Source organism: Ruditapes philippinarum, unplaced genomic scaffold (assembly GCF_026571515.1).
Source record: "Ruditapes philippinarum isolate M1 unplaced genomic scaffold, ASM2657151v2 ctg2991_1_1_1_1, whole genome shotgun sequence".
Taxonomy (NCBI): Eukaryota; Metazoa; Mollusca; class Bivalvia; order Venerida; family Veneridae; genus Ruditapes; species Ruditapes philippinarum.
This window is the reverse complement of record NW_026851640.1, coordinates 75,613-147,701: the sequence shown is the minus strand read 5'-3', so window position 1 is coordinate 147,701 and position 72,089 is coordinate 75,613. Positions and strand designations below refer to the sequence as shown.

General features: G+C 32.5%; 5 protein-coding genes and 1 long non-coding RNA gene across 6 annotated transcripts in view; 1 reads left to right on the top strand and 5 right to left on the bottom strand.

Moving 5' to 3' along the window:
• The window catches only part of LOC132727410 (E3 ubiquitin-protein ligase TRIM71-like), an 8,877-nt gene extending 2,098 nt beyond the window's left edge, over positions 1 to 6,779 (bottom strand). The window contains exons 1-2 of the mRNA XM_060712923.1: positions 6,739 to 6,779; positions 1 to 125 (exon numbers count right to left, since the gene is read on the bottom strand). The exon at positions 1 to 125 is cut by the window's left edge and continues 2,098 nt beyond it. Coding sequence (XP_060568906.1) covers positions 1 to 118 — 118 coding nt within the window. The 5' untranslated portion in view covers positions 119 to 125; positions 6,739 to 6,779. The remainder of the gene's footprint in view (positions 126 to 6,738) is intronic.
• LOC132727753 (protein furry homolog) overlaps positions 1 to 12,429 on the top strand; it is a 19,888-nt gene extending 7,459 nt beyond the window's left edge. The window contains exons 4-6 of the mRNA XM_060713365.1: positions 8,118 to 8,317; positions 8,860 to 8,957; positions 9,903 to 12,429. Of these exons, the coding sequence (XP_060569348.1) occupies positions 8,172 to 8,317; positions 8,860 to 8,957; positions 9,903 to 10,054 (396 nt within the window). The 5' untranslated portion in view covers positions 8,118 to 8,171 and the 3' untranslated portion in view covers positions 10,055 to 12,429. The remainder of the gene's footprint in view (positions 1 to 8,117; positions 8,318 to 8,859; positions 8,958 to 9,902) is intronic.
• A 12,146-nt stretch (positions 12,430 to 24,575) lies between these two features.
• LOC132727566 (uncharacterized) lies at positions 24,576 to 30,520 on the bottom strand. Its single transcript, XM_060713150.1, has 2 exons — positions 30,400 to 30,520; positions 24,576 to 26,973 (listed from the first exon to the last, which is right to left on the bottom strand). The coding sequence occupies exon 2, from the start codon at positions 25,926 to 25,928 to the stop codon at positions 25,215 to 25,217; it is 714 nt and encodes a 237-aa protein (XP_060569133.1). The 5' UTR covers positions 25,929 to 26,973; positions 30,400 to 30,520; the 3' UTR covers positions 24,576 to 25,214.
• Positions 30,521 to 40,527: 10,007 nt separating this feature from the next.
• Positions 40,528 to 43,397, bottom strand: LOC132727473 (heat shock 70 kDa protein 12B-like). The gene is made up of 2 exons (XM_060713036.1): positions 43,246 to 43,397; positions 40,528 to 42,800 (listed from the first exon to the last, which is right to left on the bottom strand). Exons 1-2 carry the CDS (start codon positions 43,370 to 43,372, stop codon positions 41,656 to 41,658), a joined length of 1,272 nt encoding a protein of 423 aa, XP_060569019.1. The 5' UTR covers positions 43,373 to 43,397; the 3' UTR covers positions 40,528 to 41,655.
• Positions 43,398 to 43,446: 49 nt separating this feature from the next.
• Positions 43,447 to 51,130, bottom strand: LOC132728004 (heat shock 70 kDa protein 12B-like). The gene is made up of 4 exons (XM_060713645.1): positions 50,914 to 51,130; positions 46,386 to 46,598; positions 44,525 to 44,669; positions 43,447 to 43,502 (listed from the first exon to the last, which is right to left on the bottom strand). Exons 1-4 carry the CDS (start codon positions 50,974 to 50,976, stop codon positions 43,447 to 43,449), a joined length of 477 nt encoding a protein of 158 aa, XP_060569628.1. The 5' UTR covers positions 50,977 to 51,130.
• Positions 51,131 to 51,240: 110 nt separating this feature from the next.
• On the bottom strand, positions 51,241 to 59,415 carry LOC132727846 (uncharacterized). Its single transcript, XR_009625403.1, has 3 exons — positions 59,301 to 59,415; positions 53,939 to 53,999; positions 51,241 to 51,909 (listed from the first exon to the last, which is right to left on the bottom strand). It is a non-coding gene; the product is annotated as an uncharacterized LOC132727846 (long non-coding RNA).
• Between the last annotated feature and the right edge of the window lie 12,674 nt (positions 59,416 to 72,089).

Below are 72,089 nucleotides of genomic sequence, written 5' to 3'. Positions count from 1 at the left end.
GTAGTCTAGGTCCTTCCTCGTCACAAGGCTGGCAGTAAATTTGAAGATCTTCATCTGATGCCATGGATGTTGTAGATGATGAAAATTGTTTTGATGCTTTCTTTCCTGAGACTGCCATGTTTTACCTAAAATGTATTATAATAGAGTACTGTGTATTGCATGTTTGTCTAATTGCCTTTTTGTATATAATTATGTAATTATGTAATTATGTCATACTCTACCAGACAATTCAAAACATAGGTAGTACCTTGCTTACATTTATGGCTTGTTTGAGGTAAAAAGTTGAGCAAAATAAAATCTATTATCTATAAGACATTTTAAACTTGTTCTTATAATACATGTTTAACACTCTTACTTCATAATAAGATCCGAATGGTTTTCATTTAAATTTATATTTATGCATTTTTTAATGTCAAAATATTTGTTGTGTCTCATCAAACTAACACTTAATTTAAGATGTACAAATACAGTCACTTGAAACTTGAAACTTTTTATTTAATTAAACGCCTGTTTCTATTTAACAATATTCAACGGCGTTGTACAGTACATATTATAATATATTATAATAAGAATAAAATTGTGAATGCATAAGAATATGTGGATCAACATCAAATGAAATAAAAGCTTTTACATACAATTCCAATTAACATATTTTTAAAAAAAATTTAGAGACCATAAAATGATAAAACTGATATGCATGTAGCATGAGATAAGATTATTTACATACATGTAACTTGATTACAAATAGATTAAAAAGAATAAAACATTCAATTTCATTGCACATTCATCAAACTGTCAGTCATCAGTTATACGTTACTCATGTTTATCTCATTTCAGATTTTAAAATAGTGATTCAAACTTTCTGAAAAAATGTGTTTTAAGATTTCTCTTAAATACATCAATATTTTTTAGATTGTTTCAACTCTAATGGCAGCGGATTCCACAATTTTGGACCAATAGTTCCGAAACTTCTGTCACTAAATGTTTTTCTTTTATTGAATGGAATAACGTAGCAGTTCTCAGAGGTTTTAGCTTAACGTAGTCGGGTATTTTGTACTTGTATGATTAGGAGTTCAGAAAGGTATTTTGGAGCATGACCGATTGAACAATTGTATACAAAAGTCAGAATTTTATATTCGATTCTAGATTTGATGGGCAGCCAGTGAAGGTCGAACAATGCTTGCCTTGAACTATCAAATTTCTTTCGTTGCAGAACTAACTTAGCGCACATGTTTTGAATACGTTGCATTCTTTTCAATTCAAAATCGGATACACCATAAAGAATGACATTGCAATAATCCAAGTGTGACATTACGAGTGCTATTACTAGTATTTCAGCTGCTTCTTTGGTGAGGTATTTTCGGATACGTTTTGTTCTAAGATAGTTTAACATAGCAGTACGGCACTTTCGTTTGACATGTTCCTTGAAATTTAGTGTTTGGTCTAGAAATGCGCCTAAATATCTAATGGACTCTTCGGAGTTGATCTTATTTCCGTTAATACAAATGGATTTTAGGTGACACTTTTCGAGTTGTTGAGATCTCACAAATGTTATGAATTCTGTTTTCGATGAGTTCATCTTGAGTTTATTAGCGTTCATCCAGTTGTTGATATCAATCGCACCATTTTCTAATTCAGCGATTGTAGAAATTTCACTATTTTCTTCAGTCGGTTTAAAACGTTTGGTTGCAGTATGGTCATCAGCGAATCCATACACCGATAATCCAGATGGAATCACGTCAAACAAGGTTCCCGCATACGTTAGGTTGAGCCAAGGCCCTAAACAACTACCCTGGGGACACTGCACTCTAGTTGCCGTGGAGCTGAGACCGCCGAGTTGACACACACGCGACAGCCCCTTGGACGAAGGTATGAATCAAGCCAGCTGAGCACTGAACCGCTCACGCCGTACTGCTTCTGTAGCACGTCGACGAGTATATCATGATCCTCAGTGTCGAACGTGGCACTGAACTCAATCGCGATTAGTGCTGTAACTTCTTGTTTTTCCATGGCTGCCAACAGATCATTAACTAATCGCAGTAGCGCAGATTCACAGGAGTGGTATTTTATGTAGGCGGATTGGTTTGTAGGTAGTAAGTCATACTGATCAGCATGTTTATTTAGTATTTTCAGAGCTGCTTTTTCAATCAGTTTTAATAAAAACAATAGATTACTAACAGGTCTATAATTTGAGAATACAAGTTCAAGTCAAATTTTCTTCAAAAGTGGTCTCACGATAGCCTCTTTCCATTTATTTGGAAATATTCCTTGCTGTAGTGATAAGTTTACCAGTTTTGTTATAATTGGGAGTAGTTCTCTAAGGAATAGTTTTAAAATTGCTGTCGGTAATATGTCCAATTCACAAGATTTTGTCTGTAGTTAATTTATCAGCTCTTTAACAGAATCATTTGAAAATTCATCAAAGGTAAGAAGAGATGGAACGTTTCTAGTATAGTAGTCAACTATCGTTATCTTGACATCGCTTTTCTCGATATTTCGTTATCTCAATGGAATTTTGAAAGTCCCAATTTTCTTCCTTCTTTATCTATATTAGAATTATTTGTTTATCTCGATATTTTATGTCGATATTTTTATAGCAATTCAAAGTAAAATGTCATCTCCAACAGTAATTTTCACGCTATTATCCTTTCTTTATCTCAACTAATAATCTTTTGTCTCACCCCCGCAGAGGTGTGAAAAACAAAACCAGACGATAATCACTTAATAGCATGTGTCATAATGATGACAATGTTTGTAACAAGTCTGGCTTTGTTTATAAAAGTTTACCTAATTAACGTATTGATTGACTTATGTCCAAAACGATAGAATCTTCCGCTATTTTTAGCTCACCTGTCACAAAGTGACAGGGTGAGTTTTTGTGATCGCTTTTCGTCCGACGTCCGTCCGTCCGTAAACTTTTACTTTAAATGACATCTCCTCATAAACCACTAAGCCAATTTCATCCAAACTTCACAGGAATGTTCCTTTGGTGGTCACCTTTAAAAAATTTTCAAAGAATTAAATTCCATGCAGAACTCTGGTTGCCATGGCAACCAAAGGAAAAAAATTTAAATATCTTCTTTTAAAAAACCCTAAGAGCTAGAGCTTATATATTTGGCATGAAACATCTTCTAATGAGTGTCTACCAAGTTTGTTCAAATAAAAGCCCCGGGGTCAAAATTGGTCCCACCCCAGGGGGTCATTGATTTTCCCTATAAGCATATAGTAAAAACTTAAAATATCTTCTTTTAAATAACCCAAAGAGCTAGAGCTAATATATTTAGCATGAAACATCTTCTAATGAGTGTCTACCAAGTTTGTTCAAAGAAAAGTCCCAGGGTCAAAATTGGCCTCGCCCCAGGGGGTCATTGATTTTCCCTATATGCATATAGTAAAAACTTAAAAAATCTTCTTTTTAAGAACTCAAAGAGCTAGAGCTAAGATATTTAGCATGAAACATGTTCTAATAGGTGTCTACCAAGTTTGTTAAAAAAAAAGCCCTGGGGTCAAAATTGGCCCGGCCCCAGGGGGTCATTGATTTTCCCTATATGCATATAGTAAAAACTTAAAAAATCTGCTTTTAAAGAACCCAAAAAGCTAGAGCTAAGATATTTAGCATGAAACATCTTCTGATGAATGTCTACTAAATTTGTTCAAATAAAAGCCCCGGGGTCAAAATTGGCCCGGCCCAAGTGGGTCATTGATTTTCCCTATATGCATATAGTAAAAACTTCAAAAATCTTCTTTTAAAGAACTCAAAGAGTTACAGCTAAGATATTTAGCATGAAACATGTTCTAATGGGTGTCTACCAAGTTTGTTCAAATAAAAGCCCTGGGGTCAAAATTGGCCCCGCCCCGGGGGTCATTGATTTTCCTTATATGTGTATAGCAAAAACTTAGAAAATCTTCTTTGAAAAAAAAAAACAAATAGCTAGAGTTTAGATATTAAGAATGAAACATCTTCTAGTGAGTGTCTACAAAGTTTGTTCAAATAAAAGCCCTGGTGTCAAAATTGGCTCCGCCCCGGGGGTCATTGACTTTCCTTATATGTGTATAGAAAAAAACTTAGAAAATCTTCTTTGAAAAAAACCAAATAGCTAGAGTTTAGATATTAAGAATGAAACATCTTCTAGTGAGTGTCTACAAAGTTTGTTCAAATAAAAGCGCTAGGGTCAAAACTGGCCACGCCCCAGGGGTGCCATTGTTTTAACTATATGTGTATAGTAAAAACTTAAAAAATCTACTTTTAAAAAACCCAGTGAGTTAGAGCTTAGATGGTTAGCATGAAACATCTTCTTATGGGTGTCTACCAAGTTTGTTCAAATAAAAGCCCTAGGGTTAAAATTGGCCCTGTTGGGGGGAACTATATACAGGTGAGCGACCTCAGGGCCATCATGGCCCTCTTGTTAAAATATTCGAACACTGTATTAAATTCATTGTGACTTTAGATGTAAATGAAAAAATGTTCAGTATAGAAACCTTGTTGCCATATTGTTTTACAACATCGAAAAAAATATCAAACTGCAGCAAAGCATCTCGAGAATGGTCCGATAACCAACCCGGGAGGATATCTGGATCGACCATGTTGAAAACATTTTCACTATAGTGGTGTATTACTGAGTAAACCTCACTATGTGTTTTTATCACAGACTTCCATATTTTTGCTGGTAAACATCCGCTAATTTAACTTTGTTAAATATAGACTGTGGGATATAAGGCTCAAGAAAACAAGACATGGAGATATTATACTTTAATTTATTTGACTTAAGGTATGTTTGTTTGTTTGTTTGTTTGTTTTGGGTTTTACGTCACATCGACACTTAAGGTATGTACGCTCCTTCATAAAAATCAGTTACTACCTTGTTCAAACCTTATACGTTTATCTCTCGACAATTCGTTATCTCGATATTTTTGGACGGTCCCGATGACTTCGAGATTATGAACGAAAGTCGACTGTATATAAAAGTATGCCATTGTTAAAGGCGAAAATGAATATGTACAAATTTGTAAGAATACCATTGTGACAGACAAAAAATTAATATGTACAAATATATAAGTATGCCATTTTGACAGACAAAATAAAATATGTACAAATATGTCATTGTTACAGGTATTTAAGTATACAATTGTCACAAAAAAGTACAAATATATAAGTATGCCATTGTGACATGTACACATATATAAAAGTGCAAATTTGACAAACAAAATGAAATATGTACAAATATGTAAGTATGCCATTGTGACAAACAAAAATGAAATATGTACAAATACATGTATGTAAGTATGCCATTTTGACAGGCAAATGAAATATTGTGACAGGCAAAATGACATTAAATATTTTAATTAAAGAACTGAGAATTTAGTACCTCATCAATGAAACTTTCATGAGCCTAAAGTATCACAATTTTTCCATTTTTTGACATCAAATGTCAGGTTCATTTATTACACAATTTAATAAAACAAGAAATAAAAACTGCATTTCATCTTATATTGGCTATTGACTTAATTGTATATACACTTAAATGCTTTAGATTTTTTTTATTTTTACCTCATTTTCGGGCCAAAGTTAATTTGTTTTGTATGTGAGAATGAAAAGCCTTTGTTTCGAATGTTTCCTGGCCAGCCAAAACAATTAAGTTTGTTTATCCAAAATATTCTTTTATATTGCATATAATATTTTTCTGTGTGTTCTTATGATATTGATAATTCTTTTTTAGGCAGCAATTATATTTCTGATAAGGTAGTGGGAGGGGAAACAAACACTATAAATTAATCAATTATGACAAGTTTATACAAAGTAGATGCTGTGTTCAATGTAAATGTTGTCTGCAGACAGACATACAGACAGACATACAGACAGCACAAAACCAAAAAATATGGAATGAAAATCTTTAATTTTGTGCAATCATCATTACTGTTTAAAAAGTGCTATTTATATGCTTTTATGTATTAACCCATTACTGCATGAGTATTTTGTGAAAAATGGCTGTTTTCATTGAAAAGTCTCCCGTTACAAGTTCAAATTGCTATAAAACTATAAAAACTTCTTCAATACTAATCAAACTTGGCACAAATGTTGACTGGACCATTGCCTTTGTAACAACAGGCTCAGTCTTAAATTTCCTTTTACCATGGCAACGAGGGGACATCTCAAAATTGCCAAAAATCACTATTTTGCGTTGATTTTTTCCATCAAAATTGATTTCAAAGTGCTGCAACTTCTCAATGGATGTCAAAGGCTTTTCAGCGTTGGTTGCACATTACCTTATGATTGACCTTGGGTCATTTTTAGCCTCTCATAAGTCCAAAAAAATTTGGCGATGAGGGGGACTGCCACCCTCTTAAAACCCCCCAAACACAAGGGGGCACATCCCCCTTCTGGCAACCCCCTGATGTACCTTTTTGATGGGGGGCAGCGCCAAAAAAGTGCTCACTTTTTTTATCAACATTTCTCAAACATAAATATGTGTTGGGGGCCAAAACAGGATATTTTTTTCACTATTTGAGGCCTAAAAGGGGTGGGGGTTGGTTGAAAGTGCGTTGTTTCGCGTATATATGAGGTAAAGGGTTAAACATTGTTAAAAAAGTCCTATTTAATAATGTGTTGAAATTTCATAAACCTTAATTTGTCAACAGTATTTTGTTACCGTACAGCTTAAAACCAAAACCATCATGCTTTTAAAAAGCAGTTTATGCATAATTTAAATATTAAGAGAAACAAAAAGGAAACCATCCTACCTTAAGTTATCCTCAAAATTGTGTCACAGGTTTGAAATGTCTTTATTTTTCTAAAGGTTTAATGTAAATATTTTGCTGTTACTATTGGAGTCATGCATTCATGGAATTCGATAACGATATTTACTTCCTTGTTTTGCAACATTGATTTTTAAAATTGTATACATTTCAAACTTAACAGTTTAAATATAAGAGATAGCAGGCCTTTATTTAGCTGATACAAGTACATGGTGTTTGAAAATATATCAGATTTTAATATTGTGTTTAAAACTAGTATTTTAATCATTCAGGAAAGATAAATTTGCTATTTCAATCCCAGTTTTTCTTTTTCATGATTGCACAAATTTTAAACCATTACCTATACTGTAAGTTTATACATGTCCACATGTTTAAATTGATGTATACATGTATTACAATCATAAATGATAGTTATAAATAGAAGCCATTAGAAAGGGTTGTAAATCTGTTTGAAAGCATTTAGCGCAGATTGAGTAAACCTAATTACTTTAGTTTATACAAAGTTTGATTGTATTGAAAGCTATAAGATTATTGAAACACTCTCAAATCCTTTCCTTGAACCAACCTGAGTTCTAAGCAATGAATGTAAATATTCTTGCTCAAGGAAACAACTGCTTGCTCCTGACAGTGTTTGAACTCATGCAGTCAGCAATCTTTAGATTACCAATCCAATTTGATTACCACTAGACCACAATGCTACTCTCCATTAAAAGATAAATATGATTTATGATATATGGATATCTCATTAAGATGATTTGACAGCAAGTACAGAACATTAAAAGGATGATTTCAAGGTTACTGTTAAAGCTCTGAAGTTTGAATCTGCATTGTTTAAATTGACTTTTACATGTATAAGGATCATAAATTATATTTATAAATTAAAGGGGTTGTAAATGTGTTTTAAAGCATTTAGAGCAGATTCAGTAGACCTCCCGATTATGTTTTCAACTTCCATTAGAGATAATTATGATTTATGATATATGGATGACTATGTCTCATTAAGATGATTTGACATCGCATGCATAACATTTAAGGAAGATTTCAAGGTTATTGTTAAAAATCTGAAGTTTGAATCTGCTAAATGCTGCTCTCAAACTATGTAATCGCTTCTTTTAAACCACTCTCAAAACTCATACTTTAGATTCTCAGCTTTAAAGCTGCTTACCCAACTGTGATTTTTAAAGATGCTTGCCTCATTAACACCGTTTCAGTTTATATTTATAAGATGTACCCATAAAAATTAATGTTACTAGTTTTCATAATTTAGAAATAGTAAACACCACTGAGAGCCACATAGCATTATAGTGAAAGATTGATAAAGTTTAAATGATTGACTAAATATGTGAACCTTTTGCTTTATTTAGGTGAATGATATATCTGGACAAGTTGAGAGTATTAAAGGGGAAGTCACTGCTGCCATGTCAGAGTTAGAGAATGGCCAGGCATCACCACTGAATGTTGACTCCCCTAAACCAGTCACAAAACAAGATGCATTCTCCAGTCTTACAGAGTATATCAAAAGTCAACAATACCAAAAAGCAATACAGCTTGTCAGATCTTTCAGGTATGGTTTAATAGGGATCTATTTAAATATTTTGTTTAAGATATCCTTTAAAGAGTAATTTTAAAGTAATTTATTACAACCTTTTAAACATCAACGGCATATTCAATTTGTAACAAATCAATGACTTCTAACCACTTTCACGAGAAAATTGACTAAAATTAATTGTTCATATGTTTGAAAACAGTTGTAAATATAAATAAATGGGAAAAATGTATTATCGAGGGCTAATTGATAAATAGACACTGAACAAATGATAAAAAATACAAATTAACCTTTCTTACTGAACATTATGACCAAAGCTCATTGTTGTTATGATTAAAATATGAATTCCCTTATTTCACCAAAATAAGAAGTAAGACAAAACGGACATGAAAACAGTATAATTGCTTGTCTTGGAACGTTCTTAAAGACGCCCTTGTATTACTATGGCACAGATATATCCTTTTATATAACATTGGTGAAACCTTGTTGCTCATCACTAAAGGAAAAGATACACTCAAACTTCACTCACAGTATATTATAAGAATGTATAAACATTTAAGGACAATGTGGCCTGGTGACATGTTTGGACAATCACAGGATGATGACCTTGTTACCCTGCTCAATGTGTTTTGTATTGAAATGGCTGAAAAGAAAACAGGTACCAGTACAGTCATATCATCAATATCTCATAGTTGTTAAATATCTCGGTCATATATTTAGCTCACCTGTCACTTTGTGACAGGATGAGCTTTTGTGATCGCTTTTCGTCCGGCGTCCACCCGTCAAGCGTCCGTAAACTTTTACATTAAATGACATCTCAGAAACCACTAAGCCAATTTCATCCAAACTTCTAAGGAATGTTCCTTTGTTGGTCACCTTTGAAAATTGTTCAAAGAATTTAATTCCATGCAAAACTCTGGTTACCATGCCAACCAAAAGAAAAAACTTAAAATATCTTCTTCTAAAAAACCCAAATTGCTAGAGGTTAGATATTTGGCATGAAACATCTTCTAGTGAGTGTCTACGAAGTTTGTTCAAATAAAATCTCTGGGGTCAAAATTGGCCCCGCCCCGGGGGTCATTTATTTTCCTTATATGTGTATAGCAAAAACTTAAAAAATCTTCTTTGAAAAAAACCCAAATAGCTAGAGTCAAGATATTAAGCATGGAACATTTTCTAGTAAGTATCTACAAAGATTGTTCAAATAAAAGCCCTGTGGTCAAAACTGGCCCTGCCCCAGGGGTGTCATTGTTTTTAACTATAAGTGTAAAGAAAAAACTTAAAAAATCTTCTTTTAAAAAACCCAACAAGCTAGACCTTAGATGTTTAGTATGAAACATCTTCTAATGGGTGGCTACCAAGTTTGTTCAAATAAAAGCTCTGGGGTTTAAACTGGCCCAGCTCGGGGGGCCTATATACAGTTGAGTGACTTCAGGGCCATCATGGCCCTCTTGTTAGAGAAATCTCTTCAGTTTTCAAGCATGTTATTTCTGTTAAAGAAACAAACTGCAATTATTATTGATTACCTAAAATATTGTATCATTAATTAATGTAGATATGTAATTATAATGATATTAAGTCTACTATGTTTGTTATGTTTCAGGTGTATTTGTGTTAACAAAGGTGGAGTTTGATATTGGCTTGTTATATAGCCAATTATTGGACATTAATCAACAAATTAGAAACTGGACTATACCCTCTCCTCAACAGTCATGCACAGGAAACAATGATTTATTAGACTCCAGTACATTATAATAGTATGAATATTCTGAGGTTGACAAGAAAACTACAATTTATTGGATTCAAGTTTATAATGATGGGAAAATATATTCTAATCAGAACAGAAAACTACAATTTACTGGACTCAAGTAAATAATTATGGTAAAATGTATTCTGATTTGGACAGAAAATTACAATTTATTGGACTCAAGTAAATAATGATGGTATCACAGTATTAAGTATATCACATATTCTGATTACAGCATCAATATTTCTTGCTTTGTGAGAGAGTTTATAAAGAAAGTAAACATGGCTTACAACACTTTTAAGTGTTGGAAATTGAGTACCGATTAAGCTGGTGCTAGAGGGAGTGAGGGATGTTGCACTTTTTCAGTATCAGCTACAATACAGACTCAATCAAACAGAGTCTGCAATTTTCATGTTATATTTTGTTGTAATTGATGCTTCCGAGGGATCACTTGTTGTCCAGATTATTACAGACAAGGATTGATTTTGTCTCATTGTTAAGTGATTGTTGAATGTGTATTAAACTCAGTTGAGATGTTTATATTTTGGAAATAATGGTAAACAAGTTATGTGTGATGAAATAGAATAAGTATGCACCCTTACATTAACTTGGGACAATGTTTCAGTGATATATCACACGATAATGTGTGACATACAATATTTTGTTCATGTCGGTCACAGTCATAGTTACAGTGCATTATTATTTCTAACACACTTTGCTGGTAACTTTACATTCAATATGTCACCTGTGCTAGGCTTTTTCTATAGCGAACAATCAGGGTATCATCACATTTCATATTTGATCAAAATTAGATTGTGTAAAGTCTACCTAAGATATGATAAAATGATATGTTTTCATACAATTTTCTACAATAAAAAAATCATGTCATGAAACTTTATTTGTAAGAAGTGCCAAATTTGTTGTTTGTTCTTCTAAATATGTTAATGTTAAGTTGAAAGGTTGTAGATTTTGTTAGAGAAATATTTGTTGTAGTACAAAAATGTATATTTGTCACTATAGTAAGCAAAGTCATTGTGTTGTACATGATCATCGACAACATGATACATACAAACATTAGATTCCACTTAGTCTCTATACATCAATGAGTTTTTGTTCAACGAAATCATTCTTTGAGCAATAAATCAATAAAATAAAGTGTAAATTTGTTAAAACACATTCTAAACAGAGACAGAGTAATATTTTTTCTCTTTTCCAGATTTTTACGCTCTAAAATTGTGTAATACATGTATAATATGTGGCAATTGTAAAAAACAACTTCCCTGTACTTCATTGGAGTGTTATTTTTACAGGATTATTGATTATGTCAATTTTAGTGTTCAAAATTTAATACTGCTTAAAGAGGCACGATACATGTTGCATCACTTTTCACTCTTAAGAATGATTTTTATTTTATATCTGAGTATATTTCTCAATAATCGTTTGCGTATCTCTGTTTTGAGTGCCGGAGTTGATTTTTGTAAGATATTTAAATTTAATGTTTTTAGGCTTTTGGACCAATACATGTTTTGGTTCCTTTAAATATAAAGACTTTTGCGCAGGTTTATAATAAAGGTTGATAAATATTTTTTAAATAAATAACAAAAATCGGTCGTATCATTTTGTTATTGAATCATAATTAGTATATTCACATCCTTTTCCTACTTACTTTTTTATTCAAATGTGCTAATTTAGTAGTTTTAGTTATTAATAAATAATTTTTGTGTTATATTTTGTGTCCCTCTTTGCAAAAAATGTTGGCAAAGCCAATTTTCATTTTTGTATTCAAATTAATATGATATTTATTTGAAAGATATAATATACTGCAAGTTTTGTCACATTGTTTAAGTGAATGTACATTTAGATTCTAAAATAGTATATAATCAAAGTTGAAATCATTGAATGATTAAATTCTCCTTATTCTATTTGGAAATAAATTAGAATGTCTTTGTTCATAAATCTTGGGGGGAGGCATTAATGACAATTCTGTAGACCTAGTAGTTTAGAATTAGGCCATATATACTATAATAGTATAAAATAGTATTTATGTATACAGTCTGTAAATCTATGTCACCAGTTACTTGAACATAAGAAGATGGATGCCCCCACATTACACAGTTTTGTCAGTCTGCTGCTGACGTTCAACAGGACTAATACTGTTTTACTGTTTAGTTGTCAATCATTGTTGATTGTTAGCTGACAAAAAAAGAGACCAGTATTGTGATTCATGGTCTTTTTGTCCTAGTCACTCCTTTAATCTATTAACAGATATTAATAGATATTTAAACGTTCAGCGGTTTTTCAGCATTTGATTCAAATTGAGAAGTTTAGTTAACTTAATTTAGTTTTTAACCCTCTTTATTTAAATTTCTGGATTTTCCTTTACTTTATGGATTAACTATTGAACTATCTGGATCTGCTTCTTTGTTACCTAAATTTGTATTTTTACTAACATGCTTATGATGTGTCTTGATGTATTTGCTTATTGTACATGTACTTTGTAATTATCAGTATTTTCATTTCACAAAACGAATTGCTTTTTAGCTACTGTAAATCTTTATGGCAACCCTTTCTCATTATATGTGTTTTACTACACATACAAACATATAGTTTTATCTTATTTAATAGAATTGCACATGTATAATGATTTCCTGACCACGTTATTTCCACATCTATTTTGACTTTCAGCATATTCAGATTTTCACATTTTTCACATTATCATGCCATTTTTATGATGATAAAAATAGTATTTTTATTAGACATCATTATCCCATAACAAAATTGTAATATAAAACCTAATGTATTGATAGAATAAAATTGTAAAAAACACTTAATTTGATTTTGCTTTTTATTTACCCTATTTAATGTTATTTGTCTCAATGTAAGGTAAAAAAACATATTTCTAGCATTAATATTTAGACTTGATAAAACATTCATTTGATAAATATCAATGTGTATAATGCAAGTTCTTTATTTAAAACTCTTTAAATGCATTTATTGATACTAACAAACCTATGCTACCAGCAAATTCAGCATGAAAATAGGTTATACTGTATACTCATAAGTTTTAACAAGACTCTCTATGTTGGTATTGTTTGTAAGCCACATCAAGTATAGACTACATTCATACGTCCATCACTCTTATAAGACTTTAAACTGTAAATATGATGAACAAAATCATCAAGGAAAGGCGGCGTTCAATGAACGCAGCCCCCACCCGACCCAGCAACAAAGGCCAGCGGCAAGGAGTCCAGGAGGACCCCAAACAAGAAAAGGGAAGGGCACAAGGCAGAGCACGGGCAGGCAAACCACTACCTAAGAATAAATAATTAGAAACTGATAAGGAACTAAAAGAAAACAAACAAATGATTGAATATTAGGCCCATAAAGTCAAAAGGCACAGGGGAAGGGGACACGAGACCCGGGGAGGGGGGATATAAATAGAATAAATAAAAAATAGGAGCAAAGGGGAAGATACTCACCGTAGACGAGAAAACAACAAAAGTGTCACCGAAACAGTATCAAACAACATAGACAAACTTCTGAGAAACACAGAGGGGCGCCGCCTTGGAACGGTCAGCAGCATAAATACTGCTGGGGAGTTTAAACCGGTTAATGGTGTAAGCATTTCATTATAAGCGTTTATATATCAACATCCCTTTCATCAAAAATAAAAAGTTTTAAATGGAAAGTAGGAGTTTATTATATAAATAACTATGATTGAAATGAAGGTATTCACTCAAAGTTTAGGTCAACAAATATCAAAGTTAAAATGTTCACCTGGAATATTGCACATGTAAAAGTCACTTGTTGACAAACCAAATTTGAAGAAGTTCTGGGTTGTTATAGAGTCAATGGTTGCTGTGCAATTCTCTGGTTGCCAAGGAAAAATATTAATGCTGTGAAGTGACTTGTTTAATTGAAAAGGCAATAGTAACTATTGAAATCTACAGTTGCTATGGAAAGTGAATTGTTGCTATGAAAAGTCCTAAGTTGCTATGGAAAGTCAATGGATCCTGAGGGGCGTCTGTGACCGAGTGGTTAATGTCGTTAACTTCAAACCACTTTTCACTGCTGTAGGTTCGAGTCGCGCAAGAGTCTTCAGATTCTTCCATGCAAGAAAGCTATGAAGCAAGCTTACGCAATGCAGTTGGTTATACTCGGGTGCGCCCGTTTTTTTTTTGCCTAAAATAATACCAGAGGTCTTTCTTTACCAGTAAAGCTGCAAAGTCGCTGTATTACCACTGTTTTGGTGCGACGTAAAACCCATCCAAATAAAACCAAGGGTTGCTATAAAAAGTAACTGGTTGCTATGGGAAGTCATTTGTTGCTTTGTAAGTCAGTGGTTGCTACTGAAACTCACTGGTTCGATTGAGGTCGCTTTTTGCGAAGGAAAATCAATTTTTGCTATAGAAATCACTGATTGCTTTGAAACATCAATAGTTCGTATAGAAAGTAAATTGTTACTATAGAAACCAAATTGGGGATTAATGGTTTCGTATAAGTCAATTGTTAATATTTAAATTAATGGCTGCTTTTAAAATTAATTGGTTGCTATGGAAAGTTGTATTGCTATGGCAATTTCTAATTCATACTGTTAGTCAATGGTTGCTTTGAAAAATCACTGGTTGCTATGGAAAGTCAGTGTTGCTATGGAAATCAATAGTTGCTAAGGAGAGTCAGTGGTTGCTTTTGAAAGTAACAGGTTTCTGTTTAAAGTCACTGGTTGCTACCGGAGTTTGTTTGTTTGGGTTTTACGTCACATCGACACAGTAGAGGTCATATATCGGTGTTCCATCTGTACAGGTGGAGGAAGACCTCACTTGCCCTTCCGTGCATTATATCAGGCACCAATGGGCTCCTGGGTAGGACCTTACGCTATTGTTATTGGAGCCAATGGTCGCCAGATAGAGTAACTAATTATTACTTCAAGGTTAATATGGAAAAACACTTGGCAGTGCTCAAATAGACAATTGTTTATACCAAATATCAAAGCTTTTGTTTTTAAGATTATTAAAATATATTTGTATGTTTTTATGTTACGAATACTAGTATAAGGAAAAGCAATGCCAACCACGTAGGGGCTTACTTTTTTATCCCTAGCCTTTAATTTGACAAACTTGGTAGTCATCAAAGATATCACCTGTAGCCCTCGAGGGTTCAAGGGGGGAGGAAACCGCATGATTCCAGGGGAAGGAAGAGCTTAAACCCAAGAGCTGTAATTTGAACAAATCTTGGTAGAGGCCCACTGGACATTGTTTTATGCAATATATTTAAGCTTCTGTCTTTTAAAGTTTTAGAATAGAAGACTGTCTTTTGGTTATAGTTACAACAAGAAATCTGCATGGAAATAACCTTCTTTGAACAACTTCGAATCTTCGAAAGAGCTTCCTGTCAGGTTTATTATACCCCGACAAACGAAGTTTATGGGAGTATATTGTTATATCAGTTGATGGCCAGTCGGGCTTGGTTGGTCCGTTGCAGATTTCTTGTCCGGGACACAACTCAGAATGTGCAAGAGATATCTGCTTCACATTTTGTAGGTAGATAGATCTGAATGAGTTTAAGTGCAGTGCATAAGAAACGCAACTCCCATTCCTTTACTTTGGAGTTATTGCCCTTAGTTCATTTTTTGAACTTTGTCCGGGACATAACTTGAGAACTATAAAAAGTATCAACTTGAAACATTGTTGGTGATAGATCTGAATGAGTAGAAGTGCATTGCAGAATAACCGAAAAATCCAAATCCAAACTGTAATCTATCTTATTGATGTAGGACAAATAATTCAAAAACATTAAGAAATATATAAACTACAACATTCTCCCTATGTGCAAAGCTAAAACTTAAAAGCATGTTTTCTGAAGAGCGCGTTTCGGGGGTATTCTGAACTTGTGACAAGCTCTAGTTTCTGCCACAAGTTTAAACAACATTTTAGCAGCAGATTAGAAAGAGTTGTTGTCCGTAAAACGGACACAGCCCTAAAGCAATATGCTACCTTGAACAAGCTTTACTCAGGTTAGTTAAAATCTGCTATATAGTATTACTTCACGAAAATCAATTGTAGATCTTAAGTCGTCGCCCTGCTTTTTACTTCTTTTGAGAATGCCTTAGTTGCCCAGCACTTCACTTCAGTGTTGTTATATTTTTCTCATATTTCGGGATCATAGGGTCAAGTTCTTTTTAGTGTTGAAAATAGAGTACCGCTCAAGCCAGCGCTAGGGGCATGAGGGCTGTTGAACATTTTTATTATCCTCGTGTACAGGCTCAATCAAACCAAATCTGAAATGTTCATGTAATTTTGCTGTATTAATACTTCCGAGGGATAACTTCATTCCAGATACTTATTTAAAGCTTTCAGGCAGCAGTCTATTTCACGTAAACTGTCCTCAATCAAGTTTAAGTGATATATATTTGTCAGTAAAATGCATGATTTTGATTGTAGAATTTCGAATGTCGTACTCTTGACAGATATTTTAATCAATATATAAATGCTATAAAAAAACAGGCCTCCAACTTAAACCATGATAGCGATCAGTCGATTTACAGTGACAAATTAGTTGTGCATTTATTTTTTTTTTAAGTTGGTTTAATGATAATCAGGGTTGCCTCGCACAAAGCGTGGAGTTTTATATGTGTTCTTTTGCTTGCAATGAATTTGTGAGGCCATTACACATCTAAGATCACATTTTCATTCATGTAAGATATCTATACTCATTTTATACCAAAGTCCGCTTAACTTTGGTTAATATTATCATAATACATGTATATGATTTATGTTTATTGAATTTAGGCGATGATCTTTCTCGTCTATCGGCTCTATGTAAATATTACTTTCTTCTTATCCAGATTTGCACAAGTGGATTGAGATAAAATGTTAGAAAAAATAGGATATTTTTCATTTCATGTCTAGATCCATCATTTTTTCAAACATACGTTCTTGACTACTTTGATATCAGCTGACATAGATTTTGATCTAGTGATGTTTATTCTCGCTTTTTTTACGTACAGGTTAGGATGGTTTGACCATTTTCATAGGTTCGGGTGTAGAATTGACATCTGATATCAAATGACTTAATTGAAAAAGTGAAATATTGTCTTGCTTTTGATGTACGTCTATGAAATAAGAACCATGTCTATGATAAATTAAAGAAATTATATTTTGCATGAAACATTGGCTAGTGACCAGCATCGTTCAAATTCTTATAATAACCAAAAGTTTTCATTGTTTTACAAAAATAACAGTCTGTCCTCAGGTGAGTGCTTTGGGCCATTTTTACCCTCGTTTGTTGCTGTTGATGATGTTTTTCATTGGATCATATATATCATTCTACACATATTACAAATGAAATTTGATTCATAATGAAAGCGTACACAATTATGATACAATATTTAGTTTATGTATGTTTAAGGTTATCACACTAATTGACAAATTTTTAGGGTAACTGTAATTTCAAAATGATCATTTATGGCACATTTTGTAATCTTCATTCCCATTCAGGACATCATTTACTTATCCTAATTATCCTAGACACCGGTTGTCACAGTTTGGCAGCACGCTTAATCCTATTTCACCCATAAAGACGGGGAGAAATTTTAAGGAAGGCAGGTAATTAAGATACACATTTCTTTCGTCATTCGGAACTGCCTCGGCTATTATCTATAATAACCTCGGAAACAATACGGTTCAGATGTAAACATAAACAGAGATAATGTAAAACGAATGTATATATTTGACATCTTATGTCTGTTCCGGTACTCCTTTGCTTGAAAATATGTCTGACAACAATTTGTAATTCAAATATGCCCACTGATGTTCAATTTTAAACAAGTCCGACTTAATGTCAACAGGTTGGTTTTTTGTTCTTTCGGTTTCTACAACCATAATAATAGATATATAAATAATGTATTGTTTGCTTTTGTACCTATGAATTCACTTATTTTAGGTGGACCTTTACAACATATATTGGAAATAAACTTGTCAACAACTCCCAGCATTAAATTACTATTTGTTTACATGTTTAGTTTCTTAGCGTAGGTTAGACCGAAATACTGAATCCGTTCTGTGTATACATACTATTGTGTTCGAGGTCCTTATCCGAAGAGTGACGGAAAGGGCCGAGTAGTTGCGATTGTTCTTTCGTATAAAACAGCAGATGATTATCTCCCTTTAAAGATCATGTAACACTTTTTTATGGTTTTATTTCATAAATATGATGCTCAAATTAAGTGCAAGTGTGGTATAAACACACAGTAACAATATCAATCACAAAACATAAAGGATACTTAAACCTTCTGTATTGAAATTAATTTCCTTGTTTAAGTTTGAATATACATGTATTCATTTAAACTTGAATGTGATAGAAGGTATCTTTGGTAAACATTTGTTATTTTTTGTATTTATGTCCAGAATAAAGTACAGTTTATCAATATAAAGTTTTAAATGCCTTTTGAAACAATGTTTATTATACATCAAATACCTTAAGTTTATGCAACTCATCTTGGAATCTGCTTCCCGAAACTTACCAGTACGTGTGTCATAGGTGAAATCCAACCCACGAAACTAAGGTTGAGGGGCAAACACTTTATCAATTAAACTTGTTTAACCAGTATGTGTCTAGGTCATTAAATAATGAAAGGAAGCCCATCCAATGTTAATGATCAGTAAACAGTTAAAATAAAAATAAATTGTGATTTTGCCATAATTGCGTTCAGTTTTATATTTTACTGAAAAAAATAAATAATTCAAACAACCAAATGAACATATCATTCGGAATGTACCATTAGTAATTGTATCATAATCATCTTTCATCATCAATTATTGCTTATTCACCATTATAATAGCCAGTATTTTAAATATATTACTACTATAACTCGACAGCAAAAAAAGTAGCATAACTATTATGTCACTTTGATATTCTATTTTATACATTATTGACAGGAGCTGAGGAGAAGACTTGCAACATTAACGAAAGATGCTGTGTATATATATTTCCAAAACAGAGGGACTGAAAAAAAACAGAAGCTCAATTAAATATCCTTAGTAAAGTTTATTTTATGTTTGATTTGTAGTCACAATCTTGCGTAAGTATTTATGAAGCCTCAGCTTTGCTATATCAACAATTATTCCCAATTCCTAAAACTTTAAATGTTATCCTGTGTAAGCATTTCCCTCGCTGAATTTGTATAATTCGCTTGATTTCGTTACAAAGACGATAATGCTTTTGAGCAGTGAACAATGTTAAATCGACTTGGTGTTCACTGCTGTGACTCCAAAATCGTGTAAAGAATTTTTTTATATGAAAAAGTTATTCAGTATTCACCTAGGTTACAGAGGGTTAGTAGGTCTGTGGTTTTCGTCGACTAGTGCATCTGAAAATTTGAAAAGTTTCCATATGTCATTTACGTAGTCACTTTGAATTAAAACATACAAAACAAACAAAATAAACCAAACCATCTTGTCAGACTGCATGGGTATACACGTTTGACTCCTTTTATATGGGAAGTATAGGTAACTCAATATATTTGCCACTGATGAAAGTGCTGACAAAATCTATAATTGGTTTTGTTTGACCTTAACTTAAAGTTTACTGCAGGTTTTAGATACCATGTTTACTCATCTTGAATGTCCATATTTCTTCATTGGAACCGATGTGTATGTACACATATCTAAATAAGCTATTTTTACTGAGAAAACTCATGGTTATTTTTCATAAAACCATGATCTATATTGAATCTTTTACAAATTAATACAAAATGTAAATTGAAATTAATTTAAATTGCCTTTCAAGTCTATCCAAATTAACTTAATGAGATATAATCAACTTATTATGCACTTTAAAGTCAAATCAATTTGATTGTGTCCTAGTGTCTGTTCAAGCGCCTCATGTAGCTGAGGGTTTGCCTTTTTGGTGTTGAGGCATCAGAATCGTAGCCATTGTTTAACTCTACATAATCATAAGAGGTGTCTAAATGGGTTAAAATTATTGAAGTATTTGCATATTTAAGCTCTAGCAGGTGAAGAAGTTTTAACACTTTTGGTGTTGCTTAAAGTTTGTATCACCCGAGGTTGGCCAAAATCATCTTTCAATTTCCAGTGCTACATGACTTAAACTGTGTTGGTGCGCCGTAAAACCGTACAAAAACAAAGTGTCCTTTCCAGAATAGAAAATAATTTTGACTGGTTTATTCAGCATTATCTTATTGATCGTCTGTGTAGAGGTAATTATTGTGATATATTGGTCTTCAGCTGAAAGTGATGTTCTATTAAAGTAACTTTTGGGACATAGGTGTTATATGATTTAGTGAACATGATGTCACATGTCATATAAATCTTTTTTAGAAAAGGTTCTATTCCTGTATGAGTTTGAATGTTTTGGCTTTACTTGTTGTAAAGCTGAAAGTGTTGAAATACTATTTTCCAAAAAGAATCAAACTGTAAAATAAAATGGATTTCACAGTATTATGATCATACCTGGAGAAAAATTTCGCTTGTATATTTCAATAATGAATTATAAATGAAACTATAATAAGATTTTCCCTGACAAAACATTTTCTACTTCTGAATTTAGAAAGTTTAGCTTTGCGTTGTGATCCTCTTCAACTTAACATCCTTTCATTTTGGATACTTTGGTATGATTTTATCAATAAACAAACAACAATTCTACTGACAAGGCTCTATACCCTTTAAGACCGACTTGGATAAAGATGATTGATAGCTTACTACGTATTATAATTTTGAAATAAAACAATAAGAACCATTAGTTAATGCTTTCTCATATAATTACGATTTAAGCTGTCAGTATTAACTATCACTGAATTATTTCATATTAATGTAAATTGTATTGTAGAGTTTAGAAGAAATTAAGTTATCAATTAAACAGCACCTATCGCTTGGTGATGGTGGAAGCTTTCCTTTACAATGTAGTGAAGAATCGCTAATATTTTATTATAGCCTTAAGTAACAAAAATAGTGGCAATGTCATATTGTAGTAACCCCCCCCCCCTTCGAAGAAGAGAAGTGTTTATTGTTTTGCTTAAGTCGGTAGGTCGGTCCGTCTGACTGTTTGACACATGGTTTCCGCTGATTATCTTAAAAACTATTTATCACAAAGTCTTCATATTTCACATACCATAACAAGTAGATGACACCTGTTGATTTTGGGGTCACTAAGTTGAAGGTCAAGGTCACAGGTGCCTTAAATGAGATAATGATTTCTGCTGATTATCTTCAAAACTATTCAATACAAAGTCTTCATATTTCAAACAGTGATTGGTCATAACTAGCATCACAAAGTCTTCATATTCAAGATATTGATTGATCATAACTAGTAGATGACCCTATAGACTTTTGGTCACTAGGTCAAAGGTTAAGGTCACATGGGCCTCACATGTCAGAATGGTTTCTGCTCATTAATTAAGTTACTATTTGTCTTCTTATTTCACATACTGATTGGTCATATTGAGTAGATTACCCCCTTTTGATTTTAGGGTCACTAGGTCAAAGGTCAAGGTAACAGGGGCTTTAAATGTCAGACTGGTTATCGCTCATTATCTTTGTTACTAATTATCACGAAGTCTTCATATTTCACATGTCGATTGGTCATACCTAGTACATGAGCCTTATTGATTTTGGGGTCACTAGGTTATAAGTCAACGTTACGTTAAAGGTCAATGTTAGAATGGTCTCCGCTCATTATCCTGCTTACAAAATATCACAAAGTCTTCATATTTCACATATTGATTGGTAATAACTAGTAGATGATCCCTATTGATTTTGGGATCACAATTTCAAAGGTCATTATCTTGGTTACTATTTATTACAAAGTCTTCATATTTCACGTACTAATTGGTCATAACTAGTAAATGACCCATATTGATTTTGGGGTCACCAGGTCAAAGGTCAAGGTCACATGGGCCTTAACCCTTTACCTCATATATACGCGAAACAATACACTTTCGACCTCCCCCCTCTCTCTTTAAGGCCTCAAATAGTGAAAAAATCTCTGTTTGGCCCCAAACACATGTTTTCGTTTGAGAAATGTTGAGAAAAAAGTGACCATTTTTTCGGCGCGGGCCCCCAACCAAAAGATACATCAATGGGTTGCCAGAAAGGGGATGTGCCCCCTTTTGTTTGGGGGGTTTGAAGGGGGCGGCAGTCCCCCTCATCGCCAAGAAAATTTTGGACTTGTGAGAGGCTTAAAATGACCCCAGATCGAGCATAAGGTAACGTGTAACCAACGCTAAAAAGCATTTGACTCTATCTTAATCCATTGAGAAGTTGCAGCACTTTGAAATCAATTTTGATGGAAAAAATCAACTCAAAATAGTGATTTTTGGCAATTTTGAGATGGCCCCTTGTTGCCATGGTAACAGAAAATTTAAGCCTCAGCATGTTGTTACAAAATCAATGGTCCAGTCGACATTTGTGCCGAGTTTGATTAGTATTGAAGCAGTTTTTATAGTTTTATAGCAATTTGAATTTGTAACGGGAGACTTTTCAATGAAAACATCCATTTTTCACAAAATGCTCATGAAGTAATGGGTTAAATGTCAGTGCTCATTACATTGGCTACTATTTAAGACAAAGTCTTCATACTTTACCTATTGATTGATCATAATTATTAGATGACCCCTATTGATTTTGGGGTCACTAGTTCAAAGGTAAAAGTTCCAGGGCCTTAAATGTTAGTTTGGTTTCCGCTCATTATCTTGAGAGCTATATATATCACAATGTCTTCATATTTCACATACTGATAGGTCATTACTAGTAGGTGACCCCTAATTTTGGGGTCACTAGAGTAAAGGTCAAGGTCAAAGGGGCCTTGAATTATAGCAGGGTTTCCGCTCATTATCTTGAAAGCCAGTTATCACAAAGTCTTCATAATTCACCTATTGATTGGTCATAACTATTTAATGACCCCTATTGACTTTGGGGTCACTAGTTCAAAGGTCATGATCACATGGGCCTTATATGCCAGAATGGTTTTCACTTATTATCTTGAAAACTATTTTTTAAGTCTTCATATTTCACATACTAATTATTTATAATTAGTAGCTGACACCTATTATTTTGAGGTCACTAATTAAAGGTAAGATCACAGGGCCTTAAATATAATTTTGTTCTGCCATTATCTTCACTTTTTCTTTAAAAAAAGTCTTAATTCACATACTGTTTTGTCATAAACTAGAGAAAAACCCCCCTATTTTTTTTGGGAGAAGAGATATTATGCAAAGCGTTACCTATGGGTCCTTATAAAATAATAGAAATTATGACCATGGGTCTAAATTGACTCTAACCTAGTGGTCACTTATATTACATACACTTGTTTGGAAATTACTTCTTTTGTTTAACTACAATGCCCAGAGCTACGATATTAGGCATGTAGCATTGCATAGTGGACCTCTACAAGTTATAATAATCATATAAATCATGCCCCTTTGGTCAAAAATGTACCCAGCCCTGGGGATCACTAAGTTAATGCAGACCTGTATAGTAACAATGTCTTTTAAGAACTATGTCTCAGAAACTCATTTGCCAAGAGTTTAAATATTTGATATTGGCCTTTAAATCTCCTTCAAATGGTTAATTAATCATGCACCTTGGGTCAAATTTGCTCTTGTCCCTATGTCACAAAGTTTATATAGACTTGTATAGGAAAATACATTTAAGTTTTATGTTTTGAAACTGCAATGCCAAAGACTGAGATATTTGGCATTTTGCATCACCTTGTTTTATAAATTTACCTTCCCTTGTACTTAAATTGGTCAAAACCTGAGGGTCACTTAGTTTAAATGAACTTATATAGGAAAATATGTTTTAAGTGTTTTTCTCTGAAACAACAATGCCCAGAACTTACAGTTTTGGCAAGTATATTTGCACAATTAACTTCTTCAGAAATTATGTTAGTCATACCTATTGTTTCCAAATTGGCCCAGATTTGGGGCCACTTATTTTATGCAGACTTGTTAAGGAAAACACATTGAAGTCTTCTTATGTGAAACTTTAATGCCAAGAGTTTAAATATTTTTGGCATGTAGCATTACATTGTGGTCCTTTATAAAATTGAATTCAATTATGCCCCTGGGGTCGAAAAAGGTCAAGCTTTTTGACCATTTAATAAGATAGAGCTGCAAAGTAAAGCATATTTAAGTCATCTTGTGAGGAATCAATGCACCTGGCTTATTGAAATCAGTGGTTCTACTCAGGTACCCATACATATCTGAATTACAGCATGGTAAGGCACCATAGGTCTTCTCAACTTGTAATGCTGGAAAGTCACTTTATTACCTATACTGTGTTGGTGCAACAGTAAATACGGTCACCCACTCCTGCAAAAAAAGGCAATGTGATATGACCTAATAACTTGCTTTTGCATTGAAGACATATGAACTCCAGCAATATATCCAAGGTGGGAAATCTTGGGCCATCATGACCTTTTTGTTTGAAATTTAAAATAACTATATTTCTTTGTAAGATTTTATTTGCTGAAAAAGCATACAACAAAAATGCATTTGTAGAAAAATTAATGTATTACATTATAAGTAGGCATGAAATAGTATTTTAAAGGGAATTTTATGAATTTGCAGTTGATAAATTATTTTTTTATTTTTTACAGGAAGTATTTCGGTATTTTTATTATTGTAGCTTTCTTGTTAAATAATCACACTAGTTATTCTTCTTCAGCATTTAGATTTCCTCAGATCATTTATCAGTCACGTCTATTAAAGAATATGTAACAAAATCAAATAAGCTTATAGATTTTTAAAGCAGTTTTTCCATTAAAATTATTTTCCTCATTGGTAATATGTTTTTATGACAAAACAAACTTTATTTTTAATGACTTAAATTGAATCGGTCTATAATGGATGGTTTGTGATACAAAAAAAATATGTTGATAATGTTAAGTATTAGATATAATAACAAACCGCAAAATAATTTTTAATTCATGATATAAATGTTCATACTATGTACACCACTTAGAACTTTCCAAGCAATATTTTATAAGAATATGCAAATGATATCATTTTTATTATTTTAAATCAGTTTTTGAAACAATATTGGAACATGTGCCCACTGTAGATCCATCCACTTTAATGTAGACAAAATAACAAAAGTATGCAGTTAATTATGTATTAACTTGTTTTGATAATACAGTTAAAGTTGTATTGTTCTACGACAGTTTATAGATTTGAAGGAAGTTGCTATACTTTTCATCTACAGTATCACAGCTATAATACAGCTTCTTTGTTTCTCCACACCAACATACAGCGAATGGTGCCTTCAGATCCTGCAGCACCACCTTTCCTGTAGAACAATCTCCTGATATTTCTTCTATAACATTTTTCTTCCAATCACACACAAAGACAGTACCATCATCTGACAGTGACATTCCTAAAGGGTAATTCATACCACTATAACTACCTATCACTTCACCTTGCCAGTTTAATCTTGTCACTGGCTTTATGTCCCAGTCTGATACATAGATTGAACTTCTATTACATGTGACATAATGTGGATATTTAAAAATATTTTTTCCATCAATTGTTGTCAGTATAGTGCCATTCATATCAAGGATCTGTAGTTTTGCAGGACTAAGAAATGCCACAACAAGTTTACCTTGATAACAGCTTATACCACGACAGTCTCCACCAACCTTCAGAGTGTGCTTCTTAATGAGTTGGTTTGATGAGATTGATATAAACTGTATGGTCTGTATGTGAGGAAGTGCGACAGCAAGTTCAGTACTGGTTACTGTTGTGATATCACATGGTTCACCATCTAGTTGTAGTTGATCAGACACAGATTGACTGCTGGTATCCACCATCTTAACAGCTTTGTTATTGCCGTCAGTAATGATAATAAGATCATGAGTCAGCAAAGCCATTCCTGTTATCCAGCATCTTGTTTTATCTTTTGATGTCTTCACATTGATTTTTCCCTCATCTGCAGTTTGTCTAGGCGTAATTTGTACTGACTGAGATTTTTTTATTTAAAGTTTTTTTTTGTCAATGTACCTAAAGACTTCTCTGTTTTGACAATATTTAATATGGCATCATTGGATTGAAAGGTGTGCTCTTTATATCATATGATAAAAGTCGTTGTGTTTTTGCCATATTCTGTATTGTTTTCTCTGCAAGTTTAAGCTCCATGAACAGTTTGTTGGCCTGTTTTGATGTGTTAAGTTGTTTGATGTTATCTGATGATGTTCTCAGAGATTTGGTTATATCTTCACATTTTGTTTCTACTGCTTTTAGATGTGTGTGTTGTTATCTTGTTCTATTACTTTAGCTGCATCTTCAGCCTGTCTCTCAAGTTTATCTAGTATTTCGTTGATTTCTTGCCGAAACTTTTTAATGTCAACTAATGCATCTTTGAGAGAGCTGTTTGATTTGTGTGTACTGTCCTTGACATCTTTTAAAATCTGTTGAAATCTTGCAGAAGTAGTATTTACTGCATTAAAGATAACTTGATATTCTTTGCTGTCTATTATATCACCAGAAATGTCTGGTATATAATCAACATTGCAGGGGGTAGCTTGATGTTCAAGGGTAACACAAACACTGCAAAGAAATTCTGTATGATTATTGCAGTAGAACTTGATCGTTTCTTGTGGATGTTTAAGACATGGTGTGGTCAGAGCATCAGACTGGCCTGAGTCAATGGATGTTGAGGGGTGCTGCAAAACTTTAGGCATATTAGTAGCGTCCTGAAGTGTGTGATGTTTGGAAAGCCTACTCACTTTGTGTGCTGTAAAACAATTCTTGCAGAGGTGTTCCTTGCAGTCAGTGCAGAAACCATAGGCAGGTAGTGTAGTTCCCTCCTCGTCACAAGGCTGGCAGTAAAGTTGAAGATCTTCATCTGATGCCATGGATGTTGCTAATGATGAAAATTGTTTAGAAGCTTTCTTTCCTGAGACTGCCATGTTTTACCTAAAATGTATTATAATGGATTACTATATATTGCATGTCTGTCTAATTGTCCTTTTTCATGTAGTTCTGTAATGCTCTAGCAGATAATTTAAAACATAGGTAGTAATTTGCTTAATTTTATGGTTTGTTTGTGGTACAAAGTTGAGCAGAGAATATCTTTTAGCAATAAGATATTCAAGCAACATAAAAATGGTTGTGTAATGATAAATCCAACTAAATAATTATATCTCATCAACATATCTCTTACTGAATTTGTACAAAATATGTACAAATATGTAAGTATGCCATTGTGACATACTAAATGAAATATGTACACATATGTGAATATATCATTGTGACATACACAATGAAATATATACAACAAAATAAAATATTTATTGTGACATGCAAATGAAATGAGGGCATGATTATCATATGAGCTTCTATTTCTAGTTACAAGGTATTTTATCTTCATTTCATAATGACTTTGTTAAATATTTGAAGATTGTTAAACACTGGTTTAACTGACAATCCTTAGTTATTTGTATGGTTTCTATTTTGTTTTAAATATATGTTCTTGAAAATTAGGTAAGGTTAAGCATACATATTATGGTGGAAGGAGTTTCAATAGTCGTATCTTAGGTGGAAGGAAATAGAATCTACCATGCAGAAATGTTAACCATAATGAGACAATGTGAAGAGGCATATTAGACCTTCCAATTCAAGTTTACCTCAGGTCAAGGTCACAATTTGTTTGAATTTCAAAATTGACTTAATGCTTGTATATTTTCGAATCGATGGAAAGAAAATTTTGGCAGAAATATTTCGTATTATGAGACGATGTGTAGAACACATATTTGACCTCTTGAGATCAAAGTTGGCCCTACCTCGGGAATAAATTGATTTATATTGACCTATATAGATATACACATTTAAGTTTCATTATGTGAAACTACTATGTCTACATATTTAGCATGTAGCATTACTTATTGACCTTTACAAAACTGATATGAATCATACCACATGGTTCACAGGCATGAGGGATGTTGCACTTTTTCATTAATTCGTCATGTTGATACTAAATAAAACCAAGTATGCAGTTTTCATTGTAATTTTGTTGTATTATTTAATGCCTCAAAAGGATCACCTTTCTTCCAGATTTTTGTATGAAATTACGAATCCAAGAGCTTAGATATTTGTCATGAAGCAGACATCTTCAAACAATTAAAAAAATTATGCTGCTTTGGTGAAAAAAAGACAAATCCAATATTGACCTAATTCCAAACTTTAACATTTGTTGACATTTTCTAGCACTGTATCTCAGATGAGCGATCCAGGATCATAATGGCTTTCTTTTTTACCTTATATGGGGGTTATTGTCATGTTTTGTATGACAAAATATAAAGCCCTGGCTTAGAATGTTTGCCGTATAAATGAACATGTATAGTGTCAATAATGGTAGGCCTATGTATAGTGAATGTTAAATCTAAGATAAATGTTATCTGCAGACAGACAGCAGAAAAATGATAGGCTCCCATTTATTGACTGAAAGGCATAAAAAGCCTTTTTTTTATATCAGTCATTACTTTTTAAAAATGCCTTTCATATGTTGTTGACATAAAATGTCAGTTTAAACATTGTTAAAAAGTCCTCTTCAATTATGTTTTTATGCCTAGGAAGGGAGGCATATTAAGATCCCACCGCGTCTGTCTATCTGTCTGTCTGTGTGTGTGCAATACCCAATAGGGATAGGGGGCCATCTAACTGTTAACAGAACAAAAGAGAACAATAGAATTCATTCCGTTACAATGGAATAAGGGGTCATGGCCCTCTATTAAACAAAAGAAAATAACAACAGAAATGACCCTTTATCTGATGACTTTATCCCTAATTGGCTGGACATCCGTTCCCACTTCATTGGTGTCCGGACAGTAACTCTGTCATACATTGAGGGATTTTAAAATAGCTTGACCCACATTTCTACCACATGAAGACGATGTGTCACGTTTAAGAACTACGTCCCTACCTCAAAGGTTAAGGTCACACTTACATTTTGAAGTTTCACATTATCACAAATAGAGTTAATAAGTACACATATTCGTGTCTGGACTGTAACTTTGTCGTGCATCGAAGGATTTTAAAAAAATAGGCATAATTGTACACCACATCAAGACGGTGTGTCGCGTCTAAGAATTACATCCTTACCTCTACTGTCAAGTTCACACTACCATTTTGAAGTTCACTTTATTACAATAAGAGTAAATAGGTAAACACAATCGTGTCCGGGCTGTAACTTTGTCATGCATTGGCATAAATGTCTATCACATCAAGACAATGTGTCGCGTCCAAGAATCATGTACCTACCTCAAATTTCAAGGTCACACTACCATTTTGAAGTTCACTTTATCACAATTGGTGTCCGGATTGTAACTTTGTCATGCATTAAAGAATTTTAAAATAACAATGCATAAATGTCAACCACATTAAGACGACATGTCGTGTTCAAGACCCATGTCCCTACCTTCAAGGTCAAGGTCACACTTATAGTTTGAAGGAACTCATTCTCTTGAGAAGAGTTTGAAAATACACATTCATGTCCGGACTGTAACTTTGTCATATATAGAAGGATTTTCAAATGACAATGCACAAAATTTTAATGTCTACTACATTTATCACATTAGTCTTGGAAAAAGACTCATGTCCGTCTGTCTGTCCCCTGTTACACAACAAACATGTCCAGACTGTAACTTTGTTCTGCATTGAGGGATTTTGAAATAACTATGCACATATGTCTATCAGATGACAATGTTTTGTCGCGTCCAAGAATCACATCCCTTTTCAAAGGTCAAGGTCACACTTATATTCTGAAGGGTCACGCTATCACAATTAGAGATTATAGGTACACACATTAGTGTCGGGACAATAACTTTGTCATGCATCAAGGATTTTAGAATAACTTGACACAAATGTCTACCATATTCAGATGAGGTGTTTTGTTTAAAACCCATGTTCCAACCTCCAAGGTCAATGTCACACTAATAGTTTAAAGGTACTTATGCTCATAAGAAGAGTTTGAAGGTACACATTAGTTTCCAAACTGTAACATTGTCATGCATTGAAGGATTTTAAAATAACTTGACATAAATGTCTACCTTATCAAGATGTTGTGTCGCATCCAAGATCCTTGTCCCAAGGTGTTAAGTTTGCTATAATAGCACTCCATAACACAAGAACAATATTAGGCAATAAGTTACTTACATTCTCTTTCCTTTTCATAATACCTGCATGCTTTGGAAACCTTTTCAGTGGCATTTGTCACTTGCGTGACAGCTCTTGCTTTTTTCAAAATCAAAAACAAAAATTTGTCACCAGTATTTTGTTACTGTAGAGCTTGAAACCAAATATATCACGGTTTTAAAATATTTTAACTATTAAGAATCATCGTACCTTAAGTTATCCTCAAAATTGTGTCACAGGTTTGAGATCATGCACAGTAAATTGCTGAAAAATTTAGGTTAAATGTAAATATTTTGCTTGTTTGGTATTATCTGCTATATTTTCCTTAAACTAAGTTTTTGATATTGGACTCATGGACCTTGATCATATTTACGTCTTTGATTTTGACCTGGTATACATTACAAAGGTTATATCTGAAAGATAACACTCATTTATCTAGTTGATAGTAAGAAGTCTATGGTGCTTGAGAGTTGATCAAATTTTAGTTTTATGTTAAAACAAGTACATTGTATTTTAATCATTCAAGAAAGATAAAGTCCTAGTTTTAATTTGAAATTTAGATCTTATGTTATTCCTCCTCATTGTTGAAAGGAAGTTCAATCTTTACCTCCTATTTAAGTTAATTGGTTTTCAAATTGTTTAAATTGTCCTAACAATGTATAAAGATCATGAACTTTATTATTATATTATTATTATTTATCTATTATTAATGGCAGAATAAGTAGACTTTCCAATCAGGTTTTTCAATTTTTGGACAGAAAAAAAGAAAAGATAAAAGATAATGTTTCGCATATTTTCGAACATGCTATCCCATAAATTGAAACTGAAAGTCTTTACTCCTTGTCATTCTGACTATTTAAGCAAGTGATGTTACACACTTTAAGTTATATATAAAACATGTGTACCGTTATGATATACTTTAAAACTGTTAAGATTATTTCGAAATCCGATAATTACCGACTAAAAGTCATTGAATAATCAAATATCTCAGGTATACCTTGCCAAACAATACCCAGACATAGCTGTCTGTGATTTTTAAAGATACAATGCCTCATTAGGCCCGTTTCAGTTTAAAATTATAAGATATACGCAGAGTTAAGAGTTTCCAGTTTTTGAAAATTTAGAAAATGTACTCACCACTGAGAGCCTAATAGCTGTATAGTGACAGATCAATAAGTCCGCAAACATATAACGAACCAAGACCAAGGCTGACAATGAGGTAACTTTAATGTTATGCGGTCCGATGCACTTTGTACTATTTTCTTAAAAAAAATTTGTTCATTATGAACAGTTCATCTCAACGCTAAATTTGCTAATTGGAAAACGCTGCATTAACAACAGTTCAAACATGAATTCACCAATTTTACATTTCCTGGAAACTACTCAGATGTACAATGAATAGAAACTTTGATTTTTAATATTCCATGCAAAGTTTACAAAACAGATATAATTTGACAGCATTTTACCTATGTTCACACTTAAATGTGGCAGCATGTACTAGCTCGGAAGTAGCTATAAAGCAGTTTATCATATACATTGAAAAGGTAGCTCTGTACTTTATATTTATACATATAGCAGGATAAAGGAGCAAAAACCACGGACTAAGGATTCTTTCATTTGACAAAGCTATTTATCATCGGTGTTTCTATCAAGGTGTCCGCCTGTGCCTAAAATAATGTACAGAGAGGCACCTGAGTGAATGTGTGACCAAGAAATTCCTGGTCCGCTCTCTGACTTCTGATCTATCTGGCATGTTCATTACACTGGTGTAAAATGTTTGTTCTCATTTTGATAATTAGCAAAAGACACTAGCCTTGGTTGTGTTTGTTTTACTTGTCTTAAAGCAATTAATTTACTTAATGTTAAAATAATTGACTTTTGCTCAAGTTGTGTTATATTACTTTGTTACGTTATTAAGATTTTATGTTCATACTTATTTTACACTTATTCCCACATTAACATGTTGAATTATTCAAGTTTGACCTTGACCCTAAAGTGACTTGACTGTCAGTCATATCTTTTATTATTAACAAATATATTTGATGCATAATTTGATCAAATAAAACTCTAATGACTGTGAACATGGACATGTTAAAAAAATCAAGTAAGACCTTTATCTGTACCTTAAATATCAAGGTCAAACATGGAATTTTGATCCAATTTTGTACTAATGTTTTTCCCCTGATTTGTGTTTGCTTTTGGAAATGAGAATAAGTTGAGTGTGGCCCTTGCTTGGTAGTGGCTCTTGATTTTTTACTTCGCCCCTGTTCTTAGAATTAGCCCTGCTTAGGAATTCACTCTACACTTTACAAAGACATTTTATGAAAAGCACCCTTAAACATTTTTGTCTTTTAAGAGCCACTCCCAGTAGCTTCAGTCCAGACATTCGCAGCTTTATCTGCAGATTAATTTTTTTTTCAAATCTGCAGCCCTTAACGAAAACTTCTCAACAAAATTTGAGTAATATGCAATAAAGTTTAAATATTTGACAAAATATGTGTACCTTTTGCTTTATTTAGGTGAATGATATATCTGTTAAATTGGAGAGTATTAAAGGGAAAGGCACTGCTGCCATGGCAGAGTTAAAAAATGGCCAGGCATCACCACTGAATGTTGACTCCCCTTAACCAGTCACGAAGCAAGATGCTTTTTCAGTCTTACAGAGTATATCAAAATGTCAACAATACCAAAAAGCAATACAGCTTGTTAGATCTTTCAGGTATGGTATGGTAGGAAACTAATTAATTATTTTGTTATAGATATCCTTATCAATGTAATTTTTATAAGTTATTTATTTAAATGTATTAAACATCAACAGCATGTTCAATTTGTAGAAAATCGATGACTTCTAACCATTTTCACAAGTAAGTAAACTAAAATTGCTTGTTCATATTTTTGAAAACAGTTGTGAATTAAATAAATAAATTGTCTTATCAAGGGCTAACTGATAAACAGACACCGTATTTACCGGTATTAACACAAACAAATGATATAAAATACAAATTAATCGTCCTTACTGAACATTATGACAATCTCATAGATGTCTTATTTAATATATATATACTGTAGTTCTCTATTTTACGAAAAAGATGATTTTATAGGACAAAACAGACCTAAAAAAAGTGTAGTTGCTTGTCTTTGAACGTTTTTAAAGCCGCGCATTACAGCATAATCAAATCCCGTAAAATAAAATTGACAAAACATTGTTGCTCATCACTTAATGAAATGTTACATTCAAACTTCACTCTATGGTTTCCAGTTTATTATTAGAATGAATAAAAAATTCAGGACAATGTGGCCTGATTACATGTTTGGGCAATCACAGGATGATGACCTTGTTACCCTGCTCAATGTGTTTTGTATTAAAATTGCTGAAAAGAAAACAGGTACCAGTAATGTCATATTATCAATATTTCATATTTGTAAAATATCTTGATCATATTTTTAGAGAATTCTCTTCTTTTTTCAAGCATGTTTTCCTCTTAAAGGAACAAACTGCAATTATTATTGATTACTTTTAATTAGATATTGTATCAATGATTAATGTAGAAATGTTATTATCAAGATATTATACCGACTATGTCTGTTATCTTTCAGGTGTATTTGTTCTAACAAGGTGGTGTTTGACATTTGTTTGTTATATGGCCAGTTATTGGACATAAATCAACAAATTAGAAACTGGACTATACCCTCTCCTCAACAGCAGTGAACAGGAAACAACGATTTATTGGACTCTAGTACGTTATGATAATAAAGCTATTATGACCGGGACAAGAAATCTACAATTTACTGGACTAAAGTAAATAATGATGGTAAAGTGTGTTTTTAACAGGATAAGAAACAACAATTTATTAGACTTGAATTAATAATGATTGTAAAATGAATTCTGATCAGGACAGAAAATTACAATTTATTGGACTTGAATTAATAATGATGGTAGAATTATTCTGATCAGGACATAAAACTTTAATTTATTGGACTTGAATAAATAATGATGGTACAATAAATTCTGATCCGGACAGAAAACTACAATTTATTGGACTTTAGTAAATAATGATGGTATCATAGGATTTAGTATATCACATATTCTGATTTTGGCATTGATATTTCTTGCTTTGTGAGAATTTATAAAGGAAGTAAACATGGCTTACAACACTTTTAAGTGTTTAAAAGTGAGTACCTCACAAGCCATTACTAGAGGGAGTGAGGGATGTTGCACTATTTCATTATCCCTTATGTACAGACTCAATCAAACCGAATCTGAAATTTTCGTGTAGTTTTGTTGTTACTGATGCTTCCGAGGGATCACTTTTGTCCAGATTTTTTTACAGACATTTCGGACAGTATTTACGTTTTACCAGTCAATTATGGACAACTAGTGTATTTTAACACCTTTATTAATTATTCAGTGTCCACTAGAAAGTATGTTTCTCGTACTATAGAGAGCAGAGACGATTTACTTCCTATATGTTTGTTGTTGTGTGGAGATATCCATCCGTGCCCCGGACCCTCAGCTGACACTTCTAGTTCCACCACAAGTGATTTTAAAGTTTTCAATAAACGTGGTCTTCATTTTATTCATGTCAACACTAGAAGTCTTTTACCAAAACTACATGAAATTAATTCTGTAGCTCGTAGATCTAGAGCCGCATGTATTTGTGTTTCCGAAACCTGGTTAGATGACTCAGTTCCAGATTCTGAAGTTAACATCGACAACTATTGTATTCAGCGCAGGGATCGAAACAGACAAGGGGGTGGCGTTTGTATTTATATCAGGAAGGATTTATCCTACAACACACGCGATGATCTCAAGCATGAAGAATTAGAAGCTACATGGATTGATATACTTTTACCAAAATCAAAACCTATCTTATGTGGTGTTATTTATAGACCTCCTGTGCAACTAAACTTTTATACAATTTTAGACTCTTTATTCTCGTCAAGTAGTGACTTTTTACAATGTGAATCTATAATTTTAGGAGATTTTAATACAGATGTGTCTAAAGTTAAGTCTTATCCTCTTTTGCAATGTTGTAAGTCATTTATTAATATGTTTCATTACAAACAATTGATCTCAGAACCTACTAGAGTTAGTATTTCAAGTGCAACTATTATTGACTTGATATTGGTGCCTGATAATGATAAAATTTCTCAGTCAGGTGTAATTCATACTTCATTTAGTGATCATAGCTTAATATTTTGTACAAGAAAAGTCAGTAAAATTCCTATTTGTTTTCATAACAATGTCACTTTAAGATCTTTGAAAAAGTATAACAAAGATGAATTTCAAGCTAGTCTTCTAGATACTGACTTGTCTCTTGTTTTGCTAAGTGATAATGTAAATGATGCCTGGAATATATTTAAACAGTTACTTTTATCTGTGATAGACAATATAGCTCCTGTGAAACAGACCAGAATTAAACAGAGAACAGAGTCATGGATTGACTCAGACATTCTTAGTGTAATTAATGAAAGGGATAAAGCTTTTAATAAATAAAAATGTGATAGAAACTGTGATAATTATGACTCATATAAGACTCAAAAAAGGAATATTTTACTAATACACTTGAGGAGAACAAAAATGATTCAACTTCTTTATGGAAAACTGTTAAAAATCTTGGTTTGCCTTCCCAGAAGGGTTCATCATCAACCAGTTCAAATATTTGTTTAAATATCGATGACAATGTGTGTTTTGAAAAGACACTGAATCATTTAACAAATTTTATACAACAGTTGCATGTAAATTTGTTGAAAAGTTGCCAGAAAGTATGCATAAATTTGGTACGAATTTTGGTAATAATTTTTATGCAAATAAGGGTGTTTTTGCAAACAGTTTTTCTTGTTCCATTGTTTCTGAAAGTAAAGTTTTTAAATACTTAACTTCATTAGGTGTCAAAAAAGCTACTGGCTTAGATGGTATACCTTCACGTTTTATCAGAGATGGATACCCAGTTATTGCTAGTCCATTAGCTCATATCATAAACTTATCCCTTACCCAAGGTCAAGTCCAGATGATCTTAAATCTGCAAGAGTTGTTCCCCTCTATGAAAAGAACGACAAATTGTCTGTTGGTAATTACCGGCCTGTGTCCATTTTAAATGTTGTATCTAAAATCCTTGAAAAGGTGGTTTATGACCAGGTTGAAGCTTATTTTAAGGATAAAGATCTGCTGTATAATTTCAATCAGGTTTCAGGAGTGGCTTCTCTACTGATACTTGTCTGATTCACCTTACAGACTTTATCAGGTATGTAAACGATAAAGGTAATGTTGTTGGTATGGTGCTGCTGGAATTGCAGAAAGCGTTTGACACAGTCGACCATTCCATTCTTTTAATGAAACTGCAAGCATCAGGTCTTAGTATTGACGTCCTAAATTGGTTCAAATCATATTTATCAGATAGACAGCAGCTTGCAGAAGTCTCTGGTACTTATTCTTCCAACTCAAAAATAGCATGTGATGTTCCTCAGGGCTCAAGCCTTGGACCCCTTCTCTTTTTAATTTATGTAAACGATATGTCAGCTGTGATCAAAAATAAATTGCTTTTGTATGCTGATGATTCTGGTATCCTTGTATCTGGTAAAAGTTTATCTGTTGTTGATAAGGCATTGACAGATGATATGGAATTGGTCAGCCAATGGTTAGTGGACAATAAGTTGCAACTTGAGTAAAACCGAGTCAATTTTAATTGGGTCCAGGCAGAAGCTTGGGTCACAATCTAACATGCATATAACCTGTTCTGGTACATCCATTGAATCAACTTCATCTATCAAGTATCTTGGGATTACTATAGACCAAAATCTGTCATTTTGCGCCATGGCCGAGTCTGTTCTTAAGAAGGCCAACTCTCGGTTAAAATTTCTTTACCGCAAGAAAGAGTTTCTTACTCAGCATACCAAGAAACTTCTGGTTATGTCTCTTATTCAGTGTCACTATGATTACGCATGCTCTGTTTGGTATAATAGCTTGACACAGTCTTTAAAAAATAAGTTACAAACTTGTCAAAATAAAATAATGAGATTTGTACTTGACTTGGATTCCAGAGCCCATATTGACCCATCCCACTTTAAGTCCCTTAACTGGTTACCGGTCCACAGAAGAGTTGAACAGATAATGTTGTGTCATGTTTTTAAGATAAAAAATGGCCTGTCTCCGGATTACATGTCTGAACACTTTATTTCGCAAGATTCCGTACATAATTATAGTACAAGACTTAGTCAAAAGGGTGGGTATTGTCTACCTAAGGTCAAAGGTCAGGGTTCTAAATCCTTTGCTTTCTCTGGTATTAAATTATGGAATGATTTACCTGTAGAGTTAACGGAGATCAACAGGTTACAAAGTTTTAAGGTTGCCATCAAAAGTCATCTTATGAACAGTATTAAAATTTTTTTACTATGTTTTTACATATTTCGGCTCAGGATTTTAAATTGTCTGCTATTTATCTTTTTACAATTTTAATAATGTGTTTTAAATCCTAGCTGTAAACAGGAGTATCATTAAATCAAGATTTGACTGTGATAGACATTTTTATGATTAATTAGTATTTTTAAACATGATTATATTTAGGTCTGCCTCTCTATGTCATGCCGCCACTACAAAGGACCACAATGGAAATAAGAGTTTTTTGCCCTTTTTTGTGTTATCTTTGGTTTTGGTAAGCATGTCATAGTTTTCTCGTATGTGATATAGTATTTAATAATGCTCATTATTTTATCCTATGTTATATTGTCAACTATGTATATTCTTCCTTTGCCGAAATAAATCTATCTATCTATCTATTTATCTATCTATCTATTGATTTTATCTCAATGTTAAGTGATTGTTGAATGTGTGCTAAACTCAGTTGAGATGTATATATTTTGAGAATATCAGTAAATGAATAGAATAAGTATGCTCCCTTACATTGCTAAATTTAGGTCATTTGTTGTTTGTCAACTTTTTAGTGATATATCACTCACAAATGTGTGACAAAACGTATTTGTTCAAGTCAAGCATATTCATAGTTATAGTGTTTTATTATTTCTAACACATTTTGCCAGTAACTTTACATTTAATATGTCACCTGTGCTAGACTTTATCCATAGCAAACAATCAGGGTACCATCACATTACATATTTGCTCAAAATTAAATTGTTTAATGTTTACTTATGAAATGATAAAATGAAATGTTTTCATACAATTTTCTACAGAAAACAAAATCCTGTCATTTAACTTTATTCATAAGATGTGCCAAATCTGTTGTTTGTTCTTCTAAACATGTTCATGTTAATTAGAAAGGTTGTAGACTTTGTTAGAGAAATATTTGTTGTAATATATTTGTCACTAAAGTACACATCCTCATTTTGTTGTACATGATTATCGTCAACATGATACATACAAACATTGGATTCCATTTATTAATAACCTCTATACATCACTGACTTCTAAATCATTAAAGAAAATCATGAAAGTGTATGAGATGCATTCAGCAATAAACCAATGAAATGAAATGCCAATTGTCTAGACAAATTAACAACAAAGACATAGGAATAATTTTTCCCTTTGTCAGATTTTTAAGCTCTAAAATCGTGTAGATGTAAAAAAATCCTTGTACTTCATCACAGTGTTATTGTTACAGGATCATTGATTATGTTGTTTTTAGTGTTGAAAATTTAATACTGCTTAAAGAGGCACGATACATGCTGCATCACTTTTCACACAAAAGTACAATTTTAAATTTATTTCTGAGTTTATTTCTCAATAATATTTTAGATATCTCTATTGATCTATGTAAAAATCTAAAATTTAATGTTTTGATGCTTTTTGGACCTTAGTGGTGTTCCTTTAAATGTAGACACCTTTTAATAGGTTTATAATAAAGGTTGATAAAAATAATTGAAATAAAAAAATCATTCGGATCTATATTTATTATTGAAACTATATAGCTACATCCACATCCTTTTCCTACTAGGTCTTTTTATTTGAATGTGCTAATTTAGTAGGTTAAGTTATTTATAAATAATTGCTGTGTTATAGCTCGAGTCTGTCTTTGTAAAAAATGATGGCAAAGCCAACTTTCATTTTGTATATTCAAATATATATATATATAATATTTATTTGAAAGGTATATTTTACTGCAATGTTTGCCACATTGTATTAGTAAGTGTACATTTAGATTCAGAAATAATATAACATCAAATATTAGAGCATTGAAAAATTAAATGCTCCTTATTCTATTTTAAAATAAATTAGAACGTTTTTTTTCTCCATAAATCTTTTGGAAATGCAATTGTTACTATTGAAGTCTTCAGTTGCTAAAGAAAAATATGTATGCTAAAGAAAGTGATTGGTGTTTATGTAGTCTCTGATTACTATGGAATATCAATGAATCCTGAGGGACAGTCGTGGCCAAGTGGCAAAGGGTCGTTGCCTTTAAACCACTTGCCTTCCAACGTAAGTCGACAACATCTCATGATTGGATCATCACAGTATTTGTTCGGGGTAACGTTTCCGGTAACAGTATCTTATATACTGATCCAACTCTTCATAACGTAAGTTATTTATTTTACTGGCATAAACATAAATCTTTTGAATCGTATTATGTGCCAATATAATAACGAGTTTGTTCAGATCTGAACAAAGGGTGGTGGATTGTGAAACCGAAATAATGCAGAAGTATCAAGCAGTGTAAGGAAATGACTTAGCTTTAACCCAATGTTAATACTTTGATGTAAGTAAAAATCAATTAGTGCAAAATATATAAAGATGATTGAACTATAGCTATTAATTTTTCATTTGATTTTTTTTCATTAAATTTTGATCTTTTTTCCTAGCTTACTATTAAAACTTCAGGATTGTTGAGATTAGTTGACTGTCTCAAATAATACCGATTGTTGTTGTTTCTTGTTGCTGTTGTTCAACATCTTAATCTTCTTTAAAATCTTTTTCTTTTTTTGTCATGACAATAATTATGTCAATAATAATAGAAGTGTGTTCTTTTACAGTTTATTTTACACTTTTTTGACATTCGCCATGTCTATTTATTACTAATAGAACGGGGAAAAAATCTTTATTTGTGTCAAGTTTATTCAGTTTCCTTCAAGATATAAGTTTTGAACTAGATCCGTGATTTGCCTTCTTACTTCTTAACATCAAGTTGACATTTGAGTCAACCTTACTCCTATCATTTATGATGATGAATGTGTTTGTGGCAAAATTAATTTAATTATGAAAATATCAATTTTATTTTCAAAAGCATAAGCACTTAAGTTTATGTACAAAACAGTCAATTTTGAAAAACTGCATCTGACGTTGCATGAAAAACTTTATTACAATATTTTTACATATATGTATAAATTAATGCAAATGAATTGTTTTTTCTACAAATGTAAACGTTCCCTGTATCAGTTTTTAAGCAAAGCAGAACTTAGCCACTGAAACAAGCAGGTCTATAGAGAATTTGATAATACTGACGTGCGTGTTCGAGAAATGTTTAAAATGTTAAGTGACTTGTTAAGATAAAATTAGTATTTAACTAAGTCCTGATTGATATATCCATTAACAAATTTAAAACAAACAAAAATTGTAATAGTAAAGATTTTTTATGACAGCTCATTTAGACTGCCTTTACCTTTACCTTTTGTTTGAATTATTTCAATAACACAAATGACTTTGAACAATAGTATGAAAAACATAAAATCAAGAAGGTATGGTTAAAAAAAAACAAAATCATTACACATATTCCAAGTTTTATCATAAATGACACAGACATAATGCATGACTTGTAGAATGGCGAAAAAATATGAGCTATTAGAAACAAACAAAATTCACACGGCCTATATTGCGTTATCCAAATTATACACATATTTATTCAATATGAAGAAATAATACACTTACCAACTAATTTTGACGATCTGTTCAGTTTTCACTGGCAGATCAGATAGGACAAGACAGGTATTATACATGATTACAGATGAAATAGAATCAATTAATTTACACATATAAGATTTTCCAATTAAAAGTTTATATTCACGAAGATATGTCAACAGTTGTATCAAATGTTGAGATAATCAATAGAGAACGCAAAAAATTTCTCAATTTCTCACAAATGTAAAACCAACAGTACACTGTCTTTTCAAAACCTTTTACGGCGTTCTTTATTTCTGAGGTAAACCTCAATCGAAATGATGAAGATAGAAGATGTCGACAATAATGTTTGCTCATTAAAATGATGAAATAATTTCTAATTACGTTGGTATTTTGTTAAATTTTGCAGCAAATATCACTGCACATATTTCAATAAAATGTAAGTGTCAAGCATCACATACTTTCAGGGCCGTCGAATACATATTTGGTAGAAAATAACGTTTATAATTCATTCATTTTACGTGTTTTTCTTTTTCCATTTCAATAAACACATGTAACATTTATCTCTATACAGTTTTCCTAAATGCCCTTTTCAGTATTGACTGAACAAAGAGATTTTTTTATTAAATGTTTTGTGCGCCAAGTTCATTTTCTTCCTTTTGTTTACATAGATTTAAAGTATTTAAAAACTCAAATTTCACCTCAAATTCTTCTTTACTTGTTTCATCTATTGCTTTTACTTCTATCTCAGCTCCTATTACAAAAGATACAAAAACTTCTCTGTTTGTACCTTTTGAAGTATCTGGCATCTTGACAATCATCTCGCCTAATTCTGTGCACCCATCATCTGAAGTGTATAAAACTTTAGACTCATCCAATGAGATATCCCTTGCTGAATGCATAAACACCTTTAATTTGACTTCAGTTTGGTTTGCATCCATCGGAAAGTATTTCTTTACTGGCTGCTTTTCGTTCAAAACGATTAATTCACCCTCCCATACATGTACGGAGAATATATCTTTGCAATAGGCTTTTCCAGATGCACTATGTATCCATTTTTTATCGCTTTTGTGGACGGCAGCGTCAAACAGGCTATTTGTTTTCACTCCAAATGTAGCTGGGCTCCTTCTACTGTTAAGTATTTCTGGGTTATGACCATACAGTACCGCCCCTGTCAAAATCGCTCGAAACGGTGATGTTGGCACAACAACTCTAACTTCAGGAAATGATTCCTTCAGCAGGTCCTTAATTTGTGATACTACAACGCTCGATCCTGAAAGCCCTCCAACCAATACGATTATACTTACATTACCTAATTCCGGTAATTTCAGCATTTTTTCTATCTCTTTGGATATTCGTGTGCACGTTTCTTTGAAAAAATATTCTTTAATGTAAGATGGATCAAAGAGCAGTTTATCTCTGTTTATCTGTAACCCTCCCTTCTTTTTCGCTTCTTCTGTCAGCCGTATCTCATTTTGAAGAAGTCCATTTCTGAATTGTGATGGAACCGTAAGGTTGATAGAACATTTGAGTTCTTTTGTTGATACAATGTTGACCTTTTTGTGCTCGAAATCATCTTCCATTTCTAATAATTCAATGGGATCTCGAAAGACAGTCTTAAATAGATCTCCCTCGAAACTTTCATGTATGGCTTGGAAAAAAGCACTATTGATGTTTTGTCCACCTATAAGTGCTCCCTGTGCGTGACGGATAATGTCAAGAGTGCCCTTAGCATTAACTTTAATAGCTGCCAAATCTGCTGTTCCACCTAAAGAAATGATCGATGGACAAATTATGGATTAAGACTTTAAAACTTGAATTGATATTATAGAGACAATGTAAAAAAGAAAAGCCAGCAACATTTGCGGTATCGGTAAAGGAATTTGAATATATTGCAGTTAAGCTTTCACATATTATGTCAAATTAGACACTTTACTCACATGGATAAAAATTAAATTCAGCGAAAGGAATAGAGATATTCTATTGATTATAGATATACTTTTTTTCTCAAGAATAGACAATTTATTTCACTTTGTTTCGTACATAACAAAGAATCATTTAGATTAAATAAGCTAAAAGAAATGCGCATTGAATTGTATTGTCTATGGAATATATTGTTTCTGTAACAATAATAAATAAAAAAAACTATGTAGAGTTAATTCTTTCAGCTGTTCTTCTATATTTAAAAAAGTTATTTACTCAAATATGTTTACCTCCAAGGTCTGCTACGAGAAAAGACTGGCCAATATTCCCCAAGTCCCACATTGTCTTCCTCTCTTCAAGCGGAAGGTTTAAACAGTAAACAGCAGCAACTTCCGGTTCAAGAGCAATTTCCAACATTTCGCCATCGATGCCACACTATATAATAAAAAGATTAAATATATAATTAAAAAAAAGGATAAGACAGCTTATTTTTAGATTATATCATCTGAGGAACGTTTACACAGACCAATTGTACTGTTCATTATTTCTGTAAAAAAAAAAAAACAGAAAAAAGCAGTGCTTTTCAATTTGTTGAAATGTATGTTAAAAGTTTTGCAAGAAGGCTACAAATTTAAAAATGTTTCCGAAGTGTAAAGCTAAATTCACTTTATTTTTTTGACAACTTGCAAAACAGATTGTGTTAATCCGCAGTAAAGCATGCGTTTTATTCAAAACCATATAAGACTCGGCAGCGATTGCGGCATTATTTTATTAATACTTTAATGAGTTTATTGGAGTCTAAGCACCAAATTAAAAAAAAATGTTAACGTTCATGACAAATAAGTCATTAGATACGTACGTACGAAACGTCACCATTAAGCCGGACACAATGACTCATTAGCTTGTTCAAATGAGCACAGGTTAGAAATGGAGGGAGGAAGAAGATTAAGAAAAAAATATTTTTATACGTTTTACGGAGTTGAATTACATACGAATTGTTCTTTTTCGCTTCTTCTGTCAGCCGTATCTCATTTTGAAGAAGTCCATTTCTGAATTGTGATGGAACGTAAGTATATATTATATAGGTTTCGAAAATTCTTTTTTTTTTGGAAAAAAGCAAAAAAAAAGACTTAAATCGATGGACAAATTATGGATTAAGACTTTAAAACTTGAATTGATATTTATAGAGACAATGTAAAAAAAGAAAAGCCAGCAACATTTGCGGTATCGGTAAAGGAATTTGAATATATTGCAGTTAAGCTTTCACATATTATGTCAAATTAGACACTTTACTCACATGGATAAAAATTAAATTCAGCGAAAGGAATAGAGATATTCTATTGATTATAGATATACTTTTTTTCTCAAGAATAGACAATTTATTTCACTTTGTTTCGTACATAACAAAGAATCATTTAGATTAAATAAGCTAAAAGAAATGCGCATTGAATTGTATTGTCTATGGAATATATTGTTTCTGTAACAATAATAAATAAAAAAACTATGTAGAGTTAATTCTTTCAGCTGTTCTTCTATATTTAAAAAAGTTATTTACTCAAATATGTTTACCTCCAAGGTCTGCTACGAGAAAAGACTGGCCAATATTCCCCAAGTCCCACATTGTCTTCCTCTCTTCAAGCGGAAGGTTTAAACAGTAAACAGCAGCAACTTCCGGTTCAAGAGCAATTTCCAACATTTCGCCATCGATGCCACACTATATAATAAAAAGATTAAATATATAATTAAAAAAAAGGATAAGACAGCTTATTTTTAGATTATATCATCTGAGGAACGTTTACACATAACTTGATTTTAATTCGGTAAACTACCCCCATTACATGAAAACAGACCAATTGTACTGTTCATTATTTCTGTAAAAAAAAAGAAGAAAAAAAACAGTGCTTTTCAATTTGTTGAAATGTATGTTAAAAGTTTTGCAAGAAGGCTACAAATTTAAAAATGTTTCCGAAGTGTAAAGCTAAATTCACTTTATTTTTTTGACAACTTGCAAAACAGATTGTGTTAATCCGCAGTAAAGCATGCGTTTAATTCAAAACCATATAAGACTCGGCAGCGATTGCGGCATTATTTTATTAATACTTTAATGAGTTTATTGGAGTCTATGCACCAAATTAAAAAAAAATGTTAACGTTCATGACAAATAAGTCATTAGATACGTACGTACGAAACGTCACCATTAAGCCGGACACAATGACTCATTAGCTTGTTCAAATGAGCACAGGTTAGAAATGGAGGGAGGAAGAAGATTAAGAAAAAAATATTTTTATACGTTTTACGGAGTTGAATTACATACGAATTGTACGAAGTAATATTATATAGGTTTCGAAAATTCTTTTTTTTTTCAAAAAAAAAGACTTAAATCAATGTTTTTTTGTGTTTTATTGAGCAAATTTACAAACATGTATCACTTTACATCACAATATTTATGGATTATTAATTTATTGTACAAGCTTGCTACTTGATGTTATTTTTCTTTGGAGTTTCTTCTCGTCTTTAATATCGTCTGTGCTTGTAATACATTTCAATATTTATTTAAATTTGGTGTTATTATTATTATTATTAAGCATCGTTTTAGAGGCGCTAAAATAATCAAAGTAAATCAGCGCATTTTTTGTAGCCTAAAGGTTTTAATAACATTTTTATTTAATGCACTTATTATAAGCAAATGTTTCATGAAATAACTTAAATATATAAAAGCGACCATTAGGGGAGATAACAATTTGTATTTCTATACGTTTACGCCCTTTTGATTTACCATTAAACATTATAAGTTTTTAAAACCAGAAACATTCATTACATAGACGAAGGGGCCAAACATTATTAACAAGTCTTAAGACAATCATACCTTGTTTTGTCAGATGAAGTATAAAAATTAACTGTATTGAACATTTTATTTTTGAACCTACATTATACTTTTTATATAACGAATCATTTTCGCATAATTCAAATGGACCTCCGTTCATAAAATGTAAAATCACCATACGGGTATGTAACTTTCCTCATTATATCTGGTCCCCTCTCAAAATTAAATAATGGTCCCCTCATTATTTTTCTCCCTCACGAAGCACTCATAACTTTTGGATCATACGTCGACTTTTATGAATAGCAGAAAGCATTGCATGGATTTTTTTTCTTAAATATCGCCAAATAATTATATGTATAATAATGGAAGACTTTCTAAATTTTATCATTTTCATATTTAAAAACTGAAATCTGCTTGAGGATTTCTAAAGGTGTTCGGACGTTAGCTTGCATTTACCAATTTCGTTTGAAACAGGCGTAATCAATTTATGTTTTACTTTTCATCGTTTAACTACTTAACGTTTCAAATTCTACGCTTTTATCTTTTTTGACTATCTTTGCTATAATGTAACAAACCATACATTAAAAACGTCAACATAAAACCTACATGTTCCGCTGCTTTTCGCATAAAGTTTCGGCCTTCATATGACCAAATTGCTGGGACTGTTAAAACCCACATTATATCCCGGATGTGTAATCCCTTTTTGGCCATCCTATCCAGGAAGTGATTTTTCAATGCTTCGATGAACTTGGACATGACTTCAAAAAAAGGAAAATGTCTTCCACATACATCGTCTATTAACATGTCTTCTCTGAAATCCTGAAAAATAACAACTGTTTCTTAGTTGTATACGTATATGGAGAAAGATAATAATTATATTGTGTATAATCTTTTACAGAGCAAAGTATGGTAATTCCGCCTCCCTAGTAAATTGACCCAATTCAAGGTAGATAAATATCAAATTATATTTGCCATTCATAATTTTGTGCCATTTGCCATTATTTGTATTTGCGTCCGTATTTAAGGTTTATATAGCACAAGCAATACTTTTAATTCAATGACTAATTATTTTCTTAGAGCACGTCTCTGTATTTTTGCAATCATAACAACACATCTTTATTGTAGAGTTGCTTCAAAATAAATAGGACTTATAGTCTTGCGTGTTCATGTTCAATTATTCAATTAACTTAACAATATAATTATATGTACGGCTATCTTAAAATCTTTCCTATAGTTTGAGTATTGGCATATAAAATTATTCTGCTAAACGCGTATTCCCTGTCCATATTAAATAACCATGGCTACGCGCATCTGGAGCAACGCATAAAAAATTTTGTACTTCTAAGTTCATTCATTATTGTCGTCCCATTTTTCCATATATACCATAAACACGTTCCATTATATTTAAATGACATTATATTCATGTTTGAGGTTATTCAGACATTGAACGGCTATTCTGTGAAGTCTTCTTGCTACATCTCAATAAATAAAGGCTGGTCGTAGTAACATGGTCCAGAGACATAGCTTACTCGGAGGAAAACTACCAAAAACAATGACACCTGTGATATATTGTATTTATTTTGCGATGTCATGAACGTCATTCATTGTATGGTGTTGTGCGCCAGGTCGTGTAACCATTGTCATTTTACAGAATCGTTATTTGTAAACATACTGTTTCGTTTCTTTCAAATGTATATAGAAATTATAATTCGATGTTTGTTTTTTGTAAAACTTTGTACGTAAATGAAACTTGCTTTGCTTTGTTGGCTAATGAAACACGTGATACAAGCGACAGGTGTCCATTGGTCATCATGGTAGCTTATCTGTAGTCAAATGATGGCAGATGAAAAAATATCAAAATGTCTATAACTATGTAAAACTTCCCTGTGATATCAGTCTGCTGCAAGGAGTTCATTGTTGTGGCCATATCATTGACTTTTCGGGTACTGTACACGCAGATTATTCACCGATTCGGTAATGCTTTTATATTAATAACTGCTGTAACTCAACCGATTTTGATCAGATAGGGCACAGAGTATCCCTAATTATATCAGCTACCCAAGGTAAATCAAAGTTTTAAAAATCACTGAGTGGTTTTTAAAAACATACGAGTACAGTTTAGTTATCATAACCGGCGCTGAGGGAACGGTACACACTCATGTATACAACAAGCGATTTCTAGCAAGTCGTCCGTTCTTTTTCATTGTTTCACTTCTTCAGTAATAACCTGTAATATTAACATATTTCAGCCAAAATATTAATTGTGCAACATTTTACGATCGAATTGGACACGACATTCTATCAAAATGTTCTTTTGTTTTAAAAAATCTCTTCACAGAAAGTTTTAAGTGTAATGATACCTTGCAAAACAGGCATCAGGGTTCACGTAGGATTAAATGAAATAAATATATATGAGAAAAAACGCTCACATTATAAGTATATAAGTACAAGCAAACTTTAGTATCTTTATCAGATTTATTTCAATTACACAAAAAATGTTGTGTACCACATCTTTTAAAATAGCAGTGTGTTCCGTACCATTTCAACGTAACTTTATGAAAATATGCTAAAACATCACTACATTCACTAGAGACATTGGACATAGTAAATATAAAAGACTTACCATTCATTTTTATAAGAAACAGTGAAAAAGAACGGACGACTTGCTAGAAAACGCTTGTTTGGTTGGGTACCGTTTCCTCGGTCCCGGCAATGAAGCAAAACTGTACTCGAATGTTCTCAAACACCATCCAGGGGTTTTCAAAACTTTGATTTACCGTGGGTAGCAGATATGATTACGAATACTCTCTGTCTTTACTAATCAAAATCGGATGAGTAACGGCAAAGTTATTAATAGAAAACATACCAAATCGGTGTAAAATCTGCGTGTAACGTACCCGAAAAGTCACGTGGTAAAGCTACATTGTTCATGTTTCCATGCACAGCTGGCGGAATATATACAACACAGCTTGATAGTTTTAAAGCTATAAGTGGTGTGCACTAAGTACCGGTATCTGCAGATCAGAAACTCTAGGATCGGATTCATGTTTTTTTCCGATGACTTTATCTCTGCCATCCGTCAAAGGATTCTTACATCAGTTTCACTGGAACGAAAGACCGGTTGCGACATTTTTTACTTCATGAATTCCCGATTTCATATTCATGAATTCCCGATTTCAACTTCACGAATTCACGATTACAACTTCACGAAATCACGATTTCAACTTCATGAATTAACGATTTCAACTTCATGAATTCACGACTTCAACTTTGTGAATTCACTATTTTAACTTCACGAATTCACGATTTCAACTTCACCAATTAACGAATATAATCTTCATGAATAAAGGTTTTCAACTTCATTAATTCACGATTTCAACTTCATGAATTCACGATTTCAACTTCGTGAATTCACGATTTCAGCTTCACGAACTCACGATTTCAACTTCGCAAATTTACGAATACAACTTCATGGATTAACGTTTTTAACCTCACGAATTCACAATTTCAGCTTCATGAAGTTGAAATCGTGAAGTCACAAAGTTGAATTCATGAAGTTAAAATCGTGAATTCATGTAGTTGAAATCGTAAATTCACGAAGTTGAATTCATGAAGTTGAAATCGTGAATTCATGAAATTAGAATCGTGAATTTCTTGAAGTTGAAATTGTGAAATCGTGAAGTTGAAATCGTGAATTCGCGAAGTTGAATTTATGAATTCATGAAGGTGAATTTGTGATTCACGAAGTTGAATTCATGGAGATGAAATCGTGGATTCGTGAAGTTAAAATCGGGATTTTATGAAGTTGAAATTGTGAATTTTGTGAAGTTGAAATCATGAATTCACGAAGTTGAAATCGTAAATTCGTGAATTCGTGAATTCAGTATGTGGAAAACGGGAATTCACAAATAAAGTTAAGATTGTGAATTCAAGAAGATGAAATCAAGATTTGATGACGTTGAAATCGCCCTACCGGTCTTTCGTACACTGGTGTAGCATTTGTTTTAACTACAACGTAAACTGTACTTCCCGATTTTATTCCTAGCATAAGTAGTATTTGTCAAACATTAACATAATAAGCTTCAAAAGCATTCAACGTTTGCGTAGGTCTTAAACAAGAAAAGCTGAAAGCATTTGACACATATTCGAAATGTCTGGTTCAAAGTATTATCGAAAAATGAGATAAAGCTCTGCATAAGTTTAAGCATAAGAAATAGTCTGTTGCCGGAGTAAAGCGAAAGTAGGCCTGAATATTAGATAAAACAAAGCAAAGAAAAACATGCGATAAAGAAATGAAACGAGAGGAGAAGAAAAGTAAGTTCAGGGAAATCAAATAAAATGAAAAAGTAAGCATGTGTACGTACAGTCATTCTCTGATTCTGACTTATCGCAGAAAAGGACATACCATACATGTATTTAAACGAGAATTTGAGGAAAGCTTTCTTGAATTATACCGTGTATGCAAAATTCATGAATCTATGGACAATTGTCTTATGTCTTGGGTTAGTTGTGAATCTTTTTGCAAATCCTGGTATATAACGTGCGCGGGTTATTCAGAACACGAAATTGATGCAACATTTTGAAATCTTGAATGTAGAAATACGCTGTATGCAGGTATAAAGTATTATTATTCCTGTTAAATATAAAAACATGTAATGGACATATTCCAAACATGTGGCTGTAATGACCTTTTAAAGCGAAATTATAAACACAATGAGAATACAACAGTACAAGAAATATGTTTATATATAATTTGATTTCTGAAATATTTTCATTGTGTTTAGATAAAAACACATTCAAGATGTTAGCATCAAAGCCGTTGTGATGTTATGAATTATCAAATAAATTGATTAAATCATTTGTAGCTATACTTTGATTGGCTGAATATAACAATCAAACTATTATTTTACATTTTAAGAAGTCATTCGTCTCTTTTCTTTTCAATTGCTCTTTTCATTATTCCAAATGAACTTGTCTGTCTGTGTTACGTCACCTTTTGTATAAATAATGAGATGGTTTGGACATCAACATATAAATCTAAGTAAAAGAAAACATTAACCCATGCCTTCTTATTGAAACATTAATTGATATCAGGGAAATGTACTAGATCTATGTTTAAGGCACACATTCTTACCTTTTTATATAAAAGTAGTTTGAATTCCTTGAAGAAATACCAAGAGTCGTCCATATTAGCCATTCTGTCAGTAAATATCCTTTCAGCTTCATATCCAATGGCAACACATTTTGAAGGACAATTAACTTTTGTCTCAATCAAAATGCAAGTCTTTGTTTTTATAATCTAAATAAATTGTAATTACACGTAATTTTTATGTTGATGTCTGATAGAAATAGCTCTATAATATTCTTTCGGTTTCAAGTTGACATAATATCAATCAAAATGAGTGTCACCTCGATATAAATTTCAAAGTAAATTTTGGTTTAAACATATTTTATTTAGAATATTTGTACATGTGTAGATAACAACATAACAATAATTATAGATTTTGGCCGTAAAGTAAATTTTAATGAGAAGACATGTATTCTAAATTTGTAGACGACTAATTTGAAATAGAGACAATGGTATGGGGTTATATTACTAAACAATACTCAACTTGTTGACCTTAACATCAATATCAGAAGCAATTTAAAATGATGAACTGTAATCATAAACATGCAAGAATCTAGTCTCCAATCATTTTTAGCTATGCAGTATTTTCAAATTCTCTTATCTAAACTTCCGCATCAAAGTTATTAAAACTTCTCATGAAACACTAAAGTAATGTTCTCGTATATGCACATTTTTGTCGTGAAATATTAGATGCATTAATTTGCTTTGAATCATATAACCCTATTTTAGTTATTAGAAAAAAATGAATTTTGATGAATATTTTATCCTTTTATAAGAGACAAGAAAAAATGTTTACGCTTGCAAAAATATAAATGAAACACTCAATAGAAAATGGATTAGTTTACTGGCCTGGATTGGAGCATACTCCCAATTCATGTTCATTTCCACTATGTCTTTGCAACTATCATTATCCTTTTTCCATTGCCAGGCGTATCCCGAATAGGTGCTTCCGACATCTAGAGATACAACAATTTTTGGTTTAAAGCCACTGGCCTCCAATTGCTTAAATGAAAAATAAATTACGTAAAATTTCAAGTAAACGGTAAATACTGATGTACTTAGGTTTTATGAGTAAATCAATATTTACTGACATTTTAATTCAAGAAAGAATGATAACACAAAGCGTCAGCATATCATGGTTCTTGCATAATCTACTCTGTTACTAATGCAACAGCCAATATATAGGAGAGGATAATTCATTCAACATGGTCACGTGCCATAAAAGTGGTTCGAAAATAATCCTGGTATCTGGTACGCCCAGGGTCGTATATCAATTTTTGTCAATAAGTAGGCCATAATTATATTTCAAGCTAAAGTTTAAATCGATATATTTGTCATCATATTTATTATATAATTAATTGATTTTAATTTTTATTGCCACATACATGTATGTGCCATATGTACTACAAATATCAAAACCAATCAGTTTATTCGTTTCCATCTTACGTTCTGGATCACAGGTCGCGAAATTGATCTGTATAGTCAATTGCGTGGTATTTGGAAAAGAACTGGGTGAAAATATTCCGTGGTATAATAAAAGAAGTCATTTTTCAGTGGCCGAAAAGTAAAAAAAGTAATACAGATTATTTTCAGAGAAAAATTGTTGAAATAATATTATGAACATTTTTAAGTGTCATTTTGATTTCTTTCAACTAAATAATGTTTTTGAGGAAGGATTTTGAAATATTATTAAGACGGTATATTTTTGTTAACTTCTGGAGGCCTGCTGATTTAACCTTAAGGAGTGTAAGAATACACATTTAAAACAGATAAATAGCGTATGTTTGTTAAAATACGTTTTTTTGTCCAATCAGAAACAAGTTTAAAAAATATACTTGATATTTAGTTGCAACAAGATTTTGGAAATCATTTATTAAAAAGAAAGTAAAAAAATGTTGATTTTGCAAAAAAAATGACCAATTTGTTTAAATTATTGGAGAAAATTGTTAAAATGACGATTTTTATAAGATGACGTGCTTATCTTTGTCTTTAAAAACAGATAATACAAAAAGGATAATGACAAGAAATTTATCTTAGATACAATAATTCTATTGATCAAAGACAAGAATGCCAATCAAATGTGTCACAAAATTCGCACGTCACAAAAGGTGTTTTTACAGTTAAATCTTTCTCATTTTGACTAAACGATCAATATTCACATTACGTTATTTGTGGTGATTTATGCTTAGTACCTCAACACGTGCTTTGACATTAGGAAGGGGACGTGAATTTTTTAATCAACAATGCATCACAATGTTTTTATGACACAACCTCTATGTATGTAGAAGTTTCCATTTGGACAATGTTAGTCAATGACCTTCAAGCGTGATCTTGACTTTTGGTTTAGACCCGATTAATTAGTGCAATACAGCGTCTCATTCTGGTGAACATTTTTGTCAGTCAGTAAATCATTTCATAGAAGTTTTTCTCTAGACATGCGTTTTCATGTGTTCTTAAGATATTTAGATAACTTTAGGTAGAGACCTCGCAAAAGCGTTTGACACAGGGTCTCGATGTGGTTAACATATTAGTTAAGTAATGCCAACAATTTATCCAAGAACGGCATGTGGAAATATACTTTAGACAAAAATATTATACGTTAACCTAATGATACTAGTATTTCAGTTGTTATTTCATGTTCATTGACGCTTGGTTTTCAAGAAGAAATAACTGAGGTAAAAATCTTATAAATCTTATTTGATGGTATAACAAACATAAAAGTCAGTACAAGTGAAATCTTTATATTTCGATTGAAGTATATGGTTATATATTGGCCCTGACGGCGATATATACATAATACACAAGTAGAGTTATGAAAGTTTAAGCAAACCAAACGCAGTGGTTTCGTTGTCAATGTAAGCAGAAAACTATTTATTTTATACTGTATGAACATGTTTGTTTGTAATTTCTTACTAGTTTTGTTAATGATTACAACTCCGAATAATACTTTTATACTTCATAGAAATTAAATTTTGATTTTCTGAAAAAAATATCTTGTTATCATATATTTACAGTAAAAAATCATTATTACCGTCGATTTAACATCGGTCTTATCCATACTCCGCTTGAATCACTGTAAACCTATAAACATCCTGGAAAAAGTAAGTAGTTTCTATTCTTTTTAGAACAATAAAAAACAACAATGTTGAACCTATGCATATACAAAAATATTGTTATGATTACGTAAGATACCTAATTTTCGTATTTCCTCTTTCAGCAATATTTGTGCCATTGTTATTTGTAACAAATATCATGATTAATAATTATTAATCTATCATTAAAAAGTAGGGGAAATTACCCGTTCGGGAAGTCAGCATTGGGTTTTTTTCCTACTTCTTAAACGCAAAGATTATTACTATATTTAGTAACAACCTTCCAGTTCGGGAAATAAAATCACTGTTTTTTATATGGTTCACTAAAATGAGCCGGTGCATTGGTATTCACCCGACCTAAACACTGAAAATGCCATTTTATTTAGAAAAATTACCGTGCTGATGTTTTAAGAATTCCCTAGTTGTCTTTTTTTATTGATATTGAAAATGGTCATTTTCCGCAGAAAATGAAAAAAACGGAGCTTTCCGATTTGGGAACAAAACTTTGCAAACGGGAAACTCAGATTCAAAGCTACTACCAAATCGGGGAAACTCATTTAACAATTACGGCTTCTGGTAAATTTATATTATATTTATATTGTTTAAGTGTGGTACAAATTTTTACCATAACAAGATATGTCGAATGACACGTATGCCCCCCCCCCCCTTTCTAGCCCTTGACTCATATCATTCGTATTTTTGTTATTAATAGAAACAGGCCGTGAATGTGGAAGTGTTCAGTTATGGAAAAAAAATATAATGGCTAATACATGACCTGAAACTGAGTAAAAGTTATCATTATGATAATAAGCGGAAATCATTTTGCCATTAAATGCCCTAATGACCTCGACCTTTGACCTAGTGATTCCAAAATAAAAAGGGACCATCTACTCGTTATGACCAATCAGTGTATGAAATATGAAGACTTTGTGATAAATCTTTTAAAGATAATCAGTGGAAACAATGTGGTCTACCGACGGACCGACAGACAGACCGACCTACAGACATAAGTAAAACAATATACCCCCTCATCTTCGAGGGAATATAAATGAAGATCAGGTTATCAGAACCAAACGAAATATATTAAAGGAAGCTTTGCAACATCTGGATACTATAGCCGATTTCACTACGATTTCTCACGTAAATTAGCGAAGTGCTACGATCAGATTCCGAGCATATAATCAACTGACCAATCAAATGCTGGTGGATGCATGCACAATCTATTACTAATAATAGAAACATAAAAATAAACAAAGGAAATTTACATGGCGGATTCTTATCACAAAGTTGAAATATTTAGAGAAATATGCCGTTATAGTTAACTCATTGACCCCTCACGCCACGATAATGCGTCAGTTAAAAGTTCTCTCCAATACCTAACGCCACGATAACGAGTCGATATCGACTTTACACCTGTCCTGCATGCCACATATATGCGGCTAGATAAGACTTGCTTTACTTCCCGGTCGCCACGTTGTAGCGTCGTAAATCATTGGTTGTTTTCAAGGTATTCCCCGAGAATATTTAAATATTAGCCAATCAGAAATCGGGTTACATTTTGAATAGAAAAAAACCGTAACTTGAATGGTTATAACATTAATTTGAGTTAACAAATCGGTAAAAAATCATGGTAAACGACGAAAATCGGCCGTCAGTATTTGAGCTTACATTTGAGACCGATGCGGAGGATAATCCATTGGATTCTGATAATGAAATGTTTAAATTTGACATCAGAAAGTAGTTTAAAAAATGAAAGTAGGGATTTTGACTGAAGGGGATTATGTCCGTCCGTACACCAAAATGAAAGTGTTTGTGGGAGTTTTCCAGAAGAATAAGCATTTATTTAATACAATAAACACTCGCTCGTCAGCCGCTGAATCACCCGCCATTATCGTAAATATAAACAATACATGTACACTCGAGAACCAGTATTTCATTGGTCAAACATATAAGCACTTAATCTCCCACGTGATGCGTGTCTACGAATGTTTCCGATAAATTACGAAAGGCTGGTGAAATGGTTTATACACAATTTTTTTTAAGAATACTGTATCATATTGCTAAGGCTGTGTATCGCATGTTGATAACATTGATATTAAGGTTATTAAAATTGATCAAGCCACCTAAATGGATGCTGTGAAATACTTAAATAAAATTTGCGAGTTTTGCAACATCAGATGCAATCAATAGAAGAAAAAATGTAATAGAATGATTGTATATTACTAGATAGTTTGATTGAAAACACTCATACATAATATAAATCTTATTAATTGGATTTTGGCTTTTCAGTTGTTTTCACATATGCATATACATGGCTTATAAAAGCAAATAATATTCATTTTCAGGTTTGACTGTTGTTTTCTTCCTGACGTCAATCTACTTGATGGCCTCTTTCTCCCAATATTATTGACCTGATGTTATGTGATAAAATTGTTTGCATCATAATGCTCTTTCTGCTGTTTTAGATACATGTATATAGCTCTATTAAATTGTAACTTAAAGTTAGGTCTTTATTGATAATTATATATTTTATGTATGTGCTAAAGTTCAACTTTTTATGGTTTATTTCTCCTAAACGCCATAATTTGTGAAAGAGTTTGCCCAATTGGGAAGTACCTTGGAATCTGATATTCCCGTTTGAGAGTTTTTTTCCAAATTGGGAAGCTCTGATTTTATTAACATTTTCAATATCAAATAAAAAAAAACTACTAATTATTTTTAAAATCTGAACGGTAATATGTTAGATATATTTTTCTAGATTAAAATGGCATTTTTAGTTTTAAGATCGGATGAATATCCTTATGCACCGGGTCATTTGAGTGAGCTCTATCAATTTTACTTCCTGAACAGGAAGGTTGTAACTAATTATAATAAAAATCTTCCCTTTCAGGAAGTAAGGAAAAACCCAATTCTTAATTCCCAAACGGGCAATTTCCCCTACTGTTATAGGGCCAGATTAACGTTCACACAACGCAGTCTTCGAAATATTCTGTCACAAACAGTTGTAAATAGCCTTCATAACAATAGGCATTAACACAGGTTTCCTGCACACAGATTATCATTTGACATAGAAAGCTAAAAAGCTGGAAATAATCTTCTACTCCATCAAAAAAGGGCTTAACGCATAAGCCATGAACAGACAATCACAAAAAAACCGTCAAAATAGAAAAGATAGATTTTTTTCATGAATGACACCACATAAAACCATTAGATGTATGAAACGGCCAATTAGAAAACTTTCACTGACCATTTGTCATCTAAGTTAGGTGGAAATTTAAAATGTTTTTCAAACAAATGAAGTACTAAATAACCTTAAAGAGACATTATGCTCATATTTTCATAGTCAAGTTGAGCTGAACTGACTATATATTTCATAAGATTGACAGTTAAAATGGTGATTGATAAACAGTTCAACAATTTTTATGTCTAAAATATAAAAAGACTGCCCCTATTTTTTATGAAATGAACGTTACAAGTAAATTCTAATGGATATTCACGAAAATTTTGTGTTGTTTATTGTTAATATGAAATAAATTTCTATATTTAAAGGAATTATTGCAAAAGGAAAACTTATTTTGACACTCACTTGTTCTCTCATTTATACCCTTGGGTGGGCATAATGTCACTTTAAACACAGTGATCTCACATAAAAAAAGTTACAACAAAAGTAAAATTAAATAATTTTTGATTATTTTGAGACAGTGTAAATGAAACAAGGCAGTCTAAAGGACAGCTAAATCCCCTTCCGCATCGGACATGGAGATGTCGATTATGTAATAACCTTAATCTTGGGTGAGCTAGCTACCTGTAGGTTGCCCTCTGTAGGTGATAATGGCGATCATGTGTACCAAAATAATAAAAAAATCAAAAGTTAAAAGTTATGAAGAAGACACAAAAATGTTGACTTTTATCATTTGATCTATTTGTGTGACATAGACCTTAGGGGTAGCGACATGAACATTGCGCTTCATGCATCATGTCGTTATGGTGATCATTTGTTCAGTCATTTTAAAAACTTTTTAGTAGTAGGGAGCTGACAGGAAATTTGTACTTTATCATTTGACCTTTGAGTGTGACATTGGCTTTGAGGGTAGCAACCTGGATGTACTTCGAGCGAGCAACGTAGATGTTGCGCTTTGAAGATTGTGTCATGGAGTGGATCATTTGTACCAAGTAATTATAAAACTTTTCAATTGTTAATAAGTTATAGAGCAGACATGAAAAATAGATGTTACATTTGACCGTTTGGTGCGACTTTGCCCTTTGTAGTAGCAACCCAATTATTGCGCTCTGCACATCGCCTTATATTGATCATCATTTCTGCCAATTTATTTATGTAGACATTTGAACATTTGACCTTTAAGTGAGACCTTGACCTTGGGGGTAGCAACCAAATTATTCTTCACATCGTCCTATTATAGTGATCACTTGTGCCAAGTTATTCCAAAACATTTTCAGCATAATGGAGCGAAAACGAAAGTGTTTCGGACAGACTGATAACGAACGGACTGACATTCGGAAGCTTTTCTTTTAATCTTCTCCCCGCTTTGCTGAAGGGAATTAATAAATATCCATCAAATGAAGTTCAAACAGTTGTTATGATTACTAAAGATCAAATATGTAAAACACAGAAATGCTCATCTAGATTTATATAATAAGTAAAAAAATGACCAAAACAAAAGTTCGCAATGTCTTAAACAAGACAAAGCAGCAAGAATTTTAAATACAAGAGCCAAAAGAAGCAAGACAGGAGACGGGTATATGACATTGCAGTCCCAGTGGGTTCCCATAAAGTTTCGTTGAATTCCAGCCAGTATTTGCAGAGAACTGGTACGAAACGAATTTCGGACGGAAGGAATGACGGACGGTCAACGATAAGACAATATCCTCCGGCGGAGGGAGGGGAGGTAAAGAAATGTTGAGACAAGTTTCTTGATTGGGTTTCTTCCCTAATTTTTTTATTGGGGTTTATATTGGCCTTTGTGGTACTCTATTTTATTGATCATGAAATAATAAGAGAGATCAAAAACCCTGAAATTATCATTATCATATTAAATGACGTTAATTAATGTTTTAGAAGTCAAGCACGTAACAAAGAAAGTTTATTAAAAGAAAGATATGTCTTATATTTCCAATGTTTGATAACAAGGAAGGGATATTTAAAAAACACATTCCCAAACAAAACCCAACAACATTGTAAACCATTAAAACGACTGTATTTATACAAACTATTTGTTCTTTTGACGTAATGAATACACTATTTCTAAGTTACATATAATGAAATAATTCCAAAAATCTTACCGCAAAATATTGCTATCCAGCCTAATTAAATAAAATAATGTACCATATTCCTACAATTTTAACGTTCGTTATTGTCTAACTTTATTATCACATGCATTGACATTTTAGGATTATGTCGTAAAAGATAGGCGCGTTCTAAAGATATCAAGTTACGAGCGCACAAAAGACTATGTTTTGATTGACCTACTTGTATTTTAAATTTATTATAGACACGCGATCTGGTTTAACGAACATTTGCGGTTTTGTTATTGACACTTCGACACATTACAGAGATAAGGGATTTTTTTATGTTTTTCATAAAATGTCTGATTGTGCACATTGTAAACCGTTCTCGATTGTTTAGTTTTCTTTAAGTATAAAATTTTAATTTATTGGGTTTGATTTTGGTATTTCTTACTGAAAGTAAACGAAATGCATCTCTCTTATTTAAACTTGTAAGCATTACATATTATTTATCTATTTTAGTCACACAACTCTTGACACAATGTTTTTGTTGAAGCTGAGATGCGAGATCCCTTTGATCAATGATATTTTCCAACAAGATAAAATAGGATGAAAACCCCATTTTTTCAATATTTGAAAAAGATTTAAAACGATTTTTTAATGTTATAAACTTGTAAATCAAATATACAATGTAGTTTGCTTTATGTACATTAGTCAACAAATGTAAAAGCTTCTATTTAATGCTCCAAATCTGGTTATCAACAACTTTGTGGAGAGGTGGAGAATCAAAACGGATTTTTATTTACAGAACTTTGAAATTGATATAATAATATAATAATTATGATTTTCAGGTACATTTTGTCTTAAAATAACAAAATCTTTGGCTCCACGTGCGATGTGTTATCTCCCTTGATGTTGTTTAAGCGTGATCATTTACAATTATCAGTGACTGTGGAACTGTGACTTCTGTTAAAACTTTATAATTGACCTCTCCGTAGCATAGTAGCAAATGTGAGCAACTAGGACAGAGGGTACTGCACTATCCTACCCTTTTAAAAATGGCTCCATTCTTGTCTCGGGTCAAGGTAGACACCCATCACACTTTCAGTTCTCCTGCACTCATACCACTCAATAAGGAAATCAACTTGGAAAACCAGAACGTGGCATAAAAAAGTAAATTTATTCTAGGCTTACCAGATCAATTGACATTATTTGCTCGTGCCAGTCGAACCACTTCGTACCGTAATGCATAACATTCTGCTAAAATTGAAGAGGCACATGGTTACCGTATTATAAACAGTTTAACTACTACTGCAATCTTGTTGAAGTCTCCATTACAAGGAAAACAACCTTGGACTCGGAGGCTGGAAACTCCCATCTACGAGTGTAGCGCATTCATACATATTCAACGTTCGTGTAATTGGATATGAATGGATTCGAAAACATTGATTTTACTAGGTCAATTATGTGACCAATTTGGCCACATTGCAATATTCAATAAAAAAATCCCTAAAATCTCAATGTGCCTCAATAGTAAACTACTAAGTGCCGGATATGAGGTATCAATGGTCATATCGCAAAGAATTGTGACTCATTACAACGGAAAGCGGAAAATTAACAAGACCTGGACCCAAAAAAGCGACCTGGTTTCCGGGCAAGTCTGAACACAGTATGATGTACGATAACGCGCAGAACTTAATGTATTTGAATGTGTTTTTAAAATAAATAAACTAACAGCATTATTGGCTTTTGGAAGCAGTGTAAATGTTCTTTCTCGGTCAAGTTTGAGTCCATTCCAGAATCTTAACAAGGGCTATCAGTGATGACATGTGTCGACTCATGGTAGTCTTAACTAGGCAAACAATCATTTAACCTAAAACCCTGTGTAATATGCACAGGAATTTTAGCTATCGATCAATCCTGTAAAGTTTCTTGAAATTGCATTAGTGATATTATAGAAGTAGTCCAGACAAATTTCAGAATTAAATTCATAAAAGGGTCAAAACTCTGACAAAAATAATGAACCAAAAATGTTGATGAGATGCACAACTAGACATGGTGTTTTTTCATTTCTTCAAAAATTTAATGAAATGTCACCAGTAATTTTTTAGTAGTAGTCCAGAAAAACTTTTGTATAGCTAGCAACACAAAAAACACACTTTTTATACAAAGGTATTAACTCAGTTAAAAATCATTCCAGCGAAACACTTGTGCATAATGCACAAGAACTTGACTTACAAATCAATCCTGTAAAGTTTCATTGAAATTGCATTAGTGGTATAACAGGAGTAGTCCGGACAAACTTTATTAACACCCTTTTCATTTAAGGGCAATAACTGGCCAAAAATCATTCAAGCGGAAAACTCGTGATATATGCGCAATCACTTGAGCTAACAATCAATCCTGTAAAGTTTCAATAAAATTGCATCAATGTTATAAGAGGAGTAATCCGGACAAACATAAAAAGAAAAATTAAAGGGCCATAACTCCGACAAAATTCATTGAATCATAAAAGCCAAAGATATGCACAACTAGACTAAGTACTTATCATTCCTGTAAAGTTTTGATGAAATTGTACCAGTAGTTTTTGATAAGTAGTCTGGATACCATTTTTTCAAGGGCCATAACTCGTCTAAAAACCATTGAACCGGAAAACCCTTGCAATATGCACAAGACTTGAGCTGCAGATCAATCCTGTTAAGTTTTATTGAAATTGCACAAATAGACTTGGTACTGATGATTCTTAGAAAGTTTGAATAAAATTGCACCAGTAGTTTATGGGTAGTAGTCCGAACAAGTTTTGTGACGAACGGACAGACGGGCGTTTTCTCTGAATTGAGATTATGCGGGTTTTGTTTGATCTTCTTTGATTTCTAAAACCCCATAAGGAACGTTTTTGCACCAAATAAGCAACATTTTCCCTCACATGTACACGTCTGTAAGGAATGAACATGGATATTCACCCAATATCACTTGAGTCTGCACTTACAGACATACAGACGAAGGAAAAGTGATCCCACTATTCCGTAGAGGCGACATAAGAAGGCTGGAGTTTTCAGTGTTCAGACTCTATTACTTGAGCTTACAATCACTTTGTGAGTATTTGTGCTTCTGCCAGAATTCGCATTACAAATTCATTAGATATTTGCCGTTGTATATGTTTTTAAAAGGGTTCTCATCCTATGATATTAGTAAGAAATATATTCAAGACCATATGTATCTCTATATTAGCAAGAATTGTCTCACTTTTGATGTTAAGAAGACAAATAAGAGTGCAAAGACTTTGATTATCTTACCAAGCACTGAATGTCTTGGGCAGTGAGTTTAAGATACCAGAGTTGGGACTGACATGCAATGACTCTGTGTTGGACATTCTGAGTTAACAAAAAACGGAGCTCTGGTTTCAAGAGCGATTGTCACTTGTATGCCAGGTCATCTTATTAGTGTTAAGATACTTAATCCAGGTAATGAAGCTATTTACATTCAGAAAAGTTGTAATTTAGCAAAGTCTGAGGATATTCCTAAAACCAGCTCGACAGTTCTTATAGCAAAACGGAATAAGACAAAATTTGTGTAGGTTGTTATATGTACAACAACAGTTTTCCCCTAGCTGTGTACATCTCTGTATGGGAGCAGTGGACCGTATCAATGCCGCTCTTGTTGCAAAACTCAACCTTACATAAATGCGGAATGTAACAATAAGGGATTTACACATTGATTGTGTTGTTTTTGCCATAAATATTGCTGTCAGTGCTGGATCAGGCTGCTCCCCTTTCTCAAAGGCCCAAGTTTCCTATGGCAGAATCTTCACAATTTGCCTTTTGAAACATCACATCATCTGATGTACAGCAGTACATCTCTTCCAAATGTCTCACTTACAGTAGATAAGGTATCATGTGAAAGAGAACCTTGTTCAGTACCGGGAGAAAATGATGATGCATGCTAATGAATATAGAGGAATGCTTGCTCTCCCTTAGTGATTATGTGTAAAATAGATCAGAAATAATTTCAAAGGTCCCTATGTTGTTCCGGACGTGATCAGTCCTCAGATGGTTGTCGTAAAAGATGTTTCTAATGATTATCACAAGCTATACACATTAATCGTCTCAAAATGGCTGATTTACTTTTTCTCCAACCGCTCAACTTTTATCAAGCTAAGAACAAAACCCCGGACAAGACTTTTGTAACATTATCTGTACATATTGACAAAGAACAGTTGCATTCTGAAATGACACCAATGTTGATTTCCAATGATGACGAGAACATATCCAATGTTCTTACTGAACCTCAACCTGTCGTCCACACAAGACTTTTAACACAACATCCAAAAAACGCTCGACGTAGCTTGATCTCTTGCAGCTGAATATAGATATAGTTAAAAACTCAAATGTATCTTCTAAGGTTAAGCGGACTTTCTTCAAAGGCATACATCTGGTTGTGTTCAATATTTGGCACAATTAAAGAAGGAACCAGCTAAGAATGCAGTATGGTTTTTGCCAAATCATTACATCTATCTATCTTTCAGAATCTTTTAGTAATCCTCCCACTCGGGTGTAACAGACAATACGTGTGAGGTAAAAAAAACCTTTATTGACTTTTTGATTCTATTGATAATGGTGTATGCATTTCTATCAATTTTTAATGATATGTATTTAGTACCACTTTTGTCAATTATTCCAATCATATGTTCTTTATATCAGCTAAAATATACCAACCTTTTGTAATGTAACTTCAAATCACTTATAATTGTAGCAATGATCATCTTGTTGCTGTAAATTATCATTTTTAATGTTTATCTTCATAGGATTGTTGTGTCCCCACTAAGGGGCATTTAGATTGACCATTGTCCGTCCGTCCCTCAATTCGCTATTGTGTCGCACGTAGCTAAAGTAGTATTTGACCTAGAGTCATGAAACTTTACAGGAATATTGGTCAGCACGTGAAGTTGTGCACCTGGGTGTTTGCGTGTGGATTTATTTAGTATTTGTACAATTATTGCCCTTGACTTAGTAAAAATGTGCAAATAATCAACTTGTGTCGCACGTAGCGAAAAAAGTATTTGACCTAGAGTTATAAAACTTTACAGGAATGTTGCTCAGCATGTGAAGTTGTGTACCTGTGGTTTCATTTATGGAGCTTTACTGTTTTGTTAGAGTAATTGCCCTTAATTTAGTAAAAAAAGCAATTTTCAATTTTTGCCGTGCGTAGCTAATAAAGTATTTTACCTTGAGTCATCAAACTTAACACGAATGTTGGTCAGCATGTGTCGTTGTGCACCTTGTGGTGTGCTTGTGGATTTATTTAGTATTTGTAGAGTTATTACCCGTGACTTAGTTGAAATGTACAAGTTTCATCAATTGTTGCATGTAAAATGTTTAACTTATAGTCATGAAACTTTACAGGAATGTTGATAAGCATGTGAAGTTGTGCACCTGGAGTTTATTCTTCTTTGTCAGAATTATCGCCTTTGACTTAGTAAAAATTTCCAATTTTTTAATTTGCGTCACACCTCAAAGAATATTTGACCTAGAGTCATGAAACTTTATAGGAATGTTGATCAGCATTTGTTGTTGTGATTGCGGATTTATTTAGTATTTGTAGAGAAATTGCCCTTCCTGTAAAAACCATTCCAAAATGATGTGTAATGTGTACCTTGAGTGCTTGAGTTAGAACCAATCATTTTTACAGGAATGATTATCAACATCATTGTGAAGCTGTTCACCTGATGCTTTGCATGTTTTTATCTCAGTTATTTTAGAGTCATTGCCCTTGACTAAGCATAAATTATAAACTTGTTCATGCATAGTTCAACAAGTTTTCGACCTGTAGTACTAAAAGTATGCATGAATGTAAGACAGCATTTGTAGCTATGTACCTTGGGATTTGCTTGTGAATTTATAAGTATTTGAAGAGTTTTTGTCATTAGTAAAACATTTTCAGTTTTCAACTTGTGTCATCACGTTTAGTTAAAAAAAACTTGACCTAGAGTCAGTAGATTGTCAAAACAGTGGAGTGGCATCTGTACACATTTCTAGTTAATCTGACACTATACATCATCTTCTGTAAGTTTCATTTAGATTGAAATTCTTAAGTCTCAAAAATGCCCTCCTTACACAATAACCATCATACAAACATTCTATTCTTTGAACTTAATTTACGGACTGTCAGTATAGTTTTTATAAGACCACTGCTCGGATTTTAACAGCTTTAAATAAACTTATTTATTCATTCTCGAATCAAAGCAATTGTTCCAGTTAGTAGCCTGTATATCATTTCTTAACTTTTCATAATCACCACGCTTTTATCCCCAAATAAATCTTTGGAAAGATTTTTGTTTATATTTTTTAAATTTCAAAAAACAATAAATTGGAATGTGATATCGCGAATCTTGATCCAGGAAATGTTCACCAACACCAAAATGAATAATGTTTTCTTTGTTGGTTACAAATATCAAGTCAATTATTGACTCGGAATTTTCAGTGAAATGTGTGGGTTCTTCGATAAGTTGAGTCAAACTTAATTGTTGTGTAAGTGCTGAATTTTTTCTATTTGATAAATTGTTTAAGGCATTATAGTTTAAATCTCCTGTTATAATTATATTTGTTATATGAGTATCAACAGCATGACCAATTAAGTCTTCAAAAAGACCGTTGTAAATTGCATCCGAGTTGGGTGCGCGATAAAAAAAACTCTAAAAAGAATATGTTTGTTGTTTTCTAGAATAAGTTCAATCCAGATATTTTAGAGAAAGTAAAGTTCAAGATCACGTCTTCTGGTGTAATGTAAGTTATTTTTTATATATACTATAACTCCTCCATAAGTATTTTGTACATGATCTTTACGTTCGGGACTAAAATATGATGAAAGAGCGAGATCTTCGGTAGGTATATTCGGACAAAGCCAAGTTTCAGAGAAACCCAGTATATCAAAGTCATGAAGTTCTGAATAAAATAAGTCAAGTTTATTACGAATGCTTTGGACGTTTAAGTGGACGAACGAAATAAAATCGGACTGAGATTGGTCTGAGCATGTTGAAAACAATGATTCAGGGCCAGGGTTTTTATGGACATCACCGGCCATCAAAATAAGTAAGTATAGCCACATACAAAGGACAGTTGTAAATAAAGTTTCTATTAATGCGTATGTAAATCTCATGTTTAATTCAAGTTTGTCAAGATTTGGAATTACATTCTTATAAGGAAGTTTAATTAACCTATGTTTGTTGGCTGCAACTAATAGACCATACTGTAATGACAAAGTTGATATAGGGCAGAAACATGTATATAGACATAACAACAAATGAGTGAATAGAGGAAACAACCCATAATACCTGTATGGACAAGTGACAGCAGTATAATATTAATAGTTGACTATGTTATAGGTGATAAGAGTATCAGGACTATGTATTCTGCCGTCAGGACACGTTGAGAGGAATGTACACATTATTTATTCGTTTATCATTATATGAAGATCTTGAGACTATGATTTGAGATAAATGAGTTGAAGAAGAGATTGTGAGTAGATGAAGTAAAAAGGAAGAAGCATATTTAGAAGTATTTTTGAGAAAAAAAAAATGAACTTGAGAATAGATGTGAAAAATGTAAATTGGTATAATAATATGAGATATGATGGAATTGATGAGATAATATGATATATCTGAACTTAGTTGATAATTGATTAAATACTTTTCTTAAAACAGTGTGTTTTCTATATCAGAATTATTTTTGAAGCATGAAAAACAAACAAACAAAAAATTGGAACATGTGTGATAGAAGTATCGTTTTGCTGAAAGCAAGGAAATGATTATAATGTTAATGTTTGAATTTGTTGTTTGTACTTCTAAACATGTTAATGTTAATTAGAAAGGTTGTAGACTTTGTTAGAGAAATATTTGTTGTCATATATTTGTCACTTTTGTAAATTCCCTCATTTTGTTGTCAACATGATACATACACACATTAGATTCCACTTAGTCTCTATATATCACTGACTTCTAAATCATAGAATAGAATTATGATAGTGTATGAGATGCATTTAGCAATAAATCAATAAAATAAATTGAAAATTGTCTAAACAACTAAACAACAAAGACGGAGAAATAATTTTCCCCTTTTAAAGATTTTTACCCTCTAAACTCGTGTAATATGATATGTGGCAGATGCAAAAATAAACTTCCCTGTACTTCATTGATAAATGATAATGTCAATTTTAGTGCTAAAAATTTAATACTGCTTAGTGGTATGAAAAATTTTGCATCGCTGAAATGTACGATCTTCATTTTATTTCTAAGCATATTTCTCAATATCATATATCTGTTTTATGTGCCGGAGTTGAGTTTTGTAAGAAATTTTAAGTCATTCCATTTAGGCTTTTGGACTTAAACATGTTTTGGTTCCTTCAAATGAAGTGACATTTGTACAGGTATATAATAAAGGTTGATAAATATTAGAATTTGAAATAAATAACAAAAAGTAGTCGCATTATTGTATGATTGAAACATAAAATCTACATTTGCAGCCTTCGTCTACCAGGTCTTTTTTATTCGAATGTGCTTATTTAGTTATTTAAGTTATTTGTAAATAATTTCTTTGTAGTTTTATATTTTGTATCTGTCTTTGCAAAGCCAATTTTCATTGTATATTCAAATTTATATAAAATTTATCTGAAAGATATATTATACTGCAAGATTTGCAACATTATTTAAGTAAATGTACATTTAGATTCTACAATAGAATATATTCAAAGTTAAATCATTGAATGATAAAATGCTCCTTATTCTCTTTTAAAATAAATTAGAACGTTTTTTTCATAAATCCTGGGGGCATTAATGACAACGTTTTAGAACGCAGGCCTATATACTCATATTATGTAAACAGTCTGTAAATCTATGCCATCCATTATTTATACATAAGAAGACGGATGTCCCCACATTGCATAGTTTTGTCAGTCTGCTGATGTACAGCAGGACTAATACTGTTTTACTGTTCAGTTATCAATTATGGCTTTGATTGATGCCTGAAAAGAAAACAGGTACGAGATTGAGATTCATGGTCTCTTTGTCCTAGTCACTCCTTTAAGTCATTATAATAGATATATAACTTTCAGAATTTTTCAACGCTTAACTTAAATTGAGAAGTTAGGTATAGAATAAAGATTTATTCCTTCTGAACTGCTTTAAATAGTATCGTATCAGGATCTACTAATTATCTATTTGGATTTACTTGACTTTGTTTTAACTATCTCTTTATTTGAATTTCTGGATTTTCCTTTGGTTTATGAGTTTAATTGTCAGGATTTACTATGTAACTGTCTGAATCTGCATTTTTGTTACCTAATTATGTTCTTTTACCAACATTTTAACCAGGTTTTCCGAAGGAAAAAACTGGTTATTAGATTGAGGTATGTCGGCGGGCGGATGGGCGGGCGTAAACAATTTCTTCTGTGCGCAACTCCTCCTACATTTCTCAATGGACTTTGACCAAAATTTACAGAAGCTTTGTCATCAAGTGCCCTGGTGCATATTGTCGGGGTTTTGTGATTGTATAAGATTTGACCTAATTATGGCCCTTTGTTTTTTTTCCTTATATAAAAAATATAGTGAACAATTTCTTCTGAGCGCAACTCCTCCTACATTTCTCAACGACTTTTGACCAAACTTTCACAGAAGCTTTGTCATCAAGGGCCCTGGCGTATATTTGTCGGATTTTTGTGATTGGATAATATTTAACCTAATTATGGCCCTTAATATTTGACCTAATTATGGCCCTTAGTTTCTTAGTTTGTTTCCCTTATACAGACTATATAATGAACAATTTCTTCTGTGCGCAACTCCTCCTACATTTCTCAACGGATTTTGTTCCAACTTTCATAGAAGCTTTGTCATCAAGTGCCCTGGTGCATATTGTCGGGTTTTGTGATTGAATAATATTTGACCTTATTATGGCCATTTGTTTTTTTCCTAATACAGAATATATAGTTAACACTTCTACTGTGTGCTATTCCTCCTACATTTCTCAAGGGATATTGTTCAAACTTTCACAGACTAGCTTTGTCATCAAGTGCCCTGATGCTTATTGTCGAGGTTTTATGATTGGATAAGTTTTTACCTAATTATGGCCCCCTAACTTTTCCATAAAATTTAGTTATTAGTGTACATAATATATCCTTTTAATCACAACAAACTTTATTTAGTTATGAAACAGAAACTATCTAGGTTGTTGCATGCCTGCCAGCTCATCTGCCTTCTTTTGGGTCCTGTAGAGTCAAGGTCAAGGTCATTGTTGCTAAAAATAGAAAATCTGTTTCCAGTCAGGTCACTGTTACTAAAAATAGAAAATAGGTTTCCGGTCAATAACTAGTTTGAAATAAGATATTTTTGTGAAATTTGGTGTAAAGCAAATTTTTATAAAGACCTCACTTGTGATGGCTTTTAGGCTCCCTAGGGTAAAGGTTAAGTCTCTAAAAATAGAAAATTCATTATTCATTATTTACATTGCACATAGTTATATTGTTTGTTGCTTGTATTTGTATTTCAACTCCAACATATTTATCTGCAATGGTGAAATTGAAAACCTGGTTTCGTGGCATTGCCATGTTTCTTGTTTTTATCTGACTTGATGTATATGCTTTATCTAAATGTACTTTTTAATTATCAGTATTTTCATTTCACAATACTAATTGCTTTTGAGCTATTGTCACTTTTGATGGCACCCTTTCTCATTATCAGTGTTTCACTACATTTACAAACATATTGTTTTATCTTATTTAATACAATTGAACATGTATAATGATTTCCTGATCATGTAATTTTCAGATCTATTTTGTCTTTCAACATATTCAGATTTTCACATTTCTCACATTTTCATGCCATTTTATGATGATAAAAATAGAACTTTTATTAGACATCATTATCCCACTACTTAATTGTAATATAAAACCTAATGTATTGATAGAATTAAATTGTAAAAATAATTAATTAAATTTGGCTGTTTCTTTACCCTATTTTAAATGTTTGTTTTATGTTTAATGTAAGGCAAAAATAACATTTCTAGCATTTTATATTTAGAATGAGTAAAAAATCATTTGGTGAACTTCAAGGTGTACAAAGCAAATTCTTTATAATGCAAATATTGATAACAACAAACCTATGCCACCAGCACTTCCAGCAGTATGAAGATAGGCTATACTGTATACCTATAAGTTTTTACAAGACTCTCTATGTTGGTATTGTTTGTAAGCCTCATCAAGCATAGACTACATCCATACGTCCATCACTCTTATAAGACTTTAAACTGTAAGCATTTCATTATAAGCGTTTTAATATCAACATTCCTTTAATCAAAAATAAAAAGTTTTAAATGGAAAGTAGGAGTCAGTTATATTAATAACTGTGATTGAAAAGCTGGTATTCATTCAAAGTCTAGGTCAACAAATATCAAAGTTCATATCTTCAATTGAAATATTGCACATGTAAAAGTCACTTGTTGACAAACCAAATGTTAAGAAGTTCTGGGTTGTTATGGAGTCAATGGTTGCTGTGCAATTCTCTGGTTGCTAAGGAAAAATATTAATGCTGTGAAGTGACTTGTTTCAATGGAAAGGCAATAGTAACTGTTGAAGTCTTCAGTTGCTAAGGAAAGATATGTTTGCTTTAGAAGGTGAATTGTTGCTTTGAAAAGTCATAAGTTGCTATGGAAAGTCAATGGATCCTGAAGGGCGTCTGTGACCGATAGGTTAAGGTCGTTAACTACAAACCACTTTTCACTGTTCGATTCGCGCAAGCCTCTTCAGATTCTTTCATGCGAGAAAGCTATAAAACTAGCTTACACAATGCAGTTGGTTATACTCAGGTGCCCGTTTGTGCCTATAATACGCATATGGGCGCCAGAGGTCTTTCTCCACCAGTAAAGCTGCAAAGGGTTACTATAAAAAGTAACTGGTTGCTATGGGAAGTCATTTCTTGCTTTGTAAGTCAGTGGTTGCTACTGTAACTAACTGTTTCGATTGAGGTCGCTTTTTGTGAAGGAAAATCAATTGTCCTAAAGAAATCACTGGTTGCTTGAAACATCATTAGTTCGTATAGAAATTAAATTTGGGATTAATGGTTTCGTCAATTAAGTCAATTGTTGTTATTTAAATTAATAGCTGTTTTTGAAGTTAATTGGTTGCTATGGAAAGATGTATTGCTATGGCAATTTCTAATTCATACTGTAAGTCAATGGTTATTTTGAAAAGTAAGTCACTGGTTGCTATGGGAAGGCAGTGTTGCTATGGAAGTCAATAGTTGCTAAGGAGAGTCAGGGGTTGCTATTGAAAATAACAGGTTTCTATTAAAAGTCATTGGTTGCTACTGGAGTTTGTTTGTTTGGGTTTTACGTCACACCGTAATTTGAGCAATCTGGGTACAGGCCCACTGGACAATGTTTCATGCAAGATATTTAAGCTTCTGTCTTGTATAGTTTTAGAATAGTAGACTTTCTTTCGGTTATAAATACAACAAGAATTCTGATTGAATATAAACTGCTTTGAACAACTTCCTGTCTGGTTTATTATTTTCCCCGACAAATGAAGTCTGTGGGAGTATACTTGAGTCAGCTGGTGGCCAGTCGGTCGGTTGGTTGGTCAGTTACATTTTTCTTGTCCGGGACCCAACTTAGAATGTGCAAGATATATCAGCTTCACATTTTGCAGGAAGATAGATCTGAATGAGTATAAGTGCGGTGCATAAGAACCGTAACCCCCTTCCCTAACTTTAGAGTTATTGCCCTTAGTTCATGTTTACATATTGAAGGAACCTTGTCCGGACATAATATTGAGAACTATAAAAGTATCAACGTAAACTTTATT

What these genes read in the sequence shown, in the direction of transcription:
- LOC132728004 (XM_060713645.1), bottom strand. Translation starts at nt 50,976, where the DNA reads ATGGCTAATATGGACGACTCTTGGTATTTCTTCAAGGAATTCAAACTA. An exon ending in AACTACTTTTATATAAAAAG is followed by an intron (nt 46,599 to 50,913) that starts GTAAGAATGTGT and finishes GTTATTTTTCAG; the next exon opens with GATTTCAGAGAAGACATGTT. An exon ending in TCTCGTAGCAGACCTTGGAG is followed by an intron (nt 43,503 to 44,524) that starts GTAAACATATTT and finishes TTTTTTTTACAG; the next exon opens with AAATAATGAACAGTACAATT.
- LOC132727566 (XM_060713150.1), bottom strand. Translation starts at nt 25,928, where the DNA reads ATGGCTTTGCTGACTCATGATCTTATTATCATTACTGACGGCAATAAC.
- LOC132727473 (XM_060713036.1), bottom strand. Translation starts at nt 43,372, where the DNA reads ATGTTGGAAATTGCTCTTGAACCGGAAGTTGCTGCTGTTTACTGTTTA. An exon ending in TCTCGTAGCAGACCTTGGAG is followed by an intron (nt 42,801 to 43,245) that starts GTAAACATATTT and finishes TCATTTCTTTAG; the next exon opens with GTGGAACAGCAGATTTGGCA.